Source organism: Prosopis cineraria, unplaced genomic scaffold (genome assembly GCF_029017545.1).
Source record: "Prosopis cineraria cultivar Desert tree isolate PC_DT_omini unplaced genomic scaffold, ASM2901754v1 PC2, whole genome shotgun sequence".
NCBI lineage: Eukaryota > Viridiplantae > Streptophyta > Magnoliopsida > Fabales > Fabaceae > Prosopis > Prosopis cineraria.
Window position 1 is genome coordinate 39,164,784 of NW_026555333.1, and position 72,089 is coordinate 39,236,872.

The 72,089-nt window shown below is 33.3% G+C and overlaps 2 protein-coding genes and 1 pseudogene across 8 annotated transcripts; all 3 read right to left on the reverse strand.

The window, feature by feature from the left end:
• Window positions 1-2,178: 2,178 nt before the first annotated feature.
• On the reverse strand, window positions 2,179-12,255 carry LOC129302178 (phenylacetaldehyde reductase-like). The gene is made up of 6 exons (XM_054940860.1): window positions 12,045-12,255; window positions 11,385-11,554; window positions 10,550-10,741; window positions 9,287-9,449; window positions 2,973-3,156; window positions 2,179-2,587 (listed from the first exon to the last, which is right to left on the reverse strand). Exons 1-6 carry the CDS (start codon window positions 12,196-12,198, stop codon window positions 2,443-2,445), a joined length of 1,008 nt encoding a protein of 335 aa, XP_054796835.1. The 5' UTR covers window positions 12,199-12,255; the 3' UTR covers window positions 2,179-2,442.
• Window positions 12,256-23,593: 11,338 nt separating this feature from the next.
• On the reverse strand, window positions 23,594-31,754 carry LOC129302879 (phenylacetaldehyde reductase-like; annotated as a pseudogene).
• A 1,965-nt stretch (window positions 31,755-33,719) lies between these two features.
• LOC129303942 (DDT domain-containing protein PTM) lies at window positions 33,720-57,144 on the reverse strand. 7 transcript variants are annotated; one of them, XR_008591556.1, is made up of 11 exons: window positions 55,193-57,144; window positions 54,486-55,097; window positions 52,526-53,654; window positions 51,109-51,391; window positions 50,879-51,003; window positions 49,559-50,016; window positions 47,438-47,466; window positions 39,618-40,247; window positions 39,211-39,413; window positions 34,313-34,652; window positions 33,720-33,898 (listed from the first exon to the last, which is right to left on the reverse strand). XR_008591556.1 is itself a non-coding variant. In XM_054943537.1 (10 exons), exons 1-9 carry the CDS (start codon window positions 56,872-56,874, stop codon window positions 39,229-39,231), a joined length of 5,133 nt encoding a protein of 1,710 aa, XP_054799512.1. In that variant the 5' UTR covers window positions 56,875-57,144; the 3' UTR covers window positions 35,887-36,190; window positions 39,211-39,228. The 7 variants fall into 7 exon arrangements, 5 of the variants coding, with proteins under 5 accessions (XP_054799512.1, XP_054799510.1, XP_054799509.1 ...); XM_054943537.1 differs by lacking the exons at window positions 33,720-33,898; window positions 34,313-34,652 and adding an exon at window positions 35,887-36,190; XR_008591555.1 differs by lacking the exons at window positions 33,720-33,898; window positions 34,313-34,652 and adding an exon at window positions 36,292-36,812 and having other exon boundaries at window positions 39,140-39,413.
• Window positions 57,145-72,089: the final 14,945 nt, after the last annotated feature.

A 72,089-nucleotide genomic window follows, 5' to 3' on the forward strand; every position in this document is an offset into this window, starting at 1 on the left:
AATCCCCATTAAATAAAATCAATGAACCAATGGCAGAAAACAAATGAATCAACAAGACACCCAAAAACGATGAAGCAACAGAAGCTTATACAAATGAATTCCTAAAATCTAAGGTTGAAGAAATTATTAACTCTTACCAGGAAAAATGGTGAAGGCAAGTAGAAGGGAGGGAGAGACAGAGCACGGTGAGAGTGGGAAAGAGGCCATCAAGATATAGAGAGAGCACATAGGGATGAATATGGAAAGAGCTTGATTTCTGGGCGCTGAGAACGACTGAATGGGGGAATGGTAAATAATGATATAACAAATATTTTAAAAATGCATTGTTTGCTCCAATGGATAAAAGCCAAACGCAACTGATATAAAAGCTACAAAAGCTAGCTTTTAACTCAACTGTAGTTGTAGAAGAAAAGTCCACTTGCCAAGGACTTTTAGCCAAACATGTTTTTTCATCTTTAACTAGCTTTTAACTAGGCCGACTATAGTTTGGGCCAACCAAATGAGATGCCAAACAAGCACTTCATCTTTTTCATGTTTTGGAAATGGTAAGCTTTTGAAGCTTAGGTGGCCAAATTCGGTTATCATCTGTCTTTGCTTGGTTTGGAATCTTTTGTTTGTCCCTACTACAAATTGAAATGTGTCTAGCTATTAGTTCAGATGAAGGTTTGCTTAAGAAATACTTGCATGCACCGAAAGCACTAATCAGTTCAATTATAAATTTATAAGTCATCTCATTTTGAACGTAGTTGGCAGTTCCTTAATTTATGTTATTTTATTTTTAAATTATTTGGATGGAGAAGATATGGGAGAATTAACAATTAACAAATTAATTAAAAAAATTATTTACTTTATGAATTATATGTGTAAAATATAATAATATAAATTATTAAACAACCAACTAAAATAAGGTGAGTTGTTATATTCTAATTGACTAGTACATAAATGATGTGGAGTGCTTGATTCACTTAAAATGGTCCCGTGGCAACTTGATTTCGATTAATTTGGACTCTTCTTAAAATTCTCTCAACTTAACACAGGACAAGTCTGGAATACCAAATGCTCTACGCAAACAAAATTTGACGATTCTAACATTGAAGTTAGGGATCTAATCATGTGTCTTTATAGTTTAACTTGGAAAAGGTCATATGTTCAAATCTAGCATTGACATGTTTGCATGTATCATGTATGCATGGGTGTATAGGTCTCCCTTTCCTATGTGGAATAGTTTGGGTTTGGGTATTTCTTTTTTAAAAAAAATTAGTATTATGTATCAGTCAGCTCACATGTAATTGTGTAATTGTATTTTGTGGCTTTTAACCCAAATTGAAATTGATGTTACACGTATAAGTCTGTGAGAGAGATGTCCTGCTTCGGTCCACAGATCCCACATTGGTAGGCCCACTTCTTTTTCTCTCTGTTTACTTCAGACTCAGACAGTAACATAGGCTTGTTCCACCAGACTGTTACACGCAAAGCAAACCCTTTTCTTTTCTTTTTTTAAATTAAAAAAGGCAAGCAAAAGCTTGATTACAAAATAAAACTAAACAGTGTAAAAAAATAAGTCTATGTCGTCGATAACAGCAGAAGCACATTCAAGAAGAACAACATCATAGCAGAAGATTAAAACGTAGTAGTGAGCATTTCGAGCTAGCATATCAGCACATGTGATCCCTTTTCTATGAGAGTGATGAAGCTCAAAGTCAGAGAGAAAGATCAGAGATGATCGAAGGTCTTGAATTATCGACCACAACTGATGATCAAGATTGCCGTCTCTAGATATGAGATTTATAGCTTCCAAGGAGTTGAGAACATGCAAATTTTTAAGGCAAATTTGAACCCAGCATTTTCAAGAAAGCATATATTCCCTTCCGATCAAAATGTTGGTATTTTCTCTCAATATTAAACCAGAAATATAAACTACTTAACATTTGTAAAAAAATTCTCATTTAACTAATATTATATATGAATATAGATTCTTGTACATATGAATTTACAATTTTTTTCTCACTTATCGTAAATTGCAACTAAAAGTAAAATGAAAAAACAATATATTTTCATAGAAATAAAAATTTTATTGGTATGTAGATTATTATTAAAAGTTTTTTATATTTTAGGCTAGATGAAGTGGTATTGTAATCACAACCGAACAATGGGAAGTCACCACAGACATCAACTACATGATTACGGACATACTTCCTCGTATATATTTTGAGACTTATTCCCAGCCTATCATCATAGAGTATATGCCTCACTAGTCCTAGTAAACACAAGTTATTTCCTATCAAGTCCTATTTTTATACAAGCCTTTTATCACCAGCCTTGCCATCTGATCTGTATAACTGAACTTAAACAAGCAATGGAGCTATTTACATAAATAACACATGCTTAAGCATGTTGATCAACAATTATTCTTTTGAGAGAGAGAGAGATCACAGTTAAAATTTAAAAGGTAATAAAGTTCTTCTCTCTCAAGCTTTCTACAGTCTCCTTGAGACTCACTTCCAGCGGAATCAATTCAATTCCCAAGGTCTTGACCTTCCTTTTAGAAACTTGATAGTTTGGAATGAAGGGCTCATCATCTGCACACCTAACAAGTGGGAAACGAATACATGAAATCAGAACAAAATACTTGACCTTGAATAAATATATACATGGATACAAAGAAGCTGAGAGGTCAATCCATATTGGTTATTAAGAATTATGAGTGAATGACAATAATCGAGTCACTAACATCAGAATGATCAAAGAATAAACAAGATACGAGATGAAGCAATGTTCTCGTCTCTGAAAGCCATTTTTTTTGCTTCAAGTAAAGGCAATTTTTAGTTCTTCGAGCGAAAGAGTTCGTCTTAGACACAATTCAGAAGAAACAGGGATAAATATACTGCACATGTGAGGTTTCAAGAAATAAAGCTATAAATTCACAAGTGAATTCATTCATGAAAATATAATAACAATAATGACAAACTTACTTCTCAGGAAGTTGTAATGTTGGGAACAGCTCATGCAAAATCTTTACGAGTTCTGAGTTGTGCGCAACTCTCTCAACCAAATTGTATCTTCCACTAGCTGAAGGAATCTCAAAAGCCTGAATATGGGCATTTGCAACATCTTTTACATTGACCCATACTGTCCTATAGTTTTGAAATGTTTGACCTGCGTCAAACAAGTGAGGGATGAGGAGCAACACAATTCTTACCCAGGGATAAAAACAGAATATTTAACATGAATTTAATCCCAATATGAAATTAGAGGAAATATTTAAAAAAAAAAGGGAAGAAAGTGTTCAGATTATTATTGGTGGGTTTCTCTGTAAGATGAAACCATAGTTCTCAACCAGCACTAGGAAGTTTCCTTTTCTTCTACATACAATAAAGATTGGCAGTTCAATGAAATAGTCTCATCAACTACGGGATACAATTGTGTTACAATTTTTTCACCTTCGTTTTTTGGTTGGTGCATTCCTTTGCCGTGTTTTATTCATATAAAATACTAAATTATCCTTTAGCTCGAAAACATAATGCAGAAGTTAAAAACATCTGAAATATGATACAATTAACAACCAATTTTGATGATAATAATTTCAAGTCGTGGAAAAGAGAGAACATGGAAATTTCACGAAAATGGGTAAAAATATTGGCCAGCATAACATTTTAAAAAAATAATGTTTCCAAGATAATAAATTAAGTTGTGAAAAAGGATACCATAGAAATTTCAAGGAAGAAAAGTACGGATCAACATATAATAAAAACTTTTGTCTGCAAAAATTAAATATGTATGATAATGAAAACATGCAGGCACAATATTGACTAAGGCTAACTGAGTTTAGGCAGCCTATATAATAAAGAACTCTATAACCTCAGATAATAATGATCTAAGACTCACTCTAGACAAACATAAATTCCAAGTCCGTTAGGAGTTCCACTTCAATAGGTTTCTCAATGAAAGAGAAAATGGAGAAAAATATTCTCCGATTGTCATTCTCAAAATTGCAATAGGCACAGAGGAATATATACAATAAAACACCACACAGATAATAAATGTAGCCCCCAACTACCAACTAATACTAACTACAACAAATACAATATATTCTAACACTCCCCCTTGAGCAGGAGAATATATATTTTCCATTCCCAGCTTGACACTAACTTCTGAAAATATTCACCAGATAATTCCTTCGTAAGCACATCTGCCACTTGATCACCAGAAGGAATGTAGGGAGTAAAGATGAGACCGCTTTTTAGTTTCTCTTTGATAAAATGTCTGTCAATTTCAACATGCTTTGTCCAATCATGTTGAACATGATTATGAGCAATGTTGATAGCAGACTTGTTGTCACAGTAAAGTGTCATTGGGCCATCCCACTTAATTCTCAGATCTGATAAAATGATCTTTATCCATAATAACTCACAAGTTCCAAGTGCTATAGCTCTAAATTCAGCTTCAGCACTTGATCTAGACACCACATCTTGCTTCTTGCTTCTCCAAGTGATGAGATTTGAGCTCAGAAATGTACAATAGCCTGATGTAGACCTTCTATTGTCCATATCACCTCCACGATCTGCATTAGTATATGCATCAGTGATCAATCTTCTCCCCCTCTTGAGTAAAATACCTTTTCCTAGAGTACCCTTCAAGTACTCGAGTATTCAATAAACTGCATGAAGATGAAAGACTCTTTAAGATCATGCATAAACTGGCTTACTTGACTCACAGCATAGGAAATGTCAGGTTCGGTATGAGCTAAATAGATCAATTTCCCAACAAGTTTCTAATAGGATTCCTTATTGACAGGGGGCTCTAGAGGAGGAGGTTTGCTGGGCTTTTGATTTTGCTTCAATTTGCTAGGACACTTTCCTTCCTTACAAAGTCTATGATTTTGTTTAATTGGAGTCTCCATAGGTTTGCACCCTAGCTTCCCTTCTTCAGTGAGAAGGTCAAGAACATACTTTTGTTGGGATATGAAGATCCCATGCTTTGAATAAGCAACTGTGCAATACCCAAAAGATATTTCAATCTCCCTAAATCCTTCATTTGGAATTCCTCCATCAATTTACTTTGCAGAGACCGAATCCCTTCCAAATCATTTCTTGTTACTATAACATCATCAACATAAACAAGTAAAACTGTTACTCCCCCTAAAGTAGAATGTGTAGAATGTTTGATAAACAAAGTATGATCACTTTCACTCTGTTTGAACCCCATGTTAACTATGGCTTTTGTAAACCTTCCCAACCAAGCCCTTAGTGATTATTTCAATCCGTAAAGAGTCTTTTAACTTTGCAAACTGTACTAGAAGGAAGATGTGAATCAAATCCTGGGGAATCTCCATACAAATCTCTTCCTTTAAGTCACCATGTAAGAAAGCATTCTTCACATCAAACTGCAGTAATTCCCAATCATGGATAGCTGCCAAAGATGATAAAGTACCAAAAGCATTCATTTTTGCAACTGAAGCAAAAGTTTCTTTATAATCAACCCTATAGGTTTGAGTATATTCTTTGGCAACAAGCTAAGCTTTATAGTTGTCTAAGGAGCCATCAGAATTGTATTTTGGAGTAAAAACCCATGTACACCCGACAAGCTTTTTTCCCTCTCATAATTGAACTAGGTCATATGCATTGTTTTTCTCAAGTGCTTCCATCTCAACCTTCATAACCTTAACCCAGTTTTCATCTACTAATGCCTTGGAAAAGGATTGTGGTATTGAAATGGGATGAAGACCAATGAGAAAGGCTTTATGATTGCAAGACAATTTGTCATAGGAAAGAAATGAAGACATTGGGTATAAGGATCATTTAGTACAACTTCTAGTTCCTTAAGGCAATAGGTAGGTCAACTCAAGAAGTTCAAAATTATTACTAGGAACCTCTTGATTATCATAAACATCTTGGGAATTTGAAGTAATTTCAGCATTTTAAAGTGAATTAGGAGTTGCCTCAAAATTTCCAAGTACAGGTTCTGAAGTTTGCACAGGAGCCGGCTTAGGTTATTGAACTTGTGAAGGTTGAGATGTACTCTTGTTCTTCTAAGAGAAAACCTATAATAGATGAGTAACGTTAAGAGTTGATGGTGCTCCTAAAGACTCACTAGGAGAACTAGGAAGTTCACTAAGAAACAAATAATTATCTTGATCATCATTGAGAGGACTCTCCATTTTAAGAGAAGTATTGAAATAAGAGTAAGACTCAGAAAAAGTAACATCAACTGATACAAAAAATTTCCTAGAAGGAGGATGATAGCATTTGTATCCTTTTTGACTAGAGGTATACCAAACAAACCCATTTAAGAGCTCTAAGGTCAAGTTTGGTGCTTTGTTGAGAATGCACATGAACAAAAGCAACACACCCAAAAATCTCAGGTATGAGAGCATTTGATGCATGGAAATTAGGAAAAACTTGAGTAAGAATTTCCATAGGACTCTTTGAACCAAGGGCAGGGGTAGGGAGCCTATTAACATATGTGTTGCAGTAAAAAAAAATTTCTCCCCAATATTGTTTAGGAACATTGGTTTGAAACAATAAAGCTCTTTTAATATTAAGAAGGTGACTATTCTTTTTATCAGCAACCCCATTTTGTTGGGGAGTATTAACACAAGATGATTTGTATAGAAACTTATGATTTCAAAAAAAAAAAAAAAAATTGAATAAAGATTGAAAAAAATCTTTTGCATTGTCTAACCTGAACATTTGTATCCCAACACAGAATTGAGTTCTAATCACGTCATAAAAGGAGGGAAAAACCATGCTAACATCAAATTTTTGTTTCAGTGGATAAATCCAATCTACATGAGTGTAGTCAACAATAAAGGACAAGAAGTTCTTGCATTACTCATAAGATATGAAGATCGTTTATATTTTGCAAAATCACAAACATCACAATGAAAAGACCTTGACAGCTAAATCCTTGAACCAAGAAGGAAACATAGTTTTCAAAACACTACAGGAAGGATGATCCAGAGGGTGGTGATAAAGCCAAATATGATCTTCACTGGACTCAACTCTTTTTGATTGAAGAGAGGAGGAAGCCATCAAACCTTGGAGTTCACTGCATTCACTAGGCTCATCAAAAAAATAAAGATCATCCCTTTCCTTAACAAGTCTAATCATCTTAACTCATCTCTCACTCCTAAAAAAACACAAGATATAGAAGAGAAGAGAACATAGCTCATAGAGTTAGTCTTTTCACAAAGATAAGATTTGTGCAAAGTTTAGGACATGCAAGACATTTTTTAGGATAAGGTTATCACTCAACTAAACATCTCCCTGACCAGGCATAGTCGCTAAAATCCATCACCCCACATGATTTTCCTAGTACTAGGACACAAAGTTACAAGACCTGAAATTCTCGGAGGAATTTGTCAAATGATTTGAGGCTCTAGAATCAACAATCTAAGAATGAAGAGAATCCTTCTTTGAGGCAATAAAAACAGGTGAAAGCAAGATAGATGAATGTTGAAAGGAAACACTTTAGAACCCCAAATAATAGGTACCTATAGCACAAGTAAAAGCTCTGTCGAGTAACTCTAGCAAGGATCTCAAACTCTCTATCTCCCCTATAAGATCACCTTGTCTAGAGTTCCCCCTGGTAGAATTGGTGGCAACATGAGATTGCCCCTTCTTCATGTTCGAAGGCCTACTATACAGCTTCCAACACTTATCTCTAGTATGCCATGGTTTCTTACAAGAGGAGCACCAAATAGGCTCTTTGTTAGAGGTCTTTGATGAGTCTCCTTGTTTTTCATCATCACCAGGGTGATTGGCTATATTCTTTGAAACCAGGGCAGAACTTTCCATTGGTTGGGCTTCCATCATCACACCTCTATGACCTTCTTCTGCTAAGACAATAGCATGGTCTCATCGAAAGAAGGAATGTCTTCCCGACCAAGGATTTGAACTCTTACAACATCAAACTCAGCATTAGCCTTGTGAGATACTCAAAAACTCTATTTCTCAATGAAGTGTTTAAAAGTAGCACCATCTTCAGGATTTATCAAAGTAATGCATTGGTAATGATCTAACTCTTGCCAAAAGCTTTTCATAAGAGTAAAATATTCAATGATAGATTTACTTCCTTGCCTCGTATTTGAAATCTTAGTCCGAATCTCATAAATTTGAGTAGCTTCCTTCACCTTTAAGTAGGTTTGATGCACTGTATCCCAAATCTCCTCAGCCAAAGACAGGAACAAACATGTTCGACTAACTTCAGGAGCCATAGACTGCCACAGTCAAGACATAACTATTGAATCCGCTTTATCCCAAGCATCAAACTTTAGAACCCCGGACTTAGGACCAGTCCCAAGCAAATGATTCAGCTTTCTACGGCCCTTAAAGAAAGTGCGAACATATTGAGACCAAGGATGCTAAAGGAAGAAGATGAAGAGGAACTAATGTTTTCAAAAGCATTTTTTTGTCTCTGACATGGCTGTAATAGATTCTAACCTAGAAGAAAAATGAAGAATACAAGAGCACACCCTGGAATTGAAGAATAGAGCTCATGATGAGCACAGCTGCGGAAACTCCACGAGATGCACTGTCACACGCCAGAAAAACAATACTATGCAAATTCCAACAACCGGCACGTGGCGACATGTGAGATAGAGGATCATAGCCGAACTTTGGGGATCGGCTGATCAGCGATAGGTGGTCATGGTGGGCTAGCACATGTTGACAATGGAGCTCCAGCGATGATGGGTCTAATGAATAGTAACCTTAACTAACACACAGTAAGGCTAAAAAAGAAGAAAGCCTTGGAAAAATTCAGAGTCCAACTATGAGACCATGAGAGAGAAACAACAACAACAAGTCTTTATCCCACTAGGTGGGTTCGGCTACATGAATTGCAAGATGCCATTGTGCTCTATCATTTATCAAGCTTTTAGGAATATTATTAATTAAAAGATCGCGTTCAACAACTTCTAAGAGTGTTCTTTGGTTATTATTCTCAAAATTGCAATAGGTACAGAGGAATATATACAAGAGAACACCAAACAGATAATAAATGTAACCCCCAACTACCAACCAATACTAATTACAACAAGTACAATATATTCTAACACTCAACAACCATAGCCCTCATTTTCTTATTTCAATGTACACAACACATTAGTCCTAATTTCAATGTACAAAACACATTAGTCCAGCTCAACATTTTTACTTGAATTCCCTTTTCAATTAACTATACCATGAAAAGTGGCTCAGTTGAAAACATCAAGTAATCCAGGTGCAAACAGATCACATAACAGGATTTCCATGAAGTGAAAACCTAGTGAATACATAAAAATTACCTTCTATTAGTCTAGATATCATAGCAGAACTTTCATTAAGTGATGGTTGCAAGAGTGGCCCTATCACAAATGCTGGGTTGAGAACAACCAGGTCAATATTGTTTTCTTTCACAAATTTCCAGGCAGCTTCTTCAGCCAAAGTCTTGGAAAGATTATACCAGAGCTGAAAGAACAGAATATAAAGCAGTAGGAAACTTGAAGCAGAATTTAAAATACTAAATGGTTACAAACTGGTGTTATAACAATTGGAAACATAAGATATAATTCTCAAACAGAAGAGTCATAGGATACTTTCTTATTTTTATTTTTGGATTCAAAATGAAGTTTAGTTTGAGCTAAAACTTCATTCTAATATTTTTCCTTATAGTATATCCTTAATTATTCATAGCACTTAATGCACTTGTTTTGCTAAGGCCGTAAAATGATATTGCATCTAGCACATAGCATAGCATGAGCTACATGGAAATTTAGCAACACTTTTAAGAGATTCAAAATATAATAGATAGTAAATATTTTATATATATATATATATATAGAGAGAGAGAGAGAGAGAAACCAAAATGACATTTAGAAAAGCCTCATAACAACATGATGATCATATATAAATCACAACATCAAGTATTGGAATCATAAAAGGAATCAACATTTCACAATGTTTTTAAGTATGGGCTTTTGTCCTAAAGATAAATAAACTAATTCTTTTTCTTCATCAAATCTAACATCATCCTAGCCACCATCATTGAGCAATCCTTCAATTTACTCTTCATTTTTTGAGCTTCCCATTTTCTCATCATCATTAGAGAATGTCTTTTTCTTGTGCTTCTGACATAATCACTGAATGCTGAATCATCCAATAATGAAAAATTGCTAAAATAATGTGTCTTATTAGTACCAGAAGCATGACCTATAGCTATATAATTGTATACCTTGTAGCACGGGAGACATAAGAAAGTTGCAATACTAAATAGGGCCAGAGTAACTGCCAAACTACTCTTATTTATCTCTCTCTACAAGAAATGCAATTTCTTTATTTTTTAGTTCAAATGTGTCCCAAAACTCAACAGAAAAGAAGCAACCACTGTCCACGGACTCCACTTACCTGATTAATAAATTATGAAATAATACTGTTCTGATGAGCCAACGTGATGGCAAGAGAAAAACTAGATCTCCAAATCCAAGCAGAATTGACAGCTACTATATATCAAATAAGCAACTTGAATGAATTACAAACTTCAGTTGTGCCAATAATATATTGGCACTTACCTTCATATCCCGACAAATATCTGGACTAGAAAACCATGTCTCATCAACTACAACATCAGGAGTTAGAGGTTTTCCATTACGTATAACTGCTGCAAAGGAAGATGTTAAAACAACTCGTTTCACATTTGAAGATTTTGCACACGACCTAAGAACATTGAGAGTTCCCTTGAGCGCCGGGTCAATAAGTTCAGTCTAAAATGAGGATAGAGTTGGTAAATGAAGCAATAATCAAAATAAAGAGACTCATAGTTGGCCTGAGATGTAAAGGCCTAAGCTATAGCCATTTCTCTGGTTCAGAAATGTGTTACTTCAACTAAATAGGCAAAGGAAAGTAAGCAATATGCCTGTCTTCAATTTTCCACCCTGTTAACCACTACTCAAAAGATAACAGTTATCTGGGCATGATTCTCTATTCTCAACAGTAATTTTTGCATGGCTTCCACAAGATTTGTGATATTTTGAATCTACAAGGAAATGGTGAACTCATTTGACAATAAGAACTTGATTGGTTGTCATTTGCCAAAGGCAGAGAAAGGAGCAAGATTATGGAAAAGTTCAACATGGTAATCAATATGCAATTTAAAAATTAATTGCCTGCATTTACGACAAAATGAAATATTAAACGTTTTGCCCTTCTAGCATGGGGCCTTGTGATTTCTAAGAAGGAATAGCTTCTTAATTTCTCAAGCAACGATGCAAAAGAAGACAATTTCACTGTAATACATCTCCCAAGCTAAATAGATTCTTCAAACGATTTAAAATTTAGGAAATAAAATGCTTCGCTGTAGGAAGAGCACATCCAATTATCTTTCAACAATTAGAAAATCATATAAACCTGCGGATCAATGGCATCAAAATAACAGGGAGATGCGGTATGAAATACACCCTCACACTCCTCAACGGCTTGGTCAAAGGAACCTTCTTCCTGGAGATCTGCTTTAATCAGGCGCAATCTCTCCTTTGCACCATCAAGCTTAAGCAAGTGATCTACCTTTCTTAAATCATCTGTAACAAGTTACAAAACATAACAAATTGGTAACTCAAGATGATACACCATATAAAAACAACAAAATATAATTGATTAACTTTGAATAATAGAGAAACTTCAAATACACGACAAACATAACAAAGAAGCAAAGTCAGAGCCATAGACTATTTTCACTTAACAAGCCAAAATTGAAGGCATGAAGAGAATAAGAGACGCATGTAGCAATACGCAGTTCTGTCATTTCAGACCATATTTATGTAGACGTGGATAGTTTAAATAGTTATTGTCTATTCTGTCTCCTATTTATAGTTCCTATCATCGCAAACCAAAAGAATTTTATATCCATCGCCTCCTAACTATAAAGCAAAATGAAAAATGGGTTTGCTGAAAATCTGAATCAAGAAAAAAAAGAAAGAAAGAAAACAAAATCAGAGAGAACAAAGCAAGGGTACACAGTTTCCATCAATTTATGGTTGATTAGACGGAACGATAGTAAGATGTGCTCACTGGGGTCACGAACAGTGCCCTTGACAGTATAACCACGAAGAAGAAGGAACTTGACGAGCCATGAAGCAATATAGCCAGAAGCACCGGTGACACACACCACCTTTCCTTCACCAACGTAGCTGCCCATTCTCTCTCGATCTTCCAAATAATCCATACTCTAGCTCTGCTGCCTCAATTCTGGTTAAGTCAAACATTCACCCGGTTAGATCATGAAAAACATAAAAGAAGAGGCTTTTAAAACATTACTTTTAAATCAAATTTAAATGGAAGAATGGTATATAAATCTCAAAAAAATCAATTAATTTAAATTAAATTTTAAATATTAATTTTAAAATTTTAAAAATTTAAAAATTCAACTTCTAATTTTACAATTTTATTATGATAGATTTTAATTTATTTTTTAATTTTAATATAATTAAAAAATAAATAAATTTGTTTTCTATATTAAAATTTACAACACAAGTTGTAAATTTATCAAACAAAGTTATAAAATTAAAAGCTAAATTTATAAATTTTTGAAGTTTTACATTTAAGACTTAATTTAAATTAATTGATCTACTTAAAACCTCTTTATCATTTTTTCAATTTAAATTTATTGTCTCTTCATTTTCATGTATTTAACGGTATTGTTTTACTTTGGTCCATATTTCTCCATTGTAGAAAAATTGTCTCAATCATTCAAAATTTGAAAAGAAGAATTGAAATTTATAAAGGTTGCTTGCAGCTAGAATCTTAATCAACAATTTATTACTCTCATTAAAGACTTGCAAAGTTCTATTGCTGAGCATAGGAACTTCAAGCTTATCCAGATACATGGCAGATCCAAATCTGCAAATTCCAGAAAATTGTTATGTGGACATCTCTCTCAATGTTTAAAACCTTCAACTACTTCCATTTTCACTTCGTCCTCTGTTTCATTGGAATTATTCTTGGCAATATGCATCAGAAGCTTGCTCTTTTGTATATCCTAGACGAATCAGTATAGTTATACCTTGCACTTGGGAAAGCTGGTTGTGAAGTTCAACAATGGCCATTTCTTCTCTCATGAAAGTTAATGCCCAATAGTCCAAGATATTGAAAATCTCCTAAATAGGTTTTATAGTTATCCGTATTTTCGAAGTGTGACTTTGTTGGTAAGTCATCATTTAATTTCATTTAATCTTCTTTGTTTGTCTTTAACATTATGACTGTTTTTTTTTTTTTTTGAGAATTTGATTTAAGGACTTGACAAGAAACATGTTTTCTGGTGGGTTCTTAAAGATTCTAAAACTTTAGTTTAGTTTTTAGGGATTAAATTGAAAATAAGTTGAATATAAAAAAATGAAAATACCTTTAGTTCAAATATTAAAAAAAAAAACCACCAGCTACAGTTGCTGGAGTACCACTGTTGATAACCAAAGTCTTGTCAACGATGATAGCCATTGAACCTCCATCGTTAGAGCTCTAACCGCCAACTAGACCACTACTGATGGTGGTTGGAGAATTATGAAAAATTAAATTAAATTATCTAAAGGTGGCCAAAGTGGAAGTAGAACCCATGACCCCTTGGTTCACTAAAAAGCTTTAGACCTCCAAACCATCCAACCCATTTAATTATATAATGTATAAAATTATATATATAATAAACCTTATTTCCAAACCATTTGATTATTATGTTACTTATTAATTGCATAACTTTACTTGTTAATATCTTAATGCTATGTTTGGATACACATGGATATGGATTTGGATTTGAGCCAAATACATTGTTTGGATAATTAAAAATGTATGGGATTTGAATTTAACCCAAATTCAAGTTCAAGTTCTACCTTAATCTCTTTGTAATTTAAAATTCTTTCTAAACCCTTATTACTTCAAATCCTAAGTCAAACTCTTTTGTAATTAGACCTAAATGTGTGAAGGCTTAATCAACCTACCAACAGTAATTGAATTGAACTGCCAAAGTTGATGGAAACAAGCTGCCATTGATGATCGAGACTAGACCAACGACTTTCATTGGGTCCAGACCGACTGCGACGATCGAGACTAGACGGTCGACTTCCACTAGCACTATATCAATGGCAACGACAGGGATTGAACGGTCGACTTCTAATGAGACCGGACTGACAATGGCAATTGAGACTAGACAAACAATGACGATTGGGACTTAACCGACAGTGAAAAAGGGACCGGACGGCCAACTTCCACAGAGATCAGACTGACGACGATGACCGAGACCAGATTGCTAACTTCTACTAGCACAAACTGATGATAACAACTAGGATCAAATGTCTGACTTCTACTAGCACCATATCAATGACGACAGGGATTGAATGGCTGACTTTCACTAGGATCAAACTGACAGTGATGATTGGGACAAGATAGTCGACTTCTACTAAGACCAGACTGATGGCGATGACGAGAACTAGAAGTCCAACTTCCATCAAGTGAGGATCGAATGGCCACTATCTGTCACCATCGCCTTCATTTTGGTCGCTGTCACCATCATTGTTGATACAGTTCAGTGCTGGAAGAAGTCGACCGTTTGGTCCCTATCTTCGTAGTCGATCCAGTATAGGTGGAATTCATCCATTCGATCCTTACTGTTGGCACCAGTTTGATACCAGTAGAAGTCGGTCGTGTGGTCCCATCGTCATCGTCGGGCAGTCCTAGTGGAATCAGTTATTCGATCTTTGTTGTAGCCGTCAATTCAATCTTGATGAAAGTCGGTCGTTCGATCCTCATTGTCGCTGTCAGTTCGATCCTGGTGGTAGTCAATCTTCCTGTCCCCATAGTAGCTGTTAGTACGGTCCCCATGGGAGTTGGTTGTTTAGTCCCCATCGTCGCCGTCAGTCTAGCGTCGATGGAAGTTGACCGTCCAAGTCATCCTCGTCCCACAATCCCAGTCAGCTTTATTTGTATGATCTCATTGGAAGTTGGCCATTCAGAATTGTTGAGTTTGACCAATCTTTTAATTTCTTTTAAATTTAAACATAGAATTTAAAATTTAAAATTTTACTTTAGATCCAAACAAAAGATTTTAACATTGTAATTTAAAAATTTTTATATCATCTGAATAAAAAATTTAGAATCTATTAATTTCAAAACTGAGATTCAAATATCTAAATCCAAATTCCCAATTTAAAACCACCTATCTAAACATAACTTGCTAGAACTTGTTAATTACTTAACTTTTCTTGTTAATTCCATGACTCCTGCAACAAAACTAAACTATTCATTAATCGCATAATTATACTTATTGATACCTTAATAGGACTTGTCAATTACTTAACTTTCCTTATTAAGTTTGTAACTTTCACAATAAAATTATATTACTTGTTAATCACATAATTGTACTTGTTAATACCTCAACATGACTTGTTAATTACTTGAATTTACTTATCAAATCCATTACTCCTTCAACCGAATTGTGTTACTTATTAACCATGTAACTTTACTTGTTAATTACGCAATAACACTTGTTAATTCCTTAAAAATACTGGTTAATTATATATTATCACTTGTTAAATGAACATATAATTTACATAAAAAATTGAGTTTGTCAGATAACAAAAGCAATGATAGTCATGTTTCCCTTATATTCTCAATTATATAAGCATACACACACACACACACACACACATCTATAGAGAGAGAAATACCTTAAAAAAATATAATATTAATAATTAAACTTGAAGAAATGACAAGCTATATTAGGCTTTTAACAAGTATACTTCTTATCATAATGCTCAAAAGGTTTGAAAACAAGATTTATTATGCAAATAATTTTGAGGGAGTCATGGAATTAAAGTAAAGTTGTAGTACTAACAAGTCAAGTTGTGCAATTAATAAGTATTATTGCATAATTAAAAGGTTAGGGTCCATTTTGCACATTTTAAAAGTTTAGGGTTTAAGGCATTTTTTTCGCAATACTTCAATGTTCACTTTGCTCATTAACCTTTTTATCTAAAATGAAAATTAGTTTGTCAATCCTTATAACTTCATCAAATTTTGAATCAAGCTATTGGTTTTTTTTTTAATTGGTATTTATACACATGCAATGACCTCCCAAATAATTTTATTATGAAAGAAAAACTAAATGATTTTGAAATGCAAGATCAATGGATTTAAATAAAATTAAATTAGGTTTCAAAAAGAGTAATCCACTCTTGATATTTTATTTTAAAAAAAGTCAACTCTCAAAGTTGCTAATTGCTGCCGCCAGTAGCTAATTAAATAATTAAAGGTGATCAAGGAGGATTTGAACACAAGGTTCCTTGGCTACCCAAAAAATGAATGACAATCAAGCTCCCAAGCAATCAAATCTTGTATTTTAATTTTATTTTATTTTAAAAATATCAAGGGTAATTTAGTCTTTTTGCAACCTATTTTAATTCCATTTAGACTCCTTGATCTTATAGAGTAATTTTAAAATCATTTGGTTCTTTTTCATAATCAATTTACTTGGGAGGCCCTTGGATGCAATTTTCCCTACTTATAATTTACACGATCAAAAATTTTAGTCTCACGTTTATGAATCTTCCAAACACTATTAGTTTATGTTAGTAAAATATGATGTGACATTAAATAAGCCTAGTTTAGCAGACAAAGGTTACCATGTATATGTTGATGTTTTGACAATGAATGAGGAGGCCGAGGTTGAAGAGTAATTTTATCTAGCTAAACACTGATTTTTCTCTTTTCATAATAATACTCCTAGTTCAAAGCTTTTTATAGTTTATGAAACATGGATATTTCAAATTATCCCATGTATCCATATTAATATCATATCCAATATCAATACTCACCAATGCTTCTTCGGTACATATCCGTGAAGTGTCAAAATATTATTTTTTAACTTAAAAAAATAATTTTCAATATGTATCAAATACTTTTAGATTGTCTTGGTAGTGAATAGGATGACCTTGATGGCGCTAGAATTTTGATAAATGGGATGACTTTGATGATGCTGACATTTTGAAAGTAGCAAACTTATTTTTGGATAAACCAAATGTTGAAGCTATTATACCTATTAATATCATACTTATTAATAGAGACCAAACTTATCTGGTGATATTCGAGGAGGAGAAAATATTGACATCATACCAATTAATAGAGACTATGTGACATGTAATTAGGTATAAATTAAAAAAAATATAATTAATAATTATATTTTGCTTGACATTACTATGAAGGACTATATATGACAACTGGATCCTTTATGAATCCTCCTTCTCAAAATCCCTTAGCAGCGCTACATCCAAGCCCTTTAAACCATATCCAATGTTCCATGTCTTGCCATATCATCCCATGTTAAAATAATTTAATTTTAACTAATAATTATCTTACAATTTGTTTCATTGCTTTAAATATATTTTATAATAATGTTTTGAAGTATTTTTTTTTTCATTTTTCATTTTCAAAACTTGTTATATAAAATTACTTTGTATTTTTTTGTTCAATAGGGCAAGACAAAATCTGAACAAGCTAGATTTGTTCACTTCTCCAGTGCATATGAGTTAAATAGATAGGTGTGGTCTTAACTAGTGATCTAGGAAAATATTTGGGCATTCATCTCATTCATAAGAGGGCTTCTTATGCGCTATTTTCTCCTATTATGGAAAAGACCCAAAAAAGGCTTTTTAGTTGTAAAGAGAAATTCCTTAATATGGCTGGAAGAGCAACCCTTATTAGGGCAATGTTGGTGGCATTCTCTGCATATCATATGCAGACTATGCTGCTCCCAAAGAAACTCCTTGATGAGCTTGAACCTATGAGTTGCAATTTCTTGTATGAAGGAGATAGCAAGAAAATCCACCTATCTCATAGGAAAATGTGACGTAGGAAAGGAAGGACGGAGATCTAGGTATTAAAGGCCTTAGACAATGATAAGACTCATATTTTACACACTTTATCCATTCATTTAGGATCTATTTTACATGTTTTATTCCTCATTTGGTGCATTCATGGTGTCAATAGTAAAAAAAAAACAAATCACTTGGGGAAAAATTGTGCACTAGTGGTATTTTAGTCCAAAATTGCACTGTTTATGAAAAAATGAATTAATATTGTGTTCCATGTGTTTTATGCCCAGAATAATGAATATGAAATTATTTTTTTAAAATTCAATTTGGTTTAGGAGTTATAAAATAAAAATTACATTTTAAAAGTTGTTGACTTTTTTGACCGAATTAAGATTTTATGTGCACGCATGAGCTTTCAAGTGTCAACCCTTGAATTTTAATATATTAATATTTTTCCATAATAATTAATTAATTCCATGTGCAAGAATAATTATTAGGTTACATGAATATTTGATTTTGATTTTATATTTATTTTGTGATTTAGGTGGTACATATGGACCTGAACTTTTGCAATTGGTCAAGATTCATGGAAGAGTGCTAAATTGTGAATTAGTGGTATCACTTTTGGAGCTAAAAAGGGAGAGAATAATTATATCTTTTGATAAAATAAATGAGAATATTCTTATTTAGGATATTCCCTTTGAGCTAATGAGAGAAAGCCACCTATTTAAATATGTGGAAAGTGTGTATCTTACCCTAACTTTTTCTTTTCCTTTTTATTTTATTTTTCCCCCATTTGGCAGCTGCTTTGCACGCCCCTTTCAGCTCATTTTCACCTAAAAAAATTAACCCTAGCCACCACACACAATCTCTCACCACCTCCTTCATTTTTATTTTACATTCTCTCTCTTGTTTTTCATTGTTCTTCATTTTCTTTCATTTTTCAACTATTTTCTTTATCTAACCATTGGATAATCACCAAATTACTCCCATTCTTCTCCTCTCACTCCTTTTTACATTTCCCTACCACTTGATCACTCATTTCATGCTTTATTCTTTACTTGGTTTTATGGAAGGGTTTGGCCAACTTGAGCTTTTCATGGAGGACTTGAAGAACTTTGAAGGCTAAATCATTTTAGGTGCTTGGAGGAGGATGAAAGCTCAGTAAACCACTTGGATCTTCAATTTTGTAACCCTTTTATTTTTTCTCTTAATTTTTCTCCATTAATAGACTTATAAGACTATAATATTGGATTGTCATGTCTTGATTTTACAACCATAATTTTGTTTGATATTTTTGTATGGAGATTGATTTGATCATTGTTACTTTTCATTTGGTATGTTGAGCTATGTATTTTAGCTATTCTTGAATGTGTCATAATTTTGAATGTTCTTTAGTGTTTTGACCTAGCTTATACTTTATCATAATCTTGAGGAGTGTTTGTTCGGCTTGCTTGTGATCTACCATAATTTTAGGGGTTATTTAAGTTGTAAGGAGCTGAATATACTTGCTAGAATTTGTCATTAATCACCTAATTTAGGCCTAAACTAAATTAGGGAGTTGAATTAAACTTTAGAATCCTAGACTTAATTAGGGTCCCTAGTAAAGTTAAGTTGCTAGAGAGAATTATCCTAGTGGCTTCATAATTTGGTTAGGAAGAGAAGAATTAAAGGTGGCTAATTTAATTTCATAAGTGGTTAGGATTTGAGCATTAATCTAACTCCAAATTAGAGGTGAGAATCAGGGCAGGCCCGACCCTTCAAGGCCTCACCCTTATGGGCCCAACCCTTAAGAGCTCAGGTCCTAAAGCTCGATTATTTAAAATTAGACCCGATTCTAACCTTATTTAAAGGGCTCAGAGCCGGACCCTTAAGTCCTCTTTCCTAAAAAAAAAATTCAACATTTTAATTTAAATAGAATATTCTAAAATTCAACATGAAATAAATTAAAGTATCAGATAAAATTCAATTTAAAATTTGATAAAGATTTAATATTTTTAAATTTAAGATGAAGATTAAAATCTTCATCAATGAAAATTTAAATCCTCTCCATCGTCATTTAAAAGTAAAATATTAACTCCTCATATATAGATCTACTTGTTGAAGATGAAAGTAGAAATTCAATGTCAATTATCCCTGTAACTTTTTCTTCATTACCTACAATAAATATTAACTAAATTATGTCATTATTAATCAAATATATGTATGTATGTATGTGTATATATATAAAAGATAATTAGGCTTGTCAGGGCTTGAAGGTTGCCTAAGTCTAAGCTTTTTTTCATATGGCTTATCAGAGCTAGGCTCTTAAATCCTGTTACTTTAAAAAAATTCAGTTTTAAAGTCCAAATCCTTATATAAATAAGGCCTCCAAGCCCTGCCCTTCAAGCTCGACCCTTATTCTTGGCTTTACTCCAAGTACCCTGTTCTATCCCATTTTCACAAACTCATTAACTTAGGTTTTTAGGTTTTAATTAGATTAATTAGTACTTAGTTTAAATCAATTAAAATCAATCAACTCTTGAGACTTTTATTTTAATTTAATTGCATTAGGAAGATTTGGATTTAATATTTAAACATCTCTTTGAGAGATGACCTAGGTTGCCACCATATTATATAGTTGGTTAATTTAGTTTGAATTACTAAGTGTATGACCGCTTGGATCAAACAACAAAATGAGGCTTTCATTATGAAACTTTGCTGGAATCTTGTTAGCAATGAAGATTCTTTATAGGTACGTGTCTTAAAGGCCAAATATAAGCATGGTGACGCTAACATACCAAAGGTCAGCAAGAGGAAAGAATCTTCTTACACTTGGAGAGGAAATTGTGAGGTTCGGAGTAAATTCAAGGAAGGTTTGGGGAAAAAAGCAAGAAATGGTAGGAATACTTCATTTTGGTTTGAAAACTGATCTATGATGAATGTACTGCTCATTGAGCTTGTAACGGGTAGAGAGGGGCTTATTGACAAAAATGAGAAGGCCATAGACTATGTTGATCAGAATGATTAGTGGGATTAATGAAAGCTTAACTCTTGGTTCCAGCTTAACACAGTTGCCTATATTAATTATGCCTACCCTCCTAGTAAGGAGAGAGGGGATGATAAACACTTTTGAAAACTATCGTCGAATGGGTATTTTAATGTTAAATCTACCTATTATGTTGTGTCTGTAGGTATAAGAAGGAACACTGACAACATTTGGAAAAAGATTTGTAGATGGTCAATTCCTAAGAAGATCAAGTCTTTTATGTGGCTATTTACACATGGAAGAGCTCACATGATGGAACAAAGACTACAAAGAGGACTAACAATAGAGCGAGTTGCCCCTTTGAATGCAATTCTTTAGAAGATTCAATGCATTTGATGCATGATTGTTTGTACGCTATAGAGAAGTGGAAGGAAGTTGTTCACGAAAGATATTGGAATACCTTTATGAATCTTTCCAAAGCTAATTAGGTTAATTGGAACCTTTCTAAAGATGTAGGAAAAGGCTTTTACAAGAAAGGTAATTAGAATATTTTGTTTAGTTATATATGCTAAGACATTTAGGTAGAAAGATGTAAGAAGGTTTTTGATACTAACTTTGTAGATAATAATCACACAACACTTTCTACCTTCTTTAGAGCCTCTTCAGATATTGATCTTATTCGCTTAGCTTCCTTTTTAAATTATGAGACAAATCTTTCTCGAGCTGAACCTTATCAGGGGAATGACATGGTTAAACTTGAGGTGGATGAGTTCGTGAAGGCTAATAGTAGCAGTAGTTGTGGTGATGTTATTTGGGATAAGCAAGCAAATTGGGTTAAGGGCTTCAGTTGTAAGGTTATTAACATTCCTTCAATGATTGTAAATATTTTTGGCTATAGTTCAATGCCTTTAACTTGGCTGGTCCATTAGTTTAAGAGAATTGGAGATTTATAGAGATTTTATTCAAGCCACCAAGTTGATACAATATGGGTCTATTGTAGAGCATCCTTTCAAGGACATTATTGAGGATGCTAGATTGCTTAACCATAGGCATTCTTGAAATCATATTTTTAATGTTTTTTTATGATTTTTTATAGATACATATGCACAAATGTATTGTATCCTATATTCTTAAAAACTTTATGGGATATGTATCATATCCAGTGTAGGTATCAATATCTGTACGTTATAATTTAGTCTTCAATCTTGTAGGTTTTGTAAGCAAACTCACACACTTTTTAGAGTGTTTATCCTATAAAGAGAGTGGAGCAATAACATTGGTCAACTTTATATGATGGCGATCATCATTCTCCACCTTTATTGGTTAGCTTTATATCATTTTTTTTCATATGACATCCCCATCAAAAGATTAATGCCATAAATAATCTTTTTATTTCAATTTATTAGATGGTAGTTGGTGTTAAAGGTTGAAAAAAAAAAATAGAGACATCATTTTTCAAGAGAATAAAGAAATAACTTAAATTAGCATGCAACATATAATTGGGAGTGAGTGTGTAAATGCATGTGTGTGCATGACAAAAAAAACTTGTATATTTAAAATTTTTACTTCCAACTAAATTAATGTGTAATTTTTATAGAGGGTGCAAGGGCAAAAATACCCACCAAGTAGTCAATGAGAAATATCTAATAACTTGAAGTGAGAAGAAAAGACAACAATACTAATAACATTATTAAAGTTAGTGCAAAATTGACTAATTAATTTTTCCCAATGTCTGTTAGTTTTTGGTGTTAAATGTTAAATATACTTACCATAAGTCAATGTTTGCTGAAGTAGACAAAAATACTTACAAAACCATCGACCAAGAGCATGTAGTAATCTAAAATGAGAAAAAAGACAAAAATACCTATAATATTATTTTAATATGTGCAACAGTAATTAATCTATCAAATCCCTTAAATGTTGACCGTTTAGTTGACACATAAGTAAAAATTGATCATTTTTACTAGTGTGGACAAAAAAATTCCCAAGAAAAATTCCAAGGAGTTAATCAATCATCATATAAATATTATGTGAGAAAATATCATTTTGATCATACAACAAATTAAATCACTCGCTTCTTTGCAATAGTGGTAGAACCCAATTAAGAATTTCAAACCTCATTATGAAAAAAAATCACTTAAGGTTGTACCAATGCTCTTAAAGTAAGTGGTGTAGGAGGTGTGCATAGTCATGAGGGAATTATGAGCAAAGACAATCTCTATTGCATAGTGCTTACATTCTTTGCAATGAGCCAAATCTTCTTCATCCTCAATCTCCAATTGCATGTAACCTATTTTACTGTGCTGAATCTTAACTTTTGCAGGAAAAAAATGAGTAGAGAAGAAGGGAGAAAGGAGGTGGAATATGTGGTGATGAAAAGAAACAACATGACATGAATTTTAACAGATTAATTACTATTGCATCTATTAAAATAATGTTATGAATACTTTTGTTCTTTTTTTTTTTTACTTTAGGTTACTAGATACTTCTTGCCGACAATTTCGTAGGTGTTTTTGCCTTTTTTTAGCCAATGTCAGCAAACATTGACACATGACCAGCACAGCCAATATCTAACACCATAAACTAACAGACATTAGAGCAAGTTAACAATTTGATCATTTTTTGCATCAAATTTGACAACATCATGGGTATTTTTTTTCTTTTTCTCATTTTAAGTTACTGGATGCTTCCAATAGATTACTTAATGGGTATTTTTTCTTCTTTACCCTTTTATATATTATTACTTCCATAACAAATTTTTGTTATTAATATTTTTAACACGTTAAAGTCCATCCATCTTGATTTAATTAGACAAAAGTATATTAAGTATACAATGCTAATTACATGAGTCTTGCCCTATATATATATAGAGAGAGAGAGCACTGCTAAAAATTAATGAGAGAGAGCACTGCTAAAAATTAATGAAGTTCTTCTCTTTCAAGCTTTCTATAGTCTCCCTCCCTGAGACTCACTTCCAATGGAATAAATTCAATTCCCAAGGTCTTGGAGTTCTTCCTAGAAACTTGATAGTTTGGGATGAGGGGCTCATCATCCGCAACAAGTGAAAGACGAAGACATGGCATCAGAAACAAAAAACTTGGCCTTGAGTAAATATATACCAGGATACAAAGAAGCTGAGAGGGCAACCCATTTTAGTCAATAAATATGATTGAACGATTATGTACACACAAAAAACAAAAAATAAAAAATAGTATGATTGAACAGCAAAAGCCAAAAGCCATTATTATCAGCATTTACCAAGACAAAGCAAAGACAAACATCATCAAGTCTGTGGAACAAGTAATCATCATTATCATCATCAAACCTCTTCATGCATAGCACAGTAAGAATGATCAGAATAAATAATTGAAACTGACATGAACTCTTAGGTCTCATTTGGTTTTTAAAAAGGACATGAATGAAATGGATTGAAAAAATTAAAACACAACTAAATCACTTTTTGTTTTTCCTTATGATAAGGATGATAAGATTCAATATTATATACTATACATGCAAGAATCATCATATCCTCCAAAAATATCATAAATCATAACTCTCAACCTCATAAATTAAATTATCCTTCCCTTTTATGAATATGGTTCACCTATCCTCTCTCCACATTTTGATCATCTCATCTTTACTTTTATTTTTTCAATTCATTCTATTCAATTCCTTTCTAACAACCAAATGAGACCTTATGGCAGGCGAAAAGGAAAGAATCAGCAAAGTACGAGATGAACCAATGTTTTTGCTGTTTCTGGAAGCCATTTAGTTCGCTACAAGTGATGGAAATATGTGTAGTTCTTCAAGCATAAGAGTTGGCCTTAGACACAATTCAGAAGAAAGGACAATTATATACGTGAGGTTTTGAGAAATAAAGCTAAAAAAATTCAAGAGTTAATACATCCGTGAAAATTGTAATAATAATTAACTTACTTCTCAGGAAGTTGTAATGTTGGGAACAACTCACGTAAAATCTTCAAGAGTTCTGAGTAGTGTGCAACTCTCTCTCAACCAAAATATATCTTCCATTGGCAGAAGGAATCTCAAAGGCTTGGATATGAGCATTTGCAACATCTTTCACGTTGACCCATCCTGCCGTATAGTTTAGATATGTTTGGCCTGCATCAAACAAGTGAGGAACGAGAAGCAACATAATAATTCTTGTCCAGGGATGAAAACAAAATATTTAACACTGCATCCAAATCAACAACTATTTCTCAAATAAAACTAAATTGAAAAAAGTCATCTAACAGATAATTAGATTGATATGTCAATTTAATGACAATACAAAATTAAAGAAAAAGGTGTTCAGACTACAACTTGGTTTGTCTAGAAAATGAAACCACATTTCTCAACTGGCACTTGGGTGTTCACTTATCTTCTTTTGATAGGAAGTTCACTTCTCTTCTATATAACAAGAACAAACAACAAGAAGCCTTATTCTACAAGGTAGGGTTGGCAAGTTCACTTCTCTTCTATATACAACAAAAATCCAGAGTTCAAAGAATTAGTCTCATTTACCATTATGAGATACAATGTATTAAAATTTGAGTCATTTGTGGTTTTTCCCCCTTTTGAGTACATTCATTTGTGGCCTTTAATTTGTTTAAAATATTAAATCAACCTTTAAGCTGATTCCATCTAGTAAAATAAGACTTGTTATTGCATTAAATCCTCCTTTAGCTCCAAAACTTAATGTAGAAGTTTAAACATCTGAAATATGATGCAAAAGTCAACAAATTTTCTAATTAAAAAAATGCTTTTTTGGTGTACAATGTACACAAAAAAAAGAATTTTGATTATAATAATTTGAAGTTGTGGAAAAAAAGGATACCACAGAAATTTCAAGGGAGAAAGAAAAATACATGCATATAATACACAGCGAAGTGTCAGGTCAGTACCAGATATTTATTTTCTCTTACTACAAAGAAAGGAGCATTTAAGCTATGACATGAATGTTTTAATGGCCTTTGATCACTAGTTTGTGCTAACTGTAGTACAATAGTTCATCAGTTGAAACGGTCGTGCCAAAAAAGAATCCGAAAGACTGTACAATTGTTGAAACTGAAATCTAGAGTAAAAATTGGACGTGAGAGCAAAACCTAAAAACACCTAAGAAATATAAACAATATAAGACTGCAAATAGGAAAAGTAAATAAACTGACGTCCTTCAATTCCCCCAAATAAAAATTTTTCTTCTAAAAAATAAAAAAAATAAAATAATGAAATTTTCTAATTGTATAGAACAATACTAAAGCTCACATTTTCTACGAAAATAACAGGAGAAAATGCCGAGTCTCTAGTCTAGCATAATTTCAAGCATTGTGATTCCATGTAATACTTCGTAAGTCAATTTAGGTCTTCGCTTAAAATTAGTATTGCAAAATTTCAAATAAAGAATAAATTCAACGAGGAGGCTTGCAAACAAGCAGAACTCCCTCACACATTGTGGCAATCCCTCCCTTTTCATTTACTATAATCTGCAGAAATAGATAAAGTAAAACGTAAACTCTAAAGAACAATGACTATGAATAAAGATTCCCATACCCTCCCTCTCATCCCAAATGTAAGAGCTAGTTAAATAATTTACATGGATTAAGGAAATCAGACAAATTAGTTGTCTGTAAAAAATGAGTGCCATTTTTTCTTATATACCCTTCATTTAAATCATTTAAATAGGACTATCATCAACATAGCTTGTACAATATAGAAGAATCTAACTATACGGGTAGTTTGAAAAAAAAATAACATGAAAGACAAAGGGGATGGAGGTTTTACATTTAAGACTGAAACAAACCCCTACTAAACTAGCCCCAACATTTAGGACGATCCCTAAGAATACTATAACCTCGAATAATAATGATCTCATACTCATTCTAGATAAACATAAGCTCCAAGTCCATCAGGAGTTCCACTTCAATAGATATCTAGAAAGACAAAACCCTCATCTTAATCCAATGTACATAAGTCCATTTCAACATTTTGACACTATTTTCCACTTCAATCGACCATACCAAGAAAAGTAGCTCAGTTGAATACATTAAGTAACCCAGGTACAGACAGATCATAAAACAGTATTTCCATAGAGTGTGAACCTCGCGAGTATTTAAAAAAATAACCTTTCACTAGCTTAAATTTAACAGCAGAACTTTCATTGAGTAATGGTTGCAAGAGTTTCCCTATCACATACGCTGGGTTGAGAACAACCAGGTCAATGCTGTTTTCTTTGGCAAATTTCCAGGCAGCTTCTTCAGCCAAAGTCTTGGAGAGTGTATACCAGCACTGAAAGAATATAATATAAAGCAGTAGGAAACTTGAAACAGAATGCAAAAATATAGAATGGTTACAACCTTGTGCTACAACAATTGGCAACAAGAGGAATAATTTAGAAGCAAAAGTCCTAGATGGTTTCAAATAAAGGATGTTTTTATTTTTATTTCTGTATCCAACATGAAGTTTAGTTTAGTTTAAACTTAGACTTCATTCTAATTTTTTTTTTTTTTTTGGTACGCTTAGTTATTCATATCGCCTAATGCACTTGTTTTGCTGAGGCTGCAAAATGATATTGTGTTTAGCACAAAGCATAGCATGAGCGACATGGAAAGTTGTAGCAACAATTTCAAGAGATTCAAAATAAAATAGATTATAACTAATATATAAAGAAACCAAATTCAGATTTAAAAAGGCCTCATTGCAACATGATAATCACCTTAAACCCTTAGTGGAGAAGTACATGGTTTCTTCTGTGGAGCACGAGGACTTAGAAAGGGTAATCCTAGTTTGCCCCAAATTTTTTTTTTTTAGTCATGGAGTACCGTACTCGAATTTTAAGAGTAGTCGCTGATCATCCTGAGTTTCAATTTCATCCTTTATGTAAAACTTTGGGTTTAATCAACCTTTGTTTTGCAGATGATTTATTGATGATTTTGCAATGCTTCAATCAGTCTGTGGAAATATTGTGAAGGGGTTTAAGAAATTCTTTGAGACCACAGGTCTTTGTGAAATCCCAATGAAGTCAAATAACTTCAAAATGGGGTTAAGGAAGACATTAAGGAGTAAATTATAAATTTAACTGGATCTTCCTTAGGGAGTTTTCTAGTTAAGTATTTGGTATGCCTCTACTGCTACCAAATAAAACAACAATTTATCAATTTTTCAATGATAAAATCACCTCCAGCATGCAAAGCTGGGCTACAACATCCCTTTCCTTCTCTGGTAGATGCCAAGTGATTAATTCTGTATTATTCTCCATGCAATGTCATTGTGCAAATATTTTTGTGCTTCCTAAAAGCATTATAAAGAAAGTTGAATCTGTATGTAGAGCAGTCTTGAAAAGCCAAAAGGAGAACAGTAGAATTATGGCTCATGTTAGCTGGGAAAAAGTTTGCTTGCCCAAGAAATATGATGGACTTGGTGTCAAAAATTGTGACATTTGCCTAAAGGAGAACAGTAGAATTATGGCTCATGGTAGTTAATCAGTTAAAAAGCTTAATAAATGATAGAGCACAATGGTGTTGTATAATCCATGTAGCAAACCCCACTTAGGAGGATAAGGCTTGTTGTTGTTGTTGCTGCTAGTGAATTAGTGGAACATTTGTTTTTTATTTCCTATGTCAATAGGTGAGAGAATTGTTGATGGAAGCTTGTAATGGGTTGGGAGTAAACGATGTCCCAAGACAATCTAACTGATGGATAAGAGGGTTGTGCTATCGCTTTTTAAGGAAGACGCGTTTCAGTCAAACATTATATGCCAGGTTTGCAGCAGTTGTTTATCATGCCCTGAGAGAAAGGAATACATGTATCCATAATAGGAAAACGTCCGTTATACAGCTTGTGCTTGGGGTTATTAAACAGGAACTAAGAGCAAGATGCATCCAATGTGCAGGAAAATTGTAATCTAGAAGATGGGTTTTTTTTTTTTTTTTTAATAATTATAAGACTTGGTGTTGAAGACAAATACTTTGTTCTACAATTGGTATCATTCTGTTGTAAGCAACCGTGTAATAAGGCTGAGTTGGGGCAACCCTTCCTAGAAGGTGGCACCTAATTATCCCTCTAGTCGCTATGCTTTTTATGTATAGTGTAAAGCCTTTTTCTTTTGGTTGTAATGAAAGCCATTAATTGATTACAAACATTCTAATCATCTATAGATCACAAGAAGAACTTGAATCATAAAAGACATCAACGTTTCAGAGTTTTTAGTCTAAACTTTATTCTAGGATAATAAATAAACTGGTTTCTTTTCTTCATCAAATCGAATATCATCCTAGCCATCATCATTAAGCAACTCTTCAATTTCCTCTTCATCTTTTGAGGTTCCCAATATTTCCGACAATCGCATCAAAAGCACAAAAGGAGGGATATGTCTTTTTCTTGTGCTTCTGACACAGTCAATGAATGTTAAATCGTCCAATAATGAAAAATCGCTTAAAATATGGTTCTAAGCAAATGTATATCTGGTAGCCCAGGAGCCATAAGAAAGTTGCAATGCTACATATATGGGATCGGGCCAGGATAACAGCCAAACTACTCTCTTTTATCTTGCCCTACCAGAAAAGCAATTTCTCCATTTTTAGTTTAGACGTGTCCCTCAACTCAACAGAATAGAAGCAACCACTGTCCATGGAGTCCACTTCTTTGACTAATAATGTCATGCTGTTCTGATTAGCCAATGCAGTGGTAAGACAAACAAATAGCATTTAGATAAAAAAACTTGATATCCCAACCCTATGCAGAATTGACAACAACTATCAGATATACAACCTGCATTACTTATAAACTTTATTTGTGCCTGTATAATATAATGGCACTTACCTTCAAATCCCTACAAACATCTGAACTTGAAAACCAAGTCTCATCAACGAGAACGTCAGGAGTTAGAGGTTTTCCATTAAATAAAACTGCTGCAAAGGAAGATGTTAAAACAACTCGTTTCACATTTGATGATTTTGCACACGACTTTAGAAAATTGAGAGTTCCATTGACTGCTGGGTCAATAAGTTCAGTCTGAAATGAGGATAGAGCTCGTCAATGAAACAATAATCAAAATAAGGAGATCCATAGTGAGCCCCAGATGTAAGGGCCTAAGCTTCAGTCATTTCTCTGGTTCAGAAATATATTACTTCAGCTAAATAGGTGAAGGGAAGCCAGTGAAGTTATGCCTGTCTTCAATTGTAGCCTTTTACCATCTCCAAATGCTTTAAGGACAAGAGGCAACTGGGCATGACACTCCATTATTTACATTAATTTTAGCATAAATTTCACAAAACTTGTTATATTTTACGTCTCAGAGGAAATATTGAACTCATTAGACTATAACAACTTGATTGCCTTATTATTTGCCAAAGGCAGAGAAAGGAGCAAGGAAAAGGTTCAAAATCATATTTGATATGTAATTTACAAAATAATAGCCTGCTTATAAGACAAAATGCAATATGATATTATATGTTTTGCCCTTTATGATTTCTAAGAAGAATATCTTCTTAATTTCTCAAGCAACAATGCATACAAAACAACTTCGCTGTAATGCATCTGCCAAGCTGAATAGATTCTTCAAAGAATTTAAAGCCTTCCTATGCTGGAGGAAAAGTACATTCAATTATTTATCAGTAATTAGAAGAAGATACAAACCTGAGGGTGTATGGAATCAAAAAAACAGGGAGATGCAGTATAAAAGACACCCTCATACCCCTCAACAGCTTGGTCAAAGGAACCTTCTTCCAGGAGATCTGCTTTAATCAGGCGCAATCTCTCCTTTGCACCGTCAAGCTTAAGCAAGTGATCTACCTTTCTTGGATCATCTGTAACGAGTAACAAACCTTCACAAATCTGTAACTCGTGATAATGAATGCCCAATAAAAACACCAAAATATAATTTATTCATTTTGAATAGTAGAGAAACTTAAAATGCACGGCGAAAATAACAGTCATAGACTCCCTTCCTAACATTTCAGACTCTCTCTCTCTCTCTCTCTCAAATTAAAAGCTGGATACCTTCATTCGTGAAAGAAAGTCTACAAAAAAGTGACCTAGATACAATCGAAGCCTAAAAAAGCTACAAACTAAAAGCATAAGCGATTTCAAACTATCTCTATATAAAATCTATCTTGGATAATTTAAATAGCTCTTGTCTATTCTATCACTTTCACTTCCTATCACCACACAAGTCAAAATCTGGAAATGCCTTTGCTGAAAATATTGACCCGAAAGGGGGAAAAATGACAGTAAAGCAATGATGCACAGTTTCTGTCAATAGATAGTGACAGATGGGACGATATTAAGACGCACTCACTCAGATCGCGAACAGTCCCATTGACAGTATAAGCACGAAGAAGAAGGAACTTGACGAGCCATGAAGCAATGAAGCCAGAAGCACCAGTGACGCACACCACCTTTCCTTCTCCCACGTTGCTGCCCATACTCTTTCGATCTTCCTGATAATCTATGGCACTGCTGCCTCAATTCTAATAAAGTCAAACATTCAACAGCTTCATTTTAACTATTCACTGTTTTTACACTCGCATGCCTTTTGGCTTTGGCGTGTTTTGTCTTAATCGACGATTCGACTTCCAATTTTCAACATTTGAAAGGGCATTGCAGTGGAGAGAGGCAGGAATAGAGGAGCGAATATTCCTTTTATCTGATCTAGTGCTCTAGCAGAAGGAGAAGTGAAATGCTGCTTTAATTTCTGGTCATTAGATTAATCATGCATTAAGGTATTGCCATGCCCCGATGCTTAACTTCTCATTTAGTGATCTGCTCTTCCACAAACTTCTTCCTTCATTCGAAGTCGAGGGAGCAATCCTTTTGACATTCGCCGGCCAGCATCATGAGGAACAACAGCCAACTCAGCTTGACTTTATGATTGTCTAAACTGTAATCCATCTGTCACCTACAGATTATCTAGGATATTCTTCTTAAAGTTGGGAGAACATTGGTAAAACGCGTCCTCAAGCAACATAAATGCTCATCAAGGTCAGGTGGCACTCCATTTCATTTCAGCCTTTTATAATTCCCACAGTCTATTTAAATTAATTTTTAAATACTCTTAATATTATATTTATTAAAATAAAAATATAAAAAATTTTAATATTAAATTTAAACTATTTAGAATATATTTAAATGATTAACTTATAAAATTTATAAATTTTGTAATATTAAATTAGGTAATTTAAATTATACTTGAAGTATAGAGTCTATCTATATAGTTAAATTATAAAATTATAAAATTTTTTAATATTAAATTGGACTATTGAATTAAATATGTATTAATCAAATTGGTAATGAATAGATGGATTAAAATTTTAAATTTTTATATTTTTAATTAATAAATATAGTATTAAAAATTAATTTAAATGGATAGTAGGGATCAAATAAGACTAAAATGGAGGGCCAGAATTGCTTGGAGTAATTCAGGATTGAAGTGATCAAATGATGAAAATACCCTGATTTGAAAAATGAAAATGAGTGTGTACATTCAAATGTTTTGTGAATGTTGCAGCTTTAGTTTGTCTCTTCTATGAATGATTAGATTTTTTATGTAATTTTGATATGTTACTGGGAATAATAAATTACCAAGCGTGTCAGAGATGTTGAGTTTCTATTGATAACAAAGGATTTTCGGGCTCCCTTTCTATAGTTTATCTAGATATAAAAGATATGTAAAACTTGATAAAACAAGTGTTTGATAATTATTAAAAGGATATAAAACGTAAATGGTTACAAGTTTGAAATGACAACAAAACACTAAATGATAAACTTAAGAATTATGGGTGCAAAGTGCAAGCCTTTTTAGTGATATTTGTCCCCTCTTCTGCAATTTGATGTTTTATTTATAGTGATAGAGTGATAGTAGTTTCTTTTTTAAAATTTGGAATGTTCTTACAAATAATCAAGAATTCTGTGAAATTCGTGGCATAGTTTTTTATCATTGTGTTCCATTTTGAGTAACTACCCTGTATCTCCGAGATATTTGGACATATTGATTTTGTTCCTATAAAATTCGGGATTGTTTGAGATTGTGCCTTTATGTACTAACGATTTATGGAATGGGTTTGTAATTAGCGGGATTTCAACGTGCTTATTTAGTTGAGGCTTTTCATTGAGATTGGGGCTAACTATTGTGTTTATATTGTTGATTGGACCTGACTCTTTAATTACTTAGTTTATATAACTTTATGGTCTACTCAAATTTTTTTGACAAATAATGTTTTATATTTAACCCTAACCGTTATCTAATTTTTTGATTACAAAGTTAGTTGATTATATGATTATATAAAGTTGCATGGGATTTTATCATTTTATAATGAAAAATAGGGATTTGTTCAAAGAAGACTTTGAGTGAAGCTGCAAAGGATCATCAAACAAAAGTTACAGGATATACTTGTGGAATCTCACTCGTTTTCCCACAACCAAAAAGGATCAAGCATAGTGCTTGTCGAAAAGACTATGATTAAAATAGTTGGATTAACAATAAAGATGGAAGATACACTTCCCTCACCAACTTAACTATCCAAATTTGCAGTATACACATGAGAAGATCACTCCGTCATTGCAATTTTAAACAAACTTCATTTCGAGTTTCTGTTTTGATTCTCACATATTTGCTCTTCACCTTTTTTCAAAATAACATATATTGAATCAGGTTCTACCATGAAGCATTCAGTCTATGTTCTCTCTCTTGAGTCTTGACATACTATTTTCTTTATATAACTTGTTTATATAGTTTAAAAGCCAATGTTTTCAAAACCTCGATCGAATGTCGAACTAGAAAGAACAACGAATCACTATTCTTATGGTTCAATCTGTTAAATCGGCAGTAGAACCAGTAACATAAAAATTAAATAAAAATAATATTTATATACACAAATATTTGAATAAAATATTAATTGGTCGATGCTGCTTGGGATCTCAATGTCAAAGGTTAGACGCTTGGACCACTGGAACTAGAGGAAGAGGCATGCCGGCATGAGCTTGCAATCTCAAAGCAAAACACTAGAGCTAGAGACATGCTGTCATATTACAACTCACAAGTTTTCGATCTTGATGCCAAAGGTTGGATTGCTAGAGTTGGAGGCAGAGGCTGGAGGAAAGATTAGAGCCTGGAGGAAAGATTAAAAATTAAAGAAGAGAACTAGATATTAGAGAAGAAAAATTGAGAATCCAAGCATCTGAGCCTAAGTTTTCTTTTTTTAAGGCTTTGAACTAGGTTGACCAGCTTCAATTTTTGGGTTAACTCCATTTTTCTTAAAACCGCCTAGGTCAACCTAATCTAAATGCTAAGTTGTCCAAATGATTGAATCAAGCCATTGTGTTGAGCGATCGATAGGGGAATCGCTTGGACCATCCAATTAGACCCGAGTTTCAAAATTTTGTTAAAAGCTCAATGCCCCACATCACCATTATGCCATATAAAATTAAAATACCAACATCTCTCTCACTGTCACCTTGGACATAGTTTAATCTTAGTGATTAAATAATGAAACCCAAAAGAAACAAAGCAATAATTTGAGTACCTGTTTATAGTTTACCCTTGCTTCATGAGCCTAAAAAGGTGCCAACCTGTAATGACAATGTCTTACAGCACCTTCATAGCGCATCTCCACACCTTGTTTTGTCTCATCAATCTCACCTTCGTCGTGCCAGTTCCAGACAACAATGATGCAGATTCAACCATGGCGCAACGTCGCTAATGTTGTCTCCCTTCTTGTTTGTTGGTTGTCGATGGCGTGTAGAAAAGTAAAGGCAAAGCTTCTCCGATGATGAGGAAGTAATTGCAAGATCTCAAGGAACATTAATAACCCACACTCACGTCACCAAAGGTCAAATAAAATCCCTTGTCGGAATGTTTGAGTCCTACACCATTAAAGTAATCATTGTTTTCTCCAATCTAATAATAGGGGGTAAATTGTTACTCTCCCCACATCAAAATATAAAACAGCTTCTAAAAATTTTATTTGGTTTAAAATATAAAATATTGAGTGACTTTTGTATTTGTTTTTTCAACTATATATCTATTTTATTTATTATTTTTTTTAAAAAATCATGCATTGAAATTTTAATTATTATTATTAAGTCTCTTTTATATTGTATTTAATGAGGGTATAAATAAAAAGATATAAATATTTTAAAAAAATTAAAATTTTAACTAATATTATTCATAAATCATGAATTAGTTAACTATAACTTATATTATAATATGAAAAAAGTACAATTTTAAATATCTAGAGATAAAAAATACACAAAAAATAAGTTTAGAATCTCATATGTTCTAACCTATAGTTTATAATCCAAATTGCCCTTACCCTTTTTATGTATGTAAACAAATTATATAATATATGCTAAAGGCAAAGAAAATACACACACACACACAAAGGTTTTCTTTTGTGTTGTTAGTTTATCCCTCATTTTTTTTTTGCACAGCTAAAATTTGTATGTCTTGGAGAAAAAAACGTGCAAGCGTGTAAACACAGGTCAACCATTTCTTACTAGACACGTTGCAATTTACCAAAAAAAAAAATCACTCTCAAGTCCTCTACAAGCAATTTAAATTTAGAAAAACCAAATGAAATCATAAAATTATTCTGTAATCATATGTCATTCACTTATGTTGTCAATTATAATTGTTAATTATCACTGCTTAATTATCAGTTGAGTAAGTGCCCGTTTGAATTAAAATTGGATATAATATATTATGAAAATAATTAATTAAGTAATAAATTTTAATCATAATTAATTATGTTATAACACAATGTGTTTGGATATTGTTTTTCTAAAATTAATTTTAACAAAATTAAAGATGTTTGAATAATTTAATCAAAATTAATTTTTAGCTATATAAATTACCATATAATTTAACTTTTAAAAACTAAATATTAATTTTTTGAAGATACAAAGTTTAAATTTTATTAAAAAAAAGAATTTAATTTTATTTTTATTAAATTATATGCTTTCTTTATAATTTTTTTTAAGTTTGTCTTTGTAATTTTTCCCAACATTTTTAACAAATTTTTGACAGAAAACAGATGGAGGGAGCTTTCAGGAAAACGTGCCTCATAATCGATTTTTAATCATTTTTTTACTGTTTGAATAATTTTAATTGAAATCGATTATTTAACCCAAATAATCGATTACTTGGGCTATCCAAATAGGCTGTAACTCCACTAACAAGTAACAATTATCCAACAGTACGTAACAATTTGGGGCTTTAAAATAATTCTATAATTTCTTAGGATTTTTATATATTTAGATTATTTACATAAAAACTGGGAGTGATTTTCCCTTGCAATTATCAGCTTGACAGGGCAATTTTATTTGGATTTGGCTGCAGTTCAGAAGCTGGAAGGCCATTCATACACCTGCTACGTTCTCTTGGACAACCACAAGTAGTTTACCTGAAGAAAATGGTCCTATGATTTCTGATCACTTGCAGCAAAACACTCAAAGTGACCTTTTAATTTCTTTCCCATTTTTCCCCCTCTAATCAAAGTGTATATAAACAGGTATAACTGCAGAAACATTCTTGCAGAGCTATACTTCCTCTTTGCTAAGCTATGCTATGATCATGTATTTGATTTCTTCAAAAGGTTTAAATAAAAGACAACTAGGATATCATTCCAATATATGACTTACATGACAAAGAATGTAACTACAATGAATACACATGGACATGGGTTAGATTGACAATCATTAATAATGCAATTAATGTATGAACTCTCTAAGCTATCCTCCTCAAATGCAATTTCCTTCAGCCTCTCTAACATATTTGTCTTAGCCATTATTCTTCTTTCCCTCTAGAACGTAGCATGCTGCACCACAAGATTCTGATCCCTCAATAATTTCTCTCCTCATGATGACATTCGAACCGGTTAGTTTTCTCTGTTTCTTTTCTTTTTCATTTTTCAATTTGAATGAAACTTATGAAGGAGCATCATTCTCCTGCAGGAAGAAAAAGGACCTACAAGAAATTGGTGTCTGGTGTCCTACTATATATCCTTTCAATACAAACCATCAAATCTGCAGTGAAGCCAGATCCGATATGAGAATCCTGTACAAACATGCTATATATGATCATTGAGTGGATAGCTTTTTCGACTTTGATAGAACATCTATTAAACCACATACTAACATACACACAAACATTGAGCGCTTATTTGATGGTATTAGAGTCTAGTTTTACAGCCTCCATTATAACCAATTGTTCTGGCTAAAGTTTTTTTTTTTTTTTTTAAATTTTGATAATTACATGTAACTAGACCTTAAAAATACAATGTCACCTAATATATTTACTGGTGTATGAAAAGGTTAAGTCACATTATCGAAAATGAGATCAAGGAGAATGTTGGAAGTCAATCAAGTTAAAAAACATTGAGCCTTGTATATTTATTCTACCAGTTGTGTTTTGCAGGTGATTTAGAAGCAAAAGTAGCTCATTTCCTAAACTCCTTTGTGATGGTGGGATTTGTACAGGTTAAACCATCAAAGTGATGGCTTCCCCAATGGGTTCTTGATTTCATTGTAAGAATAGAGCCCCCATATATGCAGCAAGGGAGAAGACAGAGTGGAGTGGGAGACGGTTAAATGGTGGCTACCACTCTGTCAAATCAGCATGAGTTGCTAGCTGAAGAAGCTCAAGCTAGAGGAGACACTACATGAAAAAGAAAATGGGCCTGGGTTGTTACAGAGGAGATTTCGTTCTTTGGGTGGCTCTTTAACCATCACAGAATTCATACGCAGGAGCTGAGATACCAGGTAGGATTAGTAAGAGTAGAAATTGCCCATTTGGGAGCAAACTGGATGAATGAAATAGCTCCTTTGTATACTGAAGAGATTGCTGCAGAGTTTCTGATTTCTGGAAGCCTCTAGCAAATCCAAAATTACAGAATATATTCCTCAAACTTCAAAGAGAGGAATGGCTAGACAACTATAAATCGGATGCTGCACAAGATAACAAATACAAAGGATGTTGGAACATTATCTTCAGGTATGGATACCAGGAAATTTGGGTTCAGATATGTGAGTTGTCGTTTGATGAAGATGTGAGGGAAGATATCAGTAAGCCGGACAGGAGTCTTTCTGTGACCATGTCGAACAAAAAGCTTTTAAGAATGATAAGAGAGGAGGATACAGAATCAAATAGATACCACAAGAAGAAAAGGCTGGACGTGGGCACTTCTGTAAGTTGAGCAGAATCAGCTGCATGCGGAGGAGTTATCAGGAATGATGTAGGAAGTTAGGTTGCATGTTTCCGTTCAAAGCTAAAAAATCATCCTCCAGCAATTGCAGAGATACTTGGTATAGTTAGGGACATTAAGTTCTGCAATGATCAGGCTGGTATAAGTTGAAAATCTATTGGGTTAGCGCAAAGGCCATCAATATAACCTGCAGAAATGACACCATGAATAATTCCTACAGATAAATTATCAGAGGGTAAAGAGAGACTAATCTCAGACAGCAGGATCATCATCAAGTTCACCTACAGGGAGGCAAACAGATGTGCTGACAATTTGGCAAGACTAGAAAACAAGATGGGAGATGATTTTAATACCCTTGAGCCACCCTCACCTTGTATTTAAGAGGTGGAAGAGGATAGGAATGGCGGTATATTCTAAGACACCAGGAATGATGTTTAAATTTCTTGAGCATCATGCTTTCTGATATTCAGAAAAGAAAAAGAAATAGAAAGGAGGCTGCCGCCGGGGGGAGGCAAGGCAATATCACTTCAAATTTGAATGTTCACAATTTTTCAGTTCTCAAAATTTAGTTGGAATCATTCACGGTTCCTACTTCCCGAGGCAATACTCTTTATTACACTAAAAAGCTCCTCACATATTAAAGTATTCGACATTTCACCTTACAATAGAGAAGGGGGGAAAACATTTCATAACTCAAGAAAACAAAAGAATTCATCCATGTTCCTATTTCCTGGATCAACATTGAATTGTTATCCTAGTTGTGTATCAATTCTTCACAAGCAATGTTTAGCGCTTTTAGACTTCCCATTTTTATTAAAGAATCCTATCAAAACAATTCAGTGGTATTATTAATAATGAGAAGAACCTAATCACCCAAAATTATAGTTCAAAAGTAGTTAATATTCAGTTTTTTATAATTGTTTTAATACTTTGATTTAACTAGTTAAACCAATCAACCACGACAAGCTAGCCTTTCTAACTCATCAACAGATCCAGAATGTGAAAATTGTTCGCAAGAAAATTATTCCAAGAAAAGATTACAAACAGTCGAACTCTAATAAATATTCTTTTTTGTTAAAAAACCCAGCATATAGAATAAGGCATTAATTACGGTTAAATGCTTGTCATTGTAAAATTCAGGTGTAATACCTTTTCATTATGTTCTATCCTTTCACTCCAAGTCAACCAATCAGTTGAATTAAGAGGTTGCAAGAGTGTACCTGACTCAATGGCTGAAGTTAAACGGAATTAGGTAGTTCCTCTGCACACTCAGTTGCAGTTTTGATTTCAGCATGAGTCAGGGCATTACTATTCTTGTAGGGACAGATTGGTGCAGTCCTATCACGACATACATGACACCTAAATCCAATAAGTTGTCTAACATTCTCTACAGTGAGTCCAAAAGCATCTCCATGAAACCACTCTGCATATTAACACGTAAGTTAAATCACATTACAATACATATTTAATAAAGAAAAATCACCATAAAACAGCAGCTAATATTTTATACAACATGGTTCAAATAGTATCCCGACTATTAAATATGATATCGTTGCAGTTATAATATCTCCTCTCCAGCCTAGCCACTTACTACTAAGTAAAGAACAGAAAGAAAGTACAAAGTTACCTCCGCAGATTTCACAAGCAATATAACTCAAAGTGCATCCATCTCCACAACAAAGATGGCATTTAGGTTGATCAAAGGCGTTAGAAAAACCTTTTGAGGGGGCAAGATGCTTCTTCTCCTTAAACAGAAGTACTCGTTCATCATTTGGCTTTGTGGACAACCTAAGACCATTAAGCCAGTAACTGTTACAGACATGAGTTCTTTTCTTTCGCTCAAAAGTTACCGCCGTCTTGGAACGAGAAGTAGTTTCCTTGACCTTCCTAGATGTCACCTTCTTGGATTTGCTTCTTTTTCCTTTTTTACGTCCTACATTCCTTTTATTTTGCACATACAAGCATTTGGTCTTCCTGGCTGAACGACGAAGAGGTACGCTTGGTGGCAACTTTTTATTGGTTTGAGATTTTCCTTGCCGCCTCTTACTCAATGGCTTTTTACTGCCCTTTTGCTTAACTGGTCTACCCACTGAGGGGGCCTTTCGACCTTTTTGTGATTGAATATTCCCTAGCTTTGGGTCAAGTTTTCTTCTTTTAGAATTAGAATTTACACACATCCCATCTAGGCATCTGTGACATGAATATGTGAATTCAGCAGTGCCACCAGATTTTCTGGCGTGCCTCTTATGGAAGAATCCTGTCCATTATACCATAATAATCAGATATTGGAGTACAAGTTCTTGAAACACATAACACCAAGAAAGGGGGAAGCAGTAGCATAAGAAGCATAGAACAATTCAAATATTGGGTCAAATGAAAATTCATACATATTTCTTGTCTCACCCTAAGAAAAGGTAGGAATAGGTAACATAATCAGTTTTTTGTTTTTTTTGTTTTTGTTTTGTTTTTTAACATACATCCATCTGGATAATGTGAAGTGCATCTCAAGTGAAGCAAGAATAATATGCAATAAAACAAAAAATTTAAATTTAATGCTTCAATTATGTAATGCAAATTACATGACATTCAAAATTATAGAAGTCAAAAATGGATTACGACCAAATACAGACATAATTAAGAAAAACTCAAACTCACACATAAAAAACAAAGCATTTGGTATCAGAGAGATTCCATATATCCTCATATTCAGTTTAACTGACTTTTCACCTTTAACAACGATGAGCCTTATCCCGCTAATGTTATATCCAACAACTTTTTTTTCATCTATCTAATTATATATTGCCCAAACTGGCTAATCCAATAAGTAAAAATTTCCTTCTCTGCCACTTGAAAAACATTTTCCCAAATTCACCCATCATTGGTTAACGGACAAAAACGAAATCTCTATTCCTTAATGCCTTCCTCATTTACCAAGTTGATTCCCCACTAAACCCATGTATAACACAAGGTGAAAACATCATAATGTTGCTACCAGGGTTCAACTAGAGTTTCCGTAAGTAGTTTATGCAGTAATTTTCTCAATAAATTTGTGAAATAGAGTTAATTAGAAATTAATTAAGAATTAATTACTCAAGATTCAACGGAAATAATTAGATGAGATTGTGGGAGTTAATGAGTGCTTTTATTTTGCTTATTATTTCCCTAAACAATCAACTCATGTAACCCATGTCCCTAATAGTGGAATAGAATATTTAAGTTTCTGATCCAAATACCAACATGGTATTAGAGAAGGTCAACTCTAACCTTGAAATCGAATGTGACAATGTTCGACCAAAAGGGGAGTCTCGGTCGAGCAGCCCAATACTTTCTTCCAGGGGTTCTAGCGCCAAGATTCCTCTAACGCACACCCATGGCAGAACTCCCCACGGGTTGAGTTCTGCCGAAGGGTCCTCTCTTCTTCCATCCAACAAGTTCAACAGACACAACTATCATGAGTGGGCTCAAACCATAAGGCTTGCTATTGGTTATGGCATAAAAGAATGGGACATCCCAATGTTTAGCATTTGAGTCATTTGTTTCCTCATTTCTCATCAAATAAAATGTTTTATTTGAATTGGCTAAATACTACTGTTCCTCTTTCCCATGCATTGAATACAAAGCCTCCAACCCCTTTTCTATTATTCATAATGAAGCGTGGGGTCCTTTATGTGTTCCAAACTGGACTCAAGCCAAATATGGTTTAATACCTTCATAGATGATCATACTCGTGTGTGTTGGGTTTATTTAATAAAAGAGAAATCTAAAGTGACATCTATATTCATGGAATTCTACACCATAGTTCTAAACAAATTTCACACCTCTATCAAAATTCTTCAAACTAATAATGGTGTAGAATACCTAAACAAGACTATGAGTGAGTTTTTGAAAACGAAGGGCCTAGTTCATAAAAGCTCTTGTGCAAATACCCCTCAACAAAAGGGATTGCTGAATGTAAAAATAAACACTTACCAAAAGTTGCCTGTGCTCTTATGTTTACAACTCATATGCTGAAATACTTTTAAGGAGATGCCATTCTTATTGCTACTTACCTCATAAATCAAATGTCGACCAAAATTTTATCCTATGCCACACCACTTGATTGCCTTTGTGAAGTTCATTCTCTACAACATCTTGAAACTAATCTCCCATTGAAAATACTTGGGTACTCATCTTTTGTCTGCCTTAACTCCACTTTTAAACTTGAACCCAGGGCTGTCAAGTGTTTGTTCATTAGTTATTCTTCATCTTAGAAAGATTATAAACGTTTTGACCCATCTTCCCAACGTCTTTTTGTTAGTCATGACGTTACATTCTCTGAACATGAACATTTTTATCCTGCTCCTTCAATTCAAGGGAGACTTCAGAGTGAATTTCAGTCACTTTTCAAGTATTCTCCAATTCCTTGGATTGATCTCACTCCCCCTTGTTGATGTCACACCACTTGAGCTAGTGTCTGTCCCTGAATCTTTTATCCCAAGAGCAAAAGAAAATGTAGGTGTAAAGGATAACAAGGACAAAAGTGCCATAGGAAAAGAGATCATAATCTACAAATTGAAAAAGAAGCAAGGTACTAAACCCTCCACACCTAAGGCGGTCCTTGATTCAAAACCAGTAAGAGGTTTTGCAGAAGGAGATGAGAATATGACAGAAATTAAGGATGTAAATGATGATGCCAGGGAGGAACAAAAACTGATCTAAACTTGCCTATTGCATGTAAGCATCCAATTCAAAAATATGTCATACGAAGTATTATCTCCCAGGTACCAAGCCTTCATTGCCAATGTAGATACAGTTAGTATTCCAAATAATATTCAAGACTCAAGAGGCCCTAAAATCACCAGGATGGAGAGAAGCCATCTTAGAAAAGATGAAAGCATTGGAGGAAAATGGGACCTGAGAAGCTGTAAATAAACCAAAGAACAAGAAACTTGTGAGTTGCAAGTGAGCGTTCATCCCAAAATACAAAGCCGATGGGAGTCTTGAAATATTGAAGGCTCGGTTAGTAGCAAGAGGGTTCACACAAACATATGACATTCGCTACCAGAAACCGTTGCACCAGTTGCCAAGTTAAACACCATCAAGGTGTTATTATCTATAGTAGCCAACCTTGATTGGCCTTTACACTAGTTGGATATCAAGAATGCCTTCTTAAACGAAGACTTGAAAGAGGAACTGTATATGACTCTACCTCCCAATTTTGATCACGGGAGAGGTGATCAAGTATACAAGATGAAGAAGTTATTGTATGGATTAAAGTAGTCACTAAGAGCATGGTTTGATAGATTCTCACAAATCTTGAAGTCTCAAGGCTATAACCAAGGACTATCGGATCACACCATGTTTGTCAAAATAGGGGGAGATAAGAGATGTGTTCTCATTGTGTATATTGTTGATATAATTATTTTTGGTGATCACAGTAAGGAAATCATAAGAATTAGAGAGTTGATGAGTCAAGAGTTCAAGGTTAGGGACCTAGAAAAGTTGAAGTACTTCTTAGGAATGGAAGTTGCAAGATCAAAGCAAGGCACTTATGTGTCTCAATGAAAATACATACTTGATCTCTTAAAGAAAACAGGCATGTTGGGGTGTAAACCTGCTGAGACACTAAAGAAGAGACATAAGGCAACGACAAAAGAAGAAAGTTTTGATGAAGAAATCGAGCTAGTTGAAAAAGAAGAGGATAAGGAGAAAGAAAAATTAGTTGATAAAGAGAAATATTAAATGCTTATAGGGAAACTTATCTATCTCTCAACCACGCGAATTGACCTAGCGTTTGCAATAAATGTAGCTAGTCAATACATGTGCGAACCAAAGGAAAAACACATGTAGGCAGCATACAAAATTCTATGATACCTGAAGTGTACCAATAGGAAGGGCTTGTTGTTTCAGAGACATGAACGGAGAACTATAAAAGTGTACATTGATGCAAATTTGGGTAGACATCAGCCGAACAAAAGCTCTACTTCTATTTATTGTTCATTTGTGTGGGAAAATCTAGTTATGTAAAAAAAGTTAAAAGCAAAGAGTTGTCACCAAAAGTAGTGTTGAGTCTGAGTTAAGGGTGCTAGCACAAGGCATACAACAACAACAACAAGCCTTTATCCCACTAGGTGGGGTTGGCTACAGAAATTATAAGATGCCATTTCGCTCTATCATTTACCAAGCTTTTAGAAATATTATTAAGAGATCGCGTTCAACAACTTCCAAGAGTGTTCTCTTAAACCTTCTTCTACCTTTCTTAACAGGACTCAAAGTTATATGGTCCATTCTTCTTACTGGTACCTCCCGCTGTCTTCTTTGTACATGTCCAAACCATCTCAAACAATTTCCTACCATTTTTTCCTCCATAAGCGCTACCCTCACTTTTTTGCGTACATGCTCATTTTGAATTTTATCTTTACGTTTATGTCCGCACATCTATCGTAACATTCTCATCTCTACCATTCCAACTTTATGCTCTTGCTGTCCCGTTAGAGCCCAACATTCACTATTATATAACATAGCCGATCTGATAACAGTATGATAAAACTTTCCTTTAAATTTATTAGGCACCTTACAGTCGCAAATAACTCATTTAGCTTTTCTCCAATTAAACCATCCAGCTTGAATCCTATGTAAATATCCCCACTGATTTCGCCATCATTTTAAATAATGACTCCCAAATATCTAAACTTTTTCACTTGAAGTATAATTTGATCTCCCAATTTCACTTCCATTACTGTCGACTAATCTCTTACCAAATTTATAATATAAATATTCCATCTTACTCTTATTTAGACGGAAACCTTTCGACTCCAATGTCCTCCTCCACAACTCAAGTTTACAATTAATCTCTTCTCTTGTCTCTGCTATAAGAACTATATCATTCGTGAAGAGCATACATTTGAGAATTTTCCCTTGAATATGTTCCATCAAAACATTTAGGACCAAGTTAAACAAATAAAAACTTAAAGATGATCCCTATTATAGTCCAATCTTTATACGAAAATCCTTTGTTTGACCACTAGACGTTCTTATACTAATTTTTACCCCTCATACATATCTTGTATAACTTTAATATAAGCAATCCGTACTCCCTTCCTTTTTAAGGCTTTCCAAAGTACTTCTCTTGGTATACGGTCATAAGCTTTTTCCCAATCAACAAAAATGATGTGTAAATCTTTATCTTTACAACAATAATTTTTCATTAATCCCCTTAGTAGATAAATTGCCTCTTTAGTCAATCTACTTGGCATAATATCAAATTGATTCTCAGAAATACTTGTCTCCAATCTCAACCCATGCTCAATTACTTTCTCCCACAATTTCATTGTATGGCTCATGAGTTTAATCCCTCTATAGTTAATACAATTTTGAATATCCCTTTTATTTTTATAAATAGAAATTAATGTACTTCTCCTCCAGTCGTCAAGCATTTTTTTGCACTGTAAAATCACATTAAATAATTTAATTAATCATCGCACCCTTTCTTCACCTAAACATTTCCACACTTCAAGAGGTATACAATTAAGTCCGTTGGCTCTACCATTTGCCACTTTCTTAAGAACTTCCTTTACCTCCTTATCATGTATTATTCGATAGAATGACAAAATTTTGTTCTCCTTCGCAAGCAAAAGGCATAATGGAAGAAATATGGTTAAAAAGGGTACTTGATGAAATTTATGTCAAGTTAAACTTGTCACTGAAATTGTATTGTGAAAACAAGGCAGCCATAAGTATGGCCTTAAATTCGGTACAGCATGAGAGATCGAAGCATGTAGAAATCGACAAGCACTTTATTAGGGAGATGGGATCATCTGTTTGACCTTCCTACCAACAAATCTCCAAGCAACCGATGCGTTAACCAAGGGGTTACATAAGCCCACTTTTGAGAATTGCAAAAGCAAGTTGGACATGATTAGTATCTATGATCCAACTTGAGGGAGAGTGCGAAATAGAGTTAATTAAAAATTAATTAAGAATTATTTACTCCAGATTTATAGGGATATAATTAGATGAGATTGTGGGAGATAATGAGTGATTTTATTTCGTTTATTATTTCCCTGTACAGTCAACTCATGTAACCCGTGTATATATATCCCTAACAGTGGAAATGAACATTTAAGTTTCTGATCCAAATACCTAAAAAGTTAAACTCCAAAGTAAATAAATCAATCTAGGGCTTCCCTTGTGTACGCAATTTCCCTTTTCCTGATTTAAAGAAGCCAAGGAGAAAGAAGCTAGTTTTGTGCCTTGCCAGAAAGCGTATATCAAGCGCCTGAACAAAGTGTCAATTTAGGCCTTTACCAAACCAAGGTTCAGGAGCTGCCCACACAAGATTTTTGAGACTCCCTGCCAGATATGCCAAAATAACTAGAAACCACAATCTAGCAGATCTAAAAATATTTTTTTCTTTTTACATAATCTATACCTACCTCACTGTTTTGATCATCTCAAAATAGCTTTTGTTTTATGTATACTTCCATTAGGCTTCATGTGACTTCTTATAATCCTTGTTCTGAATTTTTCCCCACTTTTTATACATTATGTAATGGTAAACACTGTGCGCACACGTGACTAGGAATGTACTTTTCATTGTTCTTACCATCAAATCAAAACTAAAAACCCTGTTGATCACTTTTTAGAAAGAATCAATAACATCAATACGTGCAATCAAGTAGTTGATGGCTTCTTATACTTGAATATGATATCATACATTCATTTTATGATAGAGTATTGGTACACCAAAACATCTTGAATTACTGTAAATTTTTCTGCATATAAAATCCATGATAGAAAGATTTTTTTATCAATGATGCAAAATTGATTTTAAACAGACACCAACGGCAATGGATTCCCCCAATTCACTTCATCATCATCTTCACCATCCTTTCATGGGTACTCTGAACCCTTTTATATGGTCCTGGGCTTACTCAACAACTCTAACTACCACTAACGCCCCCTATAACCAATATCAACTAACTCTTACATTTATATCCACGAGCTGATTTCTTCCCCAAAGCATCCAATTGAAGATTATCTCAAAATGCTTTATATTTAAGTTTAAAACTTTAACCACAAAAGAAATGACCACATCAACTATCATAAAAAGGAGTATGCTGAGATTTCAACATCAATCATGACCAAACCCACACATGACATGAACAAATTTCATCTAAAAAAAATGGTAAATGTAAGTACTATCATAAACAAAAATAACTTATATGTATTGCATCAAAATATATATATATACATACATACATGTAAACATATTGATGGCTACATCTTATTGTCTACATTGAAAGGCGAATTTTTTTTTTTTTTCAAAGCAAAGGCTAACAAATTTTGATTCAAGACACAATTCCAAATAATTGAAATGGTATAAAGAAAGGAGTCAAATTCCATCTACAAGCAGCAAGTAAACATCAAGAGAAAACAAAAGCGCCAGATTTAAGTGAAAATGCTCACCATTACAGTACTGGCAGCTCACAGCTTCCCTGGCAATTGAAGAAAGGGAAAAAGTTACTACTAGATAAAATTAAGTGCTCAAGAAGGTAAGAACCTCCAAGTGCAACCAATGATTAAAAAACCAGGCCAGATTGGCCAATTCAACCAGTTGAACTAGGAACCAGTAATTAGTACAGCCTGGAATATGATGTAAATGGGACTAGAACAGAACCAGTCAAAGACCAACTGAGCAAGCCAAAACTGGACTGGTTTTTGAACAACCAGACTAAAAGAAGACTAAGTGCCAAAGATCTGATTTTTTTCCAAATTGAAGATCAGCCGCAATGTGGGCCCCCGCCTTTTTATATAGAAGCCACACCATCCATTGCCTTAAAATTGATGATGTGGGACTTGTATACTATCTTGACTTCACACAAAACAGAGTTCTCTTCCTCTTTCTTTTTTCCTTTGATCGCTGTTGATTTTTTTTAACTTATGTCTTAAAGGTTTTTTTATGAAATCATAGGTTTTTATCTTTATACTTCATGTTACTTACCTGTATTTTTTAAAAACTTGATCTTTTTAGCTTAGCTTTAACATGTCTTCCAAGAGTGCCAATTGCTTTGCCATTTCCTTTATATAACAAGTGTGTCCTTGAACATTTGATGAACTTGGGGTGATTGTAAAGACTTATAGCTTCTTCACTAGATTGAAGTTTCAATCATACTTGTTTCATTTTTAAAGATTTATATCTTTCTCAATTTCTAAGTGGAAATCATCATTCGTGAATGATATTATATTAACCACACATGTTCATCAATAATTGGTCACTACTGCATTGTATTTAATAGAGATAATATAACTTTAGTTCCTTAAACTTTTTCTCAATCATTGATTTAGTCTCTAAACTTTAACTTAGTACAACTAAGTCCCTGTGACTCATTGAGTTAAGGATTTAGAGACTAAGTTACACTAAGTCTAGAAATTATAAGAATTGAGTTGCTCTGAATCAAAGTTCAGAGACTAGATCAACAATTGAGAAAAAGTTCAAGGACCGAAAGTTATATTTTCCTTATTTAATATTTTCTTAAAAACAAAAGAATTATAAAATGAAAATATATTAATTTAATAGCAACTAGTTTGACCATGACTCGACCAGTGAACCATAAACCAATGTCTCATATAATTCAATGCTGATGAGGTTTTTAATCCTTGCAGTTAACCATTAAACATGACGAGCAGCATGTACATTTTTTTTTTTGGGTATCCTTTAAAATAATTTAACAAAACCAAAAAAAAAAAGAAAGAAAAAAAGAAAACCTTGTTTCAAGTCCTATGTGATGTGGGATTCCTTAATTTGCAGAATGAAAATTTAAACAATTCACATAAACATTACAAATTACATTCAACCACACTTGAGCATCAAAGACAAAGTTCAAAAATAACTGTTACTTTTTAGACTGATAATAATATTCTGTACCAGAAAGGCAGAAACAAATAAGTCATAAAACAATCATAGAATTGTTCGTCCATACAAAAAAACTAAACAAAACGACAACAATTGAAAATTCCAGAAGCTAAATAAGGTAACAATGTCACGTACACAATTCAACCCCAGAAAAGATAGAAATGCTCGTATTTCTGAATATGTAACTTAATAGAGCAGGCTATTCATGTCTTTTGCTCAGGGTTTCTTATTAAAACATGCAGAGAGACTGTTTAAATTGTCTTCCTAGATGCACTTTCCTCATTTGTTTCAGATTTTTTTTTTTTTGGTTGCTTTCTTTCTTAGAATAGGGAATATGATGGCTAGGTTAAGCCAAGTGCCTAGATGAATGGTGGGATGATTTGCATTACATGCATTAACCCTCATACTTCACCTAATTTACAACTATAAAGAGAGACATTGGATGCCTAACTAAGCAAGTCAATAACTCGCATTAAGAATATAACGTTTTCTCCGTTTCTTTTCAATTGCAGTCTTGTCCAAGCATTTCTTTTCATCCCTTCTCTAACATGCATATTCTGGTTTTTAGAATAAACAAGTGCTGCAAATGACGACTAGAAAATGGGAGAAAACACATATAGGATATGGAACTGAAGTCAAGAGCATTTCTAGGTGAAGGCGACTGCCAGAGATACCTGGTTGGAACATCTTTGTTGCAGTGGCCACACTGATGATAGTTAGGCCTTTCCATCCTAGAAAACAAATATGAAAAACCCCGTTTTTGGGTAGCTCTCTCATTAAATCCACCAATCTCCAGAACTTTTCCTGGTTTCATTTCATTGGACTTCCGAGTGATTCTTTTGTCCTCAAAATTCTTTATAAGATGCAGGGGAACATAAGGTTCTTCCAGCCAATACTTTTTCCTGTCACTTGATTCTTCCAACAAAGAACCATGTTTCTTAACAATATCTGGCACAGCCCTTCTCTTCCCAAAATCAAGAAGATATTTTGCAGATTCCCTTTCAGTGCTTTTCCTGCGTACAATTACTTTTTTGAACAACCTGATTGATTTTCTAAATTCCTTGTCCATCACACACAGAGGATGAGTATTCTCAATGTCATGCCACTTAATGTTTGAATCAAGCTCTCTAACCTGAAACCACACCATAGCCCAATGAACCTTAGAATATAAGAGACAGCTAATTCATGACAATCACTGCAATTTTATCAGCTACCATTAATGATAGTTTAGCAAGAGTATAAAGCCCCAAAACTTATCAAACCATTGCCTGAGTTTGGGTGTTTGCATGAGTAGGTACATTTTCACCACCGTCATGTTATTCCAAAAAAAAACAAAAGTCATCAATTGTAGTGCAGCCCATTGGGACCAGGTATGTGGTGCAGTTTAATTATTATTTGTTGGAAGCATTTTCTTTATCCTGCCAATTTTGAGAAACATTTTTGTGAAAGATCTCAGTAAAAACAAGGTAAAAATGTTTCTTACAAAATTAATGCTTTCCCTAATTTGTTCTTTTCAACTGGGAGCATTGCCAAATTTATTACGGTAAGACCTTACCCCAATGATCAGCATAAAAATTATCAACTAGCATCTATCTGGTGGTACTTAACACACAAAAAATATGTACGGATCTTTCCGTCCAATACATTGAAGTACTTTACTGTATTGACCTTCTGAAAAATATTTAGGGGAGCAATTAAGGAATGCAGTTCAATATTGATTGATTAGCCTGAATTAAGGAATATCTTGGTTGATGTCCTTTAGACTATATTAAGTGACAATACTAAAGTAAATGCTATTGATCAGCTCCAATTTGAAACTGCACAGCAATCACAGAAAAAAAAGTGTAACTAAAGTACCATAATTGATATAAATATTATCCCAAATAATCTGACCACAATACCTGTGTTAAAGACCAGAAATGGGCAGATCCAAATTAGAGATAAGCAACATTAATATAGATGCCAAGATCAGTCAACAGGTCAAGTGATCATACCTGAATAGCAAGTTGCTCCACACTAATTGATGTCTCCACAGCGGCTCTCCAAGCAACACATTTACTTCTCTTTGAAAAATCAGAATTCTCAGGATATAGAATACCCAGTATCTTTGTACACCCAGCTGCAAAATTTCAAACTTTCAGTCAAATTCAAAATAATCATTAAGATTAATTAACTCCTTACACTAGCACTACAACCAACATACATGTGAAAATAATTTGCAAACCTTGTCTAGCAGCCTTGGTAAGCAAAGAGTGCGGCAAAATCTTCCAATTAAACAAATGACGGGAAAGCCGACCACCTCTCCACCAATATGTTCCCAAACCACTTGTATTAGAAGATGCACTGGACTCAATATCGGAGAACTTAGCCCTTTTCCTTCCAATAATATGCCTTGAAGATGTGCGTGAACTGGCTGCAATATGACAAGCTGAACCAATGGTAACAACAGAATCCACATGTTTCCACCAGTCTGCCGAAAGAGCAAGAGGCCGCAAATTGGACTCTAGCTGCAGAAAATATTAAGGATGCTTAAGTATGAACCAGAGGTCAATGTAAATCCAAAACCTAGATGATCTGAGCCCAGCCCAGGTTTGAAAGAACTCTTTTGTGTTGATGAGGCTTGAGGTCCAATTAATCTGAAAACCACTATTTCATCCTTAATAACAACAGAACCATTACATAACCCATATAAGCCAACATGTAGCCAGTCAAACAGAAATACAGGCGCACACACTCAACCAAAAGAAGAGCTGCCCCAGCCAGTAATCAAACAACACACTTGCCATGGTAATGGTTACCTTAAAAGCATGTATTCATTACATAAAATGTATCATGAAATCAATGGATTCTCAACGAAAACCCCCTTCTCCTAAACATTAAAAGTTAACCAAGATTTTTATAATCAAAAGTCAGAACATTAAATTGGCTAATCCTTTTTTTTTTTTTTTACCAAAAATGAAATGGGCTAATCTTAAACACAAAACAATGGAACAATTATGAGCCCGGACTTATCAATAGCAGGATAAAAGCATAATTAATTATGTAGACGAAGAACAGAATTGCCAATCAACAAGTTGTGTGATACACATTTTATATGGAATATAACTTCAATACTTAGTTATGGTTAATAAATTTGCTTCAATTTATGTTTCTAAGAAGTGACTTGTACATTAATGAGTACTAGGAAGCTAATTTGCTAATTCAGAAAGGAACCATATAAGTTTCCAAAACTTACTTTCATGGGATGGTAAGACATAACAAATTATTAATTGAATCTTATGATTTGATCCTCAGTATCCCTTGGCCAAACCCTAGGTATGATCTCAATTTTGACCGTTTATTAATCAACAAATAGTGCTAAAAGAAAATTAAAATTGCACAGTTTTTCACTCATGTGCAGGGTTAAAACTTTAAACTATATTGACATAGAACATTAGTTTTTTCCACTTAATTAGCACTAACAAGAATTTGTAAGACAATTTTACATGGATCATCCTAATACTACATATGAGATGACTTGACCAATGATACCAAAAAGAACATCATAAATCGTAATGGAAACATATGCTAGTCACACAGCTGATTATTGAAATATATATTTTGCAATAAATAACTGCGAGACACAGAAGACATATCCTTACAGTCAGTAATGAGAATTTAACAGATGCAACATCAGATGCCTTAAGAAGATTGTTACGCCAATTATTAGAATGATGGATGCTCAACCAAGGCCCCAATAGAAGCCCACGTAATCGATCCTCAAGGGAGAGAACATAAAATATGACATCTCTAAGATGAGCATTCTGGTTCTTTGGTTCAAACCCAACTAAATCACTTTTAGACACTTCCCAAACAGGCATCACCACAGAGTTAAACAAGCAATCTCTGTCATCATTTTCAACTTTGCACGTAAAGCACCACCCACATTTTTCCTTTTGAGCAGCTGCATTTACATTTTGAGAACCTGGCCAGCAGAAGTTTGTAGATTTCTTAATAATAGCCTTCGCTTGTTCTGAAATAAAGTCTTCTTCAGATATTTCAATATGCTTGTTGATCTTTTCAGATGATTTACGTATCAACTCCTCCGCCACTAATGAGGCTGTTCGAGCAAAGCTGTAATAGTTTACATAGTCAATTCCACAAGGCATATCCAAAGTAGATCTATTCCCAGTGGACATAGTTGATGTTAAGTTTGTCTTATGGCTCACATCTAAGCGGGAAGACCTCAAAGAGTGACTGACTCTGTGCACTTTCTCTGGTATTCCTGGCTGATTCAAGACCTCGTCAGATCTATTGGAATCATTGAGTCCATGCATTAGAGGATCACCAATGATTGACCTCATTTGTGTGGTATCCGATGACATTTCTGAAGCAACACAGGGACTTTCTGTCATTATCACTGAATCTAACTGTCTCTCAGCTTTGAGAAACTCTTGGCCAACAGGTTGTACGGTAGAAGCTTTTTCACACTTTCTTTGATCAGCAACCTTATTCTTGTCCAAGAATGCTTCTGAGGATGAAAAAGGAGCTGAAGATGGATATAGAGCAGAATATTCTGCCTTCACATGCATGTTCCTGCTAGCATTTTGATTTGAGAGTTCCAGGTGACAAGTTGCTCCATTTAAGTTAAAAGGAATATCCCAGTGCTTGCAGATGGCCATTAATATGCTACCATAGAAAGCATCAGCCGCTTTTAGCACTTCAATTACAACATGCAGATCATTTATGTGATAGTAATTGAACGAGGATCTCATGTCAGATGAATCTGACCTGAAATGTTTTCAAAAACAGATATGAGCAGAAAGCAAGATGATCAGAAGCAATACAAATTGACAAAGGTTTATAAATCTGTATTATTCAAAAATTCAATGTGGTCGGCATTTTCCCCAGCGATAAGTTCAAATATTATGTTGAAAGCTCAAAGTCTTTAAGAGAATATCCTTTTGTCATATCAAGGCGCAGGGCAACCACAGTCAGTGAGTCAGATCAGGGAGGAGCTTACAATATCAATTAAAAGTCACTAGCTCACTGCAAATGACCCCAAAACAACGATAAGACTAGAATCATGTTTAGAAGTTTATGAGGTAACAGAATTGTAAGTCATGCCACTCAACTGTTTAAGAGTTTGATGTGGCAAGATAGGGAATCATTAAGGGGATGGAATGGCTTATAAATTATTTTAAATATTATCCTTATAATTAGACTGTGATTCTAGCAAATTTTAACCAAGGAGGATATAATTGTAATTGACTGAAACACAAATTGGGGTATGGCAAGAAGTGTTCTTATAGACTGTCCATTATTGTTCCGCTCTATCCTTAAAATAAAACACCTAAACAATTGCTCAACCCACTTTGGCCATTTCAATCCATTCTATTCCATCCTGTGCCATCCATCCAAACAAATCCTAGGTTTTCCTAAATTTACTCTACCTCTGATTTAAGCAAGTCCATATTATGCATCCCTCTTAGATATGCTCCCAAATTTAAGAATTATTATTTATATGGTAATACAGTGTATTCACTTATAGTGAAAGAATTGACATTTATAATAGCAAGTAAATAGTGACTACATCTAGGACAAAGGCATATACACACTTACACTAACAGGTAACCACAGCTCTCAAAAAAAAGGCGACCATGTGGATCAATTCCTAAAAGGGTTGCTCCTCGAAGTGATTTTTGAGGTTTCATCCAAGGCTTACGTCTGCTAATTGCACACTCAGGGCAATACCAGTCACCTTCAGGTAAATGTTCACTTGCAACCCCTACACACTTGGAGTGGAATGCAGCAGGGCAACCATCACAACATATTAAACTTCCATCCATCTTGCAAAGGCAGCATTCGTCACTGTTCCAGTCAGTTGTGACATCAACAATCTCCTCGGACAGAGAAAAGCCACCAGACAAGTCCCTCAGATCTCTTCTTCTCTTGCAAATGTCAAGATACATACTTTGATCAAAACTCATATCAGCCTCAATCACCAAACATCTTCTGTTAAGCTCCAACCTTATAGCTTCCACTTCCATCATATCATCACAAAGGCACTGAAGAATTTCAATCTTCAAAGTTACAGGCTGCTTGTAGTAGTCACTTCCAAACATCAAATACTTGAGATTAAAACCAGTTTCAAGTCCAGAACCATGAATCAGAAAATACGCAGCCATATAAATGGGCCATGTGACCACGTCCAACAAATCCCAGTTCAAATTTCTGCAGGAAAAAATATGAAGAACATGTATATAATCCACAAAAATCAAGACCAAATAGATTTGTAAGACCAATGGATGCAAAAATAAAATATATACCTCAGGCAATCGGATGCAGATTGGCAACCTTCATTTGAAAGGTATTCCAAGTGCTTTCTAAGAGTTTGTAAAATAGCAACATGAATGTTGTCAAATAATATATTAGGATTTACACTCTTCAGTGCAGTTACAAAATCCTCCAACTCAAAAGGACTTAAAAATAGTATGGTACTGAAAGACCTCAAACAAGCATAAATGGAAAAAAGATCAAGACCAGGAATGCTATCTAAGTTCAAATTTTGAGAAGATGGGGGTAGTTGCAGCTTTGGTGATAGTTCACTACACTGTTCACACTGCTCAGAGCCAGAAAGAATCGTTTTTTCTTCTGTTATGGCACTGGGTCCTGGAGACATCAAAGGATCATCCATTACATTCAATGTTATAGGGCTTGAATCTCGTTTTCGAGCTGATGCACGGCGAGAGCTCCTCCTTAAAACTGTCTCTGGAGTGGCTTTCAGATTATCCGATAGTTTTCTTCTCTTCCTGCGGCCACTTCCTTGTTTGTATTGGCTTCCTGGCTCATTTTGACATTCATGAGTTATGGCAATACCAGTTTCAGAAGGACTATGATCCCGATAAACATCCACAGAACCACAACCCTTGACAGAAATAGCATTTGAAACCACAACAGAGTTAAGAGCCACAGTATCTCCATTGCAAAATCCTTCTTCCTTTTCCTCAATCAAACTCACAGAAGTGTCTTTACCTGCACACTCTTGGAAACTATCAATTCCCTCCAATTTGATTGAATTTGTGATATCATCCAAACTCCTTTTAACACTGTCATCTTGTACAAAATTTTGACTAATATCTGTCTCTGACTTTTGGCTTTCCCCCATTTTACCAAACAAACCACCTCCATCTGAGAATCCGTCTCCAGCGGTGTCACCCAGAGTCTCCTTAACTTCATCACATACCTCCACATTCAAATCAAAATTACATTCCCGCTTAGATATTTCAGCTGCTGGACAACCTAAATCAGTCGTCTTGGGGCTGGAATCAATTTCATGATTTACATCCACATTTAAATCAATGCAACCCCTTTTGTTCAAACCATCCTCAGTATTAACATGCGAACTACACCCATTATTCAGATCCAAGGCCTCGTTCAGGTTAAGTCTAGCATTCAAATCAAACCCATCTTTTGCACAATCCGTTATGCTGGAATTACCATTAGTGGATATACTATCTTTGGATTTCTCTTCATAACCGCTTTCCATCCGTTGATTTTCTTTGATCCCGTTAGAGCTGGCACTCCAATTCAAATTGCCCATGACTTCAGTTCCCAAAGTCAAATTCCCTCCGGCCCCATTATCTAATTCACCATTTACTTTTAAATTCCTTCTAGCAGAAACATCTTCATCCGAAACCCCCCTAAATTCGGAATTATTTAGCATGGAAACACCCAAATTCTCACCAATATTACCTGGGCTTCCACAGGTGTCATGCTTCCTTTCGACACGACGCCTCTTCTTGGGCTTCCTTCCCCGGCGCTTCACCCTTACTAACTCCGTTTCACCTTGAACAAGAGAAGCTACGTCAGACGATTCAAGCTCCTCAGAGTTACCATCTTCGTAAACGATCTCCACGAACCCAGACGATGAATCGAAAGATTTCACTGTTCCCAAGATAATCCCAACCCCCTTGATCTCCTTCTTAACAGTTTTGCCGACGAACTCCATTTGAAGAAGAGGAAGAACCACAATTCCCAGCACAACTTGTGATCCCTATATGTGGTCAAAAAAGAATTCGAAAATTTGGGTTTTAGGCGCCCAAAAAAGGAGGAGGGAGGGCTTGGTTGGAGAACAGGAAGCCTGTGATGAAACAATAATAATAATAATAATGAGACGCCTGAGAAATGTTCGTAACGGGCACTCAGTGAAAGCCTGAAACGAGGAGAAAGTGCGCGGAAGTTAGAGAAACGTCACTCTCCCTTTCCGAGAAACCAAATGGGTCAAACGAAGTGAAATCCCCAAAGGAAGGAAATCAAAGTAGGTGTGAAAATCTAACTTAAAAAAAAAAAAAAAGTTTTGAGAGAACTATCAGTTAATAGCTCAGTACACCTGATAGTAATTAATTTAATTCTCTCCAAAATCTTTGAGTGAGTTCTTTTGCAATTTGATGATTGCTAGGACAAGAAGTTCAAAGGAAGAGACACTTGTTTTGCTTTTTCTTGTCTGTTGAAGGCTGAATTTTGACGCTTCCTTGCTGGTAAAGATCACAATAATCAAAGATGACTAACGGGTTTACTATGACGTGCTGGGCTTTAAACGAAAAAGAAATCAAAAAAAATTTTACATCAAGAAATCAAAATCTTTTATTGAAATTATGAGATTTTTCTTTTTTGGTTTTGTCTGAAACTACTGTTTAAATACAAACCTACACTACGGTATAAATACAAGTCAACAACATTCATGGCATTTAATTTTGTGTTTTATTAATTAATAATTAATATACTAAATTATTTCATCCAAAAATATCTTATATCATTTAAAGATAATATTAATATTAATAATAGGCTTTCAAAATATTTATTACTTTTTCATTGTTAATAATTGTTATGTGATTGGTGAATCATTTAATAGGGCATAAAGTTTAATTTCTTTCTTAAACAGCTTTACTGATTTCATAAGCTATATTTGATTACTTTTATATAACTGCAATAGAAATTTAGCTTTTTATGTCGTTCATGCATTAATCAAGAAAACAATGAATTTCATCCTTCTAATAAGTGCAAAATCTTCTATTTTATAGGTGGGGCTTCAATTTTCATAAGTAAATTATTGTCTTAAAATGATTAACTTAATAAATAGTTACATGATACATTGACATATAAAATTGTCAAAACTTACTATAATAGTTAAATAATTCAATTGATACATTAACAAAATTTCCCATAATAGTTAATTGATCTGAGGAGCATGTTTTATCAATGAATTGGGCTAAATTGTTTTACAGTCTTGATGAAACAATTAAAAAAAAGTTCTTAATTTGAACCACTAATTAAAATTTCAGCTAGTTGCCTAGGGGCATTTAACACACAACGTATTAAAAAAATAGATTAAAAGTAATTGTTATCATGTATTGAAAATATTAGAAAAATAGTAAAATGGGACCCACACTGCAACCTTACCAGCGCGGCAATAACGTTCGTAAAGCATACGTTTAGTATATATTCCCAGGCAGGCCAGTAAATGTTAGAATCCATACCATGAAAGCTTTTGTCTGGAAAATGAAAAAGGAAGTTTGATCTGAAATCCAAGAAAGCGTGTCACATTAATTATTTTTTTAATATACTTTTTCTATTTCAAATTATAAAACATCTTTTAAAAAAATTTGATTGAAGGGATTTGACATCCTAAAATATTAAAAAAAATTACTAAAGTCTCATACAAGCATTAAAAACAATCAAAAATATCGTGAAATCATCAAGTAGTAGTTAGATCTCTAAAGATTTAATGGTAAATAAGTTTAAAGATTCAATGACCAATTTACCCTCTATATAAAATACAAGAAAATCATTCAGTTCCCTCCATGAACCCACTAAAATCTCAAACCCATAACACATGAATCTCTGTTCCTCTTTTTCACCTCCTCCGAAGTTCGTCACTAACCACCCTTCTCTCAGTTTCATGGCCGTCGAATTCTTCCATTCTCAGTGGCTTTCACCACTCTTCTACCAATCAATTCTATTACCTCACCATATTCTCCTATCAGAGCTTCATTGTCTATATCTCTGTGTTTTCTATTTAGACTAAGGTTTCATCTTTATTTGTTTCTTTGTCTAATATTCTCGTTATTCTTCTCTTTTAATAACATCTTTATTGCAAGCTGGACTTGTTTATTTTTTTTCTCAATGATATTCTTGATAACTAATGTTTCATTGAGAAGTCATACTTTAATTCTGAAAGAGTTATTAATTAAATGATTATGTGCTGTATTGTAATTCATTATTTTATTTTTTTGTGTTGCAAGAAGAAAGTTAATGTGTTTTATCAAGAAGTATTTATGTTATAGATATAGGTTGCTTTTGATGTTTTGTCAAGAGGGAGGGTGAGTTAAACTTTGGGAGACAAGCTTGGTGAAATGAAATTGACAACAACTATATACTCGATTAACAACAACCATGTATTCCATTAACTAGTGAACCAGTATGAGTTACAACTGCTATATACTCCATTAACAACAATCGTTTACTTTATTGACTATAACCGTATACTCCATTGACAACATCCATATACTTCATTAACTAGTGAACCACGTGAGTTATAATGAGTTACAAGTATTATATACTTCATTCACTACAACCATATACTTCATTAACTAGTGAACAAGAGTGAAATGGAATTAATAAATATAAGTTATTATAATGACAACAACCAATGGTGAAACTACGTTATGCTTAAGGGGGCCATGCCCCTTCAGGTTCCGCCACTCAAAACTTAAACCCTAGGTTTTCATTAGCTTTGTAATTGTTTGACATTATTCACAACCTCAAGCAATTTTTGTATAAATATTATAATATATGTGTGGCTTGACCCCCTCCTCAAACCAAAAGATTTGCCATATTTGATGCGCTTTCTTCCATAGGCATATTCAAAGTCAAATGTTACTCAAATATAATCTAAATAGTTATATTGGCATGATTTGGGAAATAAATATAGAAAAATCTTAAAACTAAATTATACACATACATCAATGTGAGTATCTATATATATATATATATTAATATACTTTGAATGAAATGAAATATATAATTTATTATTTTACTATTTTTTGTGAAATCCAAAAATTTATTTCTAAAAATAAAATGATACTTAATATCTATATTATACATGCTAATCTTCATGTTTTTGCAATTAAAACTATTTAAAACAACACATTTAAATATCTGGGGATCCCGTTACATCATAAATAGGTGTCGAAAGTTACTTACCAATATGTACTGAATAAAATGGATAGCAAATTGTCTTCCTAGAAAGCTAATACTTTGTCTATGGCGGCTAGACACACTTTAGTATCTTTAGTGGTAGTTTCCATTCCTAGCTATACGATGCAATTAGCCCTTTTGCCTATTCATATATATAATGAGATTGATAAGAGATGTTGATGATTCATTTAGGGAGAGACAAATTCCAAAAAAAAGATGCACTTAGTGGCTTGGGAAGATATTTGTCAACATAAGGAGGATGGTGGTCTTGGCTTGAGAAAGGCTCATCATCAAAATAGAGCCTTGAAAGGGATTGATTAATAGAAGAGAAACTTTGTGGGTCAAGCTTATGAGGGAAAAATATCGTTATGGCAATGATATTATTCCCAAGGTTGAAGGTCATAAGAATGGTTTTAGAGCATAGCATGAAATTAAGGAAACATGGGAAGAGACTTTGAAAGGGATTGCTTGGCAAGTGGGGTATGGTTTATCTATTAGATTCTAGAAGGATAGTTGGCTTCCTCATCATGAACCCCTCTTATCTTATGCTAGTAAATCGGTACCTAAGTCTTTATGTAAGGACAAGGTGGCCTAGTATGTCTTAGTGTTTAGTGGATAGCTGCAGGAGAAATTTAAAGAATATCTCCCCGCTAACATTCTTAATGCCATGTACAATGTGTCTTGTAGGGATGTAGATGATGAACCAAGATGGAAGTGGTTGACTAATGGTTGTTCAGTACAAAATCAGCTTACCTCAATCTGTGCCCAAGAAGTGAAACCTCCCATAAGCAATTATGGAGGAAAGAGTGGAAGGCACCTATTCCATAACATAACGAAACTTTTTTATGGTTTTGCATTAGAGGAAGGATAATGACCAATTGTCTTCAAAAAGCTAGGGGTCTCCAGTCATCAGATGCATGTGAACAATGTGCTAATTGTTGTGAAGGCATTCTTTATAACCTAAGAGATTGTTTAGTGGCAAATCAATGCAAGTAAATTTCATTTCTCATAATGATCATGTTGAATGGATTGCTTGGAATCTTTCCCAAAGAAGTAATGTGACAGGTGTTAGTTGGACTGTATGGTTTTCTATTCTTCATTGACAATTATGGCTAAGTAGCAACTTGAGAGTGTTTGAACACAAAGAGAAGGGGATATATAACATTCTTGTACAGACTCAAGCAATGGTGAAGTAGTCTAACCCAAGTTTGCTTGCAGATCATTTAAGTTGTGACATTAATAAGTGGAGTGCACCAAATATTGGAGTCATAAAATACAATGTGGATAGAGCTTGTTGTGACCATACGGGAAAAGTCCTTAGTGGATTTATGTATCACATTGGCCATAGGAGTAGTGTGTAAGCTGAGTTATGGATGATCTATTAGGCTCCCAAGAGAGCTTGGGATACTGGCTGGCAAATGGTAGAGGTTGAATCAAAATGTACTGAGGCAATCAAAGCTTTGAGGGGTGTTAATTCAAATCTCCATCCTAATCGTGATTTAATCATAGAAATTAAAAGTATGTTATCTTGGGACTGGTGTGCTAGTGTGAAATGGTGTAGTCGCAAGGTTAATATTGCTATAGAGAGACTTGCAAAGGAGGCCATAGATCAAAGAGATGGGGTAGTGTTCTTCTCAAACCCCCTTTCGTTTATTTATGAGCTTTTATCTTATGATGTAAGGGTTTAGAACTCTCTGTTCTATTTCCACTGGAAAAAAAAAATAACACATAAAAATTATTATTAAATTGAGAATGTGTATAAATAAAGATTTTTTTGAATATATCATATATGTAGTTTTTTATATTATTTATATTTGTTATGATTAATTTTATAGATATATAATTTCACTTTTCACTTTTTAAATTTTTCCATATCAATATTATATAATTATATGTAATTTGTTATATAAGATTTTTAAAGTTATAAAATTACATAAACAATTAATTATCATAAACATCAAAAATAAACAAAAATTATAGATAATAATATGCTTTTATATTAATTTTAAAATTTTGGCCCCCTTTTAACATTCATACGTGAGTTACTAGTACCATATACTCCATTGACTATAATCATATCTGATTGAACTTGTTTTTTTTTTCAGTTAAAGGAAGATGAAAGAGTAAAGACAACACCAAAGAAGTATATCATTCCATTCCACACTCGGTGCTATTCTAGTCAATGTAGTGAAGTAACAAAACATGTGAAAGGAAATGAGAAATTATAGAAAAGGGTGGAGAAGTTAGGATTTGATAGATTACTTGATGTTGCTTGTAAAAAAATCCAAAGCGATTTTTATGAAGAGTTGATGGTACCTTTGACCCTTCCAACTCGTGAAATATGCATAAGGGGGAAATTAAACAAATGAAAGCTAAGGATGTTGTAGCACATACATGCTCTTATTTTGCATGGCAAATGAGTGAAATACCTTGGGCACATGCATGCGCAACAATTAAGCTAATTCATTGTAATGTGTACAATTTTGTTGATGAATGTTACAAGTGGACCTCTCAATAAAAGATATAGATAGATATATATATATATATATATATTCTAGCAACAGGAAGCCAGCAGCCACGCATGACTGTCCACGTCCAATATGTTACATCCCAAAATTCAAGTATATTTTTCATGCTTATAGAAGTTATTTGTAAATACATCTACAACTTCATTTGTAAATGCCCATTTGCTCATATTTTTTTGTATTAAATGTTGTCATTACTAGTTTGTTTGCTTTCAATACTAATTGCCTTATTGTCAATACCAACATTAGTTAACTTGTGTACTTTGAAAAGAAATTTGTATACTAATAACTTTTGTCACTTGTCAACAGCCGTTGCACTATAGTCAATGACGATAGGCAAGTTGTCAACAAACTATTATAACTTACTAATTTTTAAAGGGAACTATTGCATCTAATATATTTGCACTTGTAAATGGCTAAAGGTTCACTTATCAATAGTCATTTCTTTGTAGTCAACAGCCACTGACAAGTTGTGAACAAATTATTATAACTTGTTTATTTTTAAGGGGAATTATTGCACCTAATATATTTGCACTTGTCAATGGCTAATGCTTAACTTGTCAATAGCCGTTGTCTTTTTGTTAATATCATTGGCAAGTTATCAATAGATTCTTGTAACCTGATAAATTGATACATATATGTGACTTGTTAATAACTGTTGGGCACTTGTCAATCATTGTTGGCCACATGTCAACATGTGAATAATAAAACAAACTATTTGCTATATTCACAAACTTAGAATCAATATTCATAGTATCATTTATTAAGTTAACTATACAAAACAAACTAATTATACAAAAATACATGATTATCAATAAAGTTATATTCTAAAGTCAGTTTATGACTCAACTAGCCCTTCTATTTTCTCTTCTTGCTTTCTTGGGATCTTACTAATAAGGACATGGTTTTGCACTCCACAAGTACTCTACCTTCTTTCTATAAAGGTTATCCTACACCATAAATTAGTCTTATAAGGTATAACAACAATATGAAGTACATGGAAGAGTGAAAAGGTGAAATAAACTATGCATACTTGGGAGTATTTTGACATCGTATATATGTTCTTGCCTATAGGTTCACAAGTTAATGGAATATGCAATTGTTGTCAATAAAGCATACAATTGTTGTCAATTCCATTTATCCAAGCTTGTCTACCCAAGTTCAACTTACCCTCCTCCTTGACAAAACATCAAAAGCAACCTATATCTATAACATACATACTTCTTAGTAAAACTCTTTCTTTCTACGAAAAAAAAAAGAATTTCAATGAAACATATCATCATTCAACTAGATACCCCGTGCGCATTAAAGTAAAACTCCTCAAAGAAACATTAGTTATCCAAAATAAAAACCATTCACTCTATATAATAACTACACGACACTTTTATGCAAGCAAGAGTAGACAAGCAATAAGCTAGTTGTGGCAACTAAAACTAATTCCAAGAGACAATAAAAAGAAAGTCTTTGAAACTATCCAAACCCATGATTTCTTATCAAGAATGTCATTAAAAAAAATAAAAAAAATTCAGCTTGCAATAAAGGTGTTATGAAAAGAGAAGAATAATGAGAATATTAGACAAAGAAATAAATAAAGATGAAGCCTTAGTTTAAGCAAAAAACATGAGGACCTAGATAATGAAGCTCTAATGGGAGAATAAGGTGAGGTAATGGAATTGATTGGTACAATAGTGGTGAAAGCCACAGAAGAAGTTTGCGAGAGGCAAGAGAGAGGAGCATAGATTCATATGTGGGTTTTAAGTTTTGGTGGGTTATGGGGGAGAATAGAGTGATTTTTCTTAAATTTTAAATGGAGGGTAGATTAATAATTGTATCTTTAAACTTATTCATCCTTAAGTTCCTGAGGATTTGGCAACTATTTGGTGATTTTATGGGACTTTTAAATATTTTCAATGCTTGTATGAGACCTCATAGAGATTTTTCCTAAAATATATGACACTTTAATAAAAATAAAATTTCATTAATGATATATTTTCAATATTGCCCTTCTGATGTATTATCTCTCATTAATATTCTTTTATAAATGGAGTATTAAATGAAAAGTATTTTTAAAAATTTATATTTTTGTCTTGAAAAAGTAAAGTTGTAAAATATATTTAATAAATTTTATTGGTATGTATAATTTTATCTAAAAGTATCTTATAAATTGAGATGGAAGAATTATCTTTTTAAGATGACATAATTTTATATTTAATAGATTAATAATGAATATGATCAAAAATATTTTACAAAAGTTTGGTCCTTAATTTAAATGGGAAGAAAATTGGGAAAAAAATGAATGTGAGGTAAAATTTTCAAAAAAAAAAATTACTATCATGAAATTTGCATTCCTTAGACCTTTCTTTTTTGTCATTTTCCTCCATATTCAACCCAAGGGTGAATGCCAAAATTTACAAGGATGTAATTAAATAAATGTAATTTATTTACTTTTTTTCATTGATAAAAATACAAATAGAGCTTCATCGAATATAATATGGTAGAATGTCATTGAAGTTACAATTTAAGCTTATGTAACTCTGAAATTTCTTTGATGGCCCATAAGATTCAAGTGTAATTATGTTTTGAGGTAAAAAGTTGAAAACTCTTATGATTTGAGCAAGAAAATATGCCATAAGAAAGGCTTCAAGTAGTTTGTGTCAAGCTCAATAACTAGATTTTTTGTGATGCAAAAATTTTAAGGCTATATTGTAGATTTTTGAATTGCAATTGTAAAGGTCAAAAAATATTGAGAACCCTGTTTTTAGATTTTGACAATTAAATGCCTGTAACTGGTAAGTACATGTTTAAATTTTAACAAGTTAATATATGGTTTATTCATACTCTATACCATAAATCACTTAGAAAATTATCAAATAAATGTTCAGATATTAACAAGTAAATGTTAAATTTTAACAAATAATATCCTATAGTTATATCCTTTGAACTATAGTTTGATTATTTGCCATATATAAGGTTTCTATAATATATTGGAGTACTTAATATTGTGCTCAGTGATATCTTTAGAATAATTTTTAATAATTATTTTTTCAATATAAATAATAGCATGTCTAAATTTAATTAATGTCTTGATATAAGGGTATTATTGTCATTGTGACTTTTGCCAATTTTTTCTCTCCATTTTTTTTTGGTTTGTCAAAATAAAAGAAGTGATACTATCTCTGTACTTTCCTTTTCTTTCTATTTATTTCTATTCTTCACAAGTTAATTGTTGTGTTTGAACAACAAAATCAAGCGTGCCAAAAACACAAAGTCTCAAAAATAACTATAAGGTCCTCATGCTCCCTTATCGCAATTCATCCAAATGCGAAAATGCAATGAGATTAGTGTAAAAATATGTTTTTGATTGATGAAAAATAAGGTACAAAGTTGTAATGATTGCAACTTGTGAACTAAAAATAAATCTAAATCTAAATATAGAGTAAAAGATAAATAATTCAAAAAAAAATGAATTTCAGATGGTTTTCTAGTATATGCTATTGTCGTTTTTGATGTTGATGATAATGGAGATCATACCTATCATTAGTTTGAGCCCCTCATAATCATTCATCTGATATCATTGTGCCTAAAATATCTAGAGCTTATGTGCAAAATATTTGCGACCACTTAGCAAGGCCCTACAAGATTTGTTACACGTTAGATAACATTCTCATCTCCATCCAACAATCTCCCATACACAATCACTCCAAGTCTTAAGGGTCACTCTGAGTATGTGTGTGGCATGATTCCTTCTGAGAATGGATTAAGCCTTGTTTTCACTTGGGCTTGTCATTTCAATTTTCCTTCCTCTCTACGATTTTAGGCTAACTCTCTGCTTTAGGCCTAAACATTTTCCTTTCAATTTTTCTTTTCACCTAAAAGAATTGTACATGTTAAATAAAATAATCACCTAAGATATAATATATAGTATAACCACCCAATATGTGTTTAATATTTAAAAAATAAAAAATTGTATACATATATTGGATAGTTTTTAGGATAATCATCCAATATATGTCTATAATATTGGAAGATTCCTTTTTATAACCGTCCAATCCTTTTCTTATATGATGATTATACATATAACCATTCGATAAGGGGCATCAAATATAGGCAATTTTGTAGTAGTGAATGTGATTTCATTTCTAAAAAAATGCTATACAAGGGGGAATCTAGTTAACCAAAAGACAAGCTAGATTCAAACAAAAGAATACATGGCATAAGCTTAAACAAACTAAGTGGAATTAAGAGATGTATGTATATTTTTTGCCTTACCCGTGTGATTAGTAAGGGAGATGACTTTAGACCAACCTTATTATAGAAAAACTTTTGTTATTGATCAAGCTTTGACTTCTTACTTGCCAAAGCTTCTAACATATGAGATTAAAGGTAATACACCATCTTAGAATGCCTCTTGTTGGGTGGAGGTTGTGCTCTAACCAAATGCCCATGTTTGTTAATTATGCAAAAACCCAATTAGCATTAATCATCAATAAGAAGACTCTAATAGTCCTTTTCCAATTGACTTTTGGCATAACATGATCTAAATCTTCAAAACACTTCTAGTAGAGTATGCATGAAGCATCTTGAGTCATGTGTGTTTGCTATCTTTCATTATTAGTGAGTAGTCTATCTTTCATGGTGAGAATGTCATCACCCTTTGCACTTATAGTTTCGCCCTTAACAATATACCATTAACACTAAAACCAAGGCAATCATTGGATTGATCTAACTATATTATCAAATTTGTAATTTATAGAAATGAGATCCCAACTTTTCATAAGTCAAATTACTCAAATATCATTTAACATATCTTTAATCAGAGTAAAATATTGTTTCAGAAGCATGGAACATCTTTTAGGAGTCAAAAGGACTCAAACCAATTGAAAGCATCAAGGAGTTAAAAAAAATAAGGGGATGCACTATGGCTTGTGCATGTGAGTCATGACTGTCCTTCTCTGTGCCACATGCCATGGCGTATTGCATGTATCAGACAACATTTTGCTATCAAATGACAGCAACCTAGGGAAACTTCCAATGCACCCTAGTTCTTCATCCAATATCCAATTGAGATAATTTAGATATCTATAGAAAACTCTTTTCATAGGCTAGTTAATGATAGAGGTTTTACTCTCAAATTATATCACACAAGAAAATTGAACACATAAACATATTTTTACAACTTTATACAATTTTTACAACTCAAGAGTGTCTAAAACCCCACACATGTGCCAAAAACAACATCTAACACTGATGTGCTTGTTGCTTAACACTTAAAATAGTAATTTACAACTAACTACCCTAGTATAGTGCTAGTGATAACCTAAGTCATCTAACTAGCCTCTAATTTGACCTAACTAACTTGAATTTCCAATAATCACAACAAAGATTGAAAGTGAGTTTATCTAAACTAAATTCTATGAAATGAACTAAACCAGTATTTATAAGGTATTTCTTGATTAATGGAAGAGTGTAAATTAACAAGCAAAGAAATGGAGTATAAGTATTCTTATCAATGAATGTTCCTTAAGAGCATTGAATGCTTCCAATCAAAACCCCTAAAAGATTGAGTTTCCCACCTTAATAATGGATTCAAATTAGCTTAGATATCCTAAACTAGTGCCAAACTAAAAGCATACTAACTAGAGCCCTTAGTTAGCTATAACCAACCTAACACTTAAGAACCAACCCATTCTTAAGTAGTTGAATCATTAACCCCTACCCTTGCTTTGATCATAGCTAACATAGCTCAACCCAAATTAAAGAACTTATCCATCACACAATAATGCACAAACATGTCTCACACTACACAATAGACAAGAAACTAGAGACATAGCAAGGGATTTAATCTGTAATAGTATATTCTAACACACCAATCAATAAAACAATGTTCAAAATACCTCTACTAATACCACATTTGGTATATAATCTATGAATACAAATTGAAATCAATCATTCAGTAAAGCCAGAATATCCATGAATTAAACAAAAATAAAGGCAAGGTAAAGAAACTCCCTAATGATACAGAGGTTCCTAGAAGTGCTTCATTCTCTTAAGAAACTTGGAAGATTAGCCACACATGCCTCAGTTCCTCAATGCACTATTAAAGAAGCAAGGTGTTGTAGCCATGAAAGTGGATAGACTCTGTCCAAAATTGCACTACAAGAGTGAAGTCAAATGGAAGTCAGATGTTAAGGGTTTTGTTGTGCATAAAGAGTAGAGGGAAGGGTGCAATATGAATAGGATTTTAGGGAATGAATTGGTGCCTTCAGAGGGGAGGAGCAGGGAAAGAAGAAGACAGAGATGATTTGGATGATAAAAAAGATAATACTCATGAATAAGTGATGCTCATTAGTACAAAATATAAAATTTACAGGGTACTTTTTACATCTGTTGGAAGGAAAATGGTACAAAAAGTTAAGACAGTGGTATTTTTATAATTATGTTGAAGTATTTGATACTTTCTACATCGGGTGGACCTCCAACTGATGTAGAAAACTCACTTTCTACACCTGGTGGCATCATCCAGTGTAGAAAATATCAATGAAGTTCTGCATGAATGAAAGACGATATAGTTGTGGATTGAAAGTGAATGCTAATTGCTTTCAGAATGAGGTCACCAATGTGGAGTTCTTTTGATTCCTACTTTTGTCGAGAGAGAATAGCCTCCATGTGCTGTGAGAATTCAAAAAAATAAAAATAAAAATAATGGCAAATAGAAAGCACATGATTATATTTTTAATGAATATATGAATGAAGAATGAAGTGATGGATGGATATGAAGAGGCAACATAAAATGAATGAATATTTAAATAATGGAATGAATGGAATTAAATTAAAGCCTACATGTGAAATGACATTTTTTTTGAAAGTTGAATGGTGGGTGAATCTCCAAGTAAATGAATATACTAATTATGAATAGAAATTGTGGCAAACAGGCTTTGAATATTTTTTAGAGAGTAAGTATTTATTTTCAAATCTAAAAATTAATGGAAAGGTTGAAAATAAATAAGGGAAACAAATAAGAAAAATTAACTAAGAAAGGAAAATAGGAGAAAGAAAATTTCTCAATTTATTCTTCTTGCTTCTTCTCTTTTCCATGTAGCCACCTATACCATAAAATGAAAGAATTCAATGGAAAAATGTATTTTTAGAAATTAAAAATAATATTCAATAAAATCCCAAAATATTTGCAATTAATCCCAAAAATTTCTTGAAAATATTCCTTTTCCTTATGATCACATATATGCCCAATTTATTCCTAAATATACTATAACAAGTGCTAAAAAGCCAAGAAAAAGGGAGTGAAAATATATAAAATATATGAATCATCAAACACCCAAAACAAGTTCAATGGACTCAAGACTATTTGTACAACACATTACATGCACATAATTTTAACAATACCAAATTTTCACTCTTCAAACCCTTAAATATCAAAAATAAAAGGAGGAGGTGCCAACATTGCATAAATCATTAAATTTCAATTCCAATAACATAATAATATCCCTTACACTTACAGTAGTATTTTGACCCTGTTAACACATGATCAACTTACATAATTATTCTAGGGCCTAAAATACATTTCAAAATCATGAACAGTAGTAAAGTGAAAATTTATACAAAATACATCCTAATTGACAATACGCTAACTATTATACAAAATAATTGAGGTTAAGAGACTTTACAATGGAAATCCTAGATTCCAAAGCCTCTAAAGCCTTTTCCTTTTCTATCGCGGAGCTAGAACCTAAAATATTGAAAAAGAGGTTGAGTACAACCATTGAATAATCAAAATATGTTTGTTATATGCAGTTGCATATCAATTGGAAAAAATACATAAATGAAAGTTGAATACTTGGTTTCATAAAATCACACATAACATATATGCTTATTACAATGCACCATCAACTCTTTATCTAATTTTTCACATAATCATATCTCGAGATACATTGTCACAATTCAAACAATCATGTGACAATAATCTAATCAACAATACTGATGCTCGTTATCAAAATACAAACAACCATGTGATAATGGCACAATCAACAACCACAACTTGCCACAAACTTAACAATCATATGACATATCGGATACACATATGCATGATCAACACCTCATTATAACTTCCTTATTTCCTTTGACTAAAATCATGGGCTATAATGTTTATTAGGGCTACGTCCATATGACTAGACTATTTAAGCTCACCAATTGTAAGGAGTAACCTAGCCAAAGATCACTATACTTACTCTTGGACCACAACTTCTCCCATTCCCAAACCTCAGAGGTATCATATATCCTAAGCTAGTCTTCTCAATAAACATATAGAGATAACTAGGTTCAAGTCCCTCGACAAATAGTAACATAAGGCAAGCCTTCATGCACTAAAAGGCAGTCATAAAATATGATACGGATTTAATCTACTCTTAACCCTAAGCGAACTTCAACTCCACAAATATAGCAAAATTAAGGTTAATGAAAACTTTTCTCAATTACAGCATGTATCTACAATTGTCATTTTAATCATTCGTGTAATAAATCTATTTTCTAACTTTATTTCAATTAACATATAACTATATAGGAATAGATTTTTCTCGATTACTTCAAACTTTTAAGAGGTCAAAAGGTTTGCCCCTCAATAATTTGCTTCCAAGCTTACTTTCCAAGCTAAATATGGTACCTGAATGATTAATCTACAATTAATTAAGTCCAAACTCATCAGCATTATCACATACACTCCATTTTCACTTTTATTTCAATATTTCAAATGATCCGAAATCCTTATGTCTAGCATTTCAAACTTGACCATTGGGTTCATTAATTGCCTCTTACTCCCAAGAGCTTCATTAAACTCTCAAATTCTCATTAATGGCTTTCCAATCAAGTCTAAAAATCATAATAGATGGCATTTTCTACAATTAATGCACCGATAGCTACAAAACATGTAAACTCATTACCTTTATGTTTAAATATTTCAAACAACTCTCATTAACTCCATTTGAGTCAATGGATTCGAATCCATAACTTATATGAATCGAAAATCAACTCCTACTTATAAACTCCGTCACATCCCAAAAATTAACCTAAGGTTAATTAAGTTAATTTAGAGCAAATGAGTAATTTTGAAGGAATATTTAGATATAAATAATTTTAGTTAGAAGATTATTATTGAATTTAATTTAGATTAAATCCTAAGTTATGATTTTATATTAAATAGAAATAGTAATAATAATATTATTAAAAAAAAGAAAGAAAGAAGAAGGAAAAGGAACATAAAATAAATTGAAAATTGAAAAGGGGGAGAGAAGTAATTTTTTCTTTGGGTGTTGAGGTGTAAATAATGCCAAAAATAAAGAGAGAAAAGGTGAGGCAGAAACCGTGCATTGAAGAAAATGAAAAGAGAGAGAGAGAGGCGTGATTTCACGTGTGAGCTCTATAGTTTTCTTTT

Excerpts from the sequence above, each read along its gene's own strand:
- LOC129302178 (XM_054940860.1), bottom strand. The coding sequence starts at position 12,198 with ATGGATTATTTGGAAGATCGAGAGAGAATGGGCAGCTACGTTGGTGAA. Across the intron at positions 9,450-10,549 it reads ATATTTGTCGGGATATGAAG|CTCTGGTATAATCTTTCCAA; the intron begins GTAAGTGCCAAT and ends CTGTTCTTTCAG. Across the intron at positions 2,588-2,972 it reads ACATTACAACTTCCTGAGAA|GTGTGCAGATGATGAGCCCT; the intron begins GTAAGTTTGTCA and ends CCCACTTGTTAG.
- LOC129303942 (XM_054943537.1), bottom strand. The coding sequence starts at position 56,874 with ATGGAGTTCGTCGGCAAAACTGTTAAGAAGGAGATCAAGGGGGTTGGG. Across the intron at positions 55,098-55,192 it reads TCTGCATCCGATTGCCTGAG|AAATTTGAACTGGGATTTGT; the intron begins GTATATATTTTA and ends TTTTTCCTGCAG. Across the intron at positions 47,467-49,558 it reads AACAAAGATGTTCCAACCAG|GGAAGCTGTGAGCTGCCAGT; the intron begins GTATCTCTGGCA and ends TTCAATTGCCAG.